Source organism: Ixodes scapularis, unplaced genomic scaffold (genome assembly GCF_016920785.2).
Source record: "Ixodes scapularis isolate PalLabHiFi unplaced genomic scaffold, ASM1692078v2 PGA_scaffold6__148_contigs__length_123643588, whole genome shotgun sequence".
Lineage (NCBI taxonomy): Eukaryota > Metazoa > Arthropoda > Arachnida > Ixodida > Ixodidae > Ixodes > Ixodes scapularis.
Window position 1 is genome coordinate 36,943,666 of NW_024609881.1, and position 72,089 is coordinate 37,015,754.

Below are 72,089 nucleotides of genomic sequence, written 5' to 3' on the forward strand. Positions count from 1 at the left end.
TTGGTTCTGCACTCTGAAACTGAAAAACCACTATCAAAGTTTTCTCCCTTCCTTGTAGCCAAGATACTTGAATCTACTGTCGGAAAGAAATTCAAGGCCAAGAAATTGCCCTCTGGCGACCTGCTTGTTGAAATCGAATCAAGCCAGCAGAGTGCTGCCCTTGTTGCTTTAAGTTTCATATCTGACCAGAAAATCACAGTTACACCTCACCGCACCCTAAACACCATCCAGGGGGTCATTTCTGAGGATGAACTCCCTGACTCCTCAGACAGTGAAATAGTTGAGGGACTTTCCGACCAAGGCGTTGTAGCGGCAAGGCGTATCTCCTTGCGCCGCGACGGCCAAGAACGGAAAACAAGGCACATAGTTCTTACCTTTGAATCCACTACATTGCCAGAGGCTGTGAAGGCTGGGTACCTTCACTGTAAAGTCCGGCCCTACGTGCCAAATCCTCGCAGGTGTTTTAACTGCCAAAGATTTGGTCATGGATCCCAGAACTGCCGAGGCAAAGCCACTTGTGCGAAGTGCGGTCAGGCTAACCATCAAGCAGATACATGCTCTAACGACGCCAATTGTGTCAATTGCAACAGTCCCCATCCTGCGTATTCCCGCTCTTGTAAAACTTGGAAAGATGAAAAAGCTATTCTTACCTTGAAAGTGAAGGAAAATCTCTCTTATCCAGAGGCACGCCGTCGCTTTGCGTTCTTGCAAAAAGGCGGCTTTGTAGAGGTGGTGCAGCGGGGGCCTGCACCACTGAAAGTGGCAGTGGCAACCCAGACGTCTTTTCCAGACAATGGGAAGCCACAGCAGTCCCCCACGCCCAAGCTGAAGATTCAGCTCCCTGGGCATGCTCTTTCAGCAGGTCGGTCTCCCGACCATTCCAGCAAGAGTGCTAACTGCCCTGCACCTTCAGGGCAGCAGCCTCTCCGTTCTGGCGGAGAGTGTGCACAGGCTACCCCCCATTCTCAGAATGGGCCGGCAGCTGCAGCTGTCGTGCCCGTCCGCACTCCGCGGTCCCCTTCCAGGGAAGGAAGTCGACGCTCTCGTCCGCACTCGTCGGAGAGAGCATCCTCTTCCAAGGAGCCGCATGTCTCTTCTGTCGCTCCTACATTGAAAAAGGGACGGGAACGGGTGGAGTCGGGCAGTGCCCTGCCCGACACACCTGCTGCCTCTTCTGCAGGATCAGGTCGTGGCCGGGGCCTGCAGCCCCGCGCTCCGAGCCAACCCAAAGCTTTACCCAAAGCCCCGTCCCAAGAGGCGGAGGCAATGGATGACAGCAGTGAGGTGTCTGCGCCAGCGTCTGATCAAGACGACATGGACTGGCAGACAGCTAAATCTAAGCATAAGAGCAAAAAACCAGTAACCCCTCCAAAGTGACGTAGGACATTCTTTTTTGCCCTGCGCGGCAAAGTCAAGGTTTTACTTTTACTTGTCCTTTACTACTTTTACTTATTTACTAATCTTTTAACTGTGTTTTAGAATAATGTCTAAATTTACTTTTATGCAGTGGAACTGCCGCGGTCTTTTGCGAAATATTGATGATGTCAATTTTTTCATGGACGAATTGCGTCCTATAGCTCTCTCCTTACAAGAGACACATCTTAATGATCATCATAATTCAGTGTTACGTCGCCATCAGTTTTTTAGAAAAGATCGTCCTTCATCAAATGCATCAGGTGGAGTAGCTGTGGCTGTTCAAAGCGGAGTCGCATGCTCGCAGGTTCCTCTTTGCACACCTCTTGAGGCAGTGGCTGTGCGCCTTCTTTTGGATCGCCTCATCACTGTTGTATCTATTTATATTCCACCAAACATTTCACTGCATCTTCATGATCTCCAAAGACTTGTTGCACAGCTTCCTCACCCTTTTTTACTTTTAGGAGATTTTAATGCTCACCACCCCTTATGGGGTAGCGCCCGCCAAGACTCACGTGGTGGTTTGAGCGGTTTTTATTAACATCTGGGCTGTGCCTCATGAATAAGAGAAAACCAACCTTTTTCAGTGGAGCTCACAATTCATTTACATCTATCGATCTTTCCATCTCATCCCCTTCAGTGTTTTCTTCATTTACATGGAAAGTCTTGGATAATCCTTTTGGAAGTAACCACTTTCCAATCATTCTGGAGAGTCTTGTTTCAGTTCCAAGCCTTATGAAACGTACCCCTCGTTGGAAACTTGACAAGGCAGACTGGAGTCTATTCAACCTAAATGCAGAGCTTAAGCCTTCCATGTTCTTGTCCTTAACACACGATGAAGCCACCACATACATTACACAACAGATCACTAATGCCGCTTTTCGCTCCATCCCTCAAACCTCCTCTAGCATCCCCAAAAAGTGTAAACCATGGTGGAATGATGATTGTTCCAATACTAAGAAAAAACAGGACAAGGCATGGGGTATATTTCGCAGATATCCAACATTCATGAATTTTATAGAGTTTCAGCGAAATAGGGCCCAAGCTCGTTGGACCAGGAAACAGGCCAAGAGGAAGTCCTGGAGAGGCTATCTGTCCTCTATAAGCTGTTATGTCCCAGCAAAGGAAGTGTGGGACCGACTGCACAAGGTTGAAGGCAAATACCGATGCTTTACAGTCCCTCTTTTTCCCTCTGTAAGCTCTTTACATGACCAGGCAAATGTGTTGGGTGCTCACTTTGCAGCCATTTCAAACTCGTCTCATTACTCTCCAGCGTTTCTGAAGTTTCTGAAGTGGTGCAGAAAAAACGAAAGTCAGCTTGGCAGGAGGAGCCTCTGCACCATCTAATCAGCCGTTTACAATGGTTGAGCTTCAAATGGCTCTCAAAATCCGGAAGAATTCATCCCCCGGTCCTGATCGAATACATTATGAGATGATCCGCCATTTATCGGAGGAGTCACTCTCAGCCCTCCTGACGTATTTCAATGAACTATGGAACAATGCACACTTCCCCGCCGATTGGAAGCAGGCAGAAGTAATTCCGTTACTAAAGCCTGGAAAAGATCCTTCACTTCCTACAAGTTACAGACCGATTGCACTGACTAGTTGCTTGGGTAAAACGTTTGAAAGGATGATTAATAAGCGTCTTTTTTATTTCCTGGACCAACACAATATTTTGAATGTAAATCAATGTGGGTGTCGATCAGGACGTTCCACCATAGACCATTTAGTCCGGCTGGAGACTGCTGTACGAGAGGCGTTTGTGAATAGACAGCATTGCGTATCTGTCTTTTTTGATTTGGAAAAGGCTTACGATACCACTTGGAGGCATGGCATCCTACGTGACTTGTTCATGTATGGAGTGCGCGGCAGATTACTTCATTGTATTAAAAACTATCTTAGTGAACGTTTCTTTCGTGTACGGTTAGGCACGACAGTATCCGACAGCTTTCTCCAGGAGAATGGTGTTCCTCAGGGTGGAGTACTGACTGTCACCCTCTTCGCCATAAAAATTAACTCTCTTTGTCGTGTCATACCTTCCTCAGTATCATATTCATTATACGTAGATGACATTCAAATTTCTGTAGCATCATGTAATATGTCTGGTTGTGAAAGGCAGCTACAACTAGCCATAAATAAAATGACTAAATGGGCTACGAGAATGGTTTTAAGTTTTCTCCAGAAAAAACTATTTGTGTTCCATTTTCTTTACGGCGGGGTCTCTGGTTAGAGCCCTCTCTCATGTAAAATGGAAATACCATCGAAGTTAGAACTGAGCATAAGTTTCTGGGATTGATATTTGACAGTAAGCTTAGTTTTGTCTCCCATCTCAAATGGCTAAAGCAGAAATGTATGCAGACATTGAACATTCTTAAAGTCCTCTCAAACAAGTCTTGGGGTTCTGATAGGAGGTGTCTACTTCGTTTGTACTTCTCTCTTGTACGATCGCGCCTTGATTATGGGTCTGTTGTGTTCGCGTCTGCTCGGCCGTCTGCCTTAAAAATGCTTGACCCTGTGCATCACCTTGGGTTGCGTCTTGCGACGGGTGCTTTCAGAACATCTCCTATTTTAAGCTTGTATGCTGACTCCAATGAAATGTCATTGGAAAAAAGGCGGCAGTATCTAAGTCTGGTTTATGCCTACAAGGTCTTATCAGAACCCAGCCATCCAGCCCACAATAGTATTCGAGAGTCTAAGTTTTATCGTACTTTCGAGCATAAACCAACTGTTATTCGACCCTTGAGCCTTCGTTTTGAAAGTCTCCGTCTCTCCCTTAACCTGCCACGTGAGGGTGTCCATTTCCTAGAAAGTGCATATCATACTGCCCCATGGGATATGAAACAAATAGCTTGCAATTGGTATTTTACAAAATTTAATAAACATAATGTTTCTCCACTCATTCTACAACAGGAATTCTTAGCTCTGCAAGAAAAATACAGACATTACCGCCAGTTTTATACTGACGGTGCCAAGTCCTTAATGTATGTCGGCTCAGCTGTTTATTCAAATTCGTTTACCCATGTTACTCGACTTCACAATGTCGCCAGCATTTTTACTGCCGAACTATATGGTGTTCTGGCAACACTTGAGTATATAATCAGGAACAAAGTGATGAAAGCCATTATATTTGTAGACTCTCAAAGTGTTCTTACTGCAGTATGTTCTATCACACCAACTACGAATAAGTTGACTCGACTTGTACGGGCCAGAGCTCAACAGGGACTCGCTGGTGGGAAGGACATTGAGTTTTGCTGGATCCCGAGCCATGTGGGCATCGCAGGAAACGAAGCTGCAGATAGACTAGCTGCTTCTTCACAGAACCTTTTACCATCGAATGTCTGCATACCTTACCAAGACCTTAAAGCGTCCGTAAAATTTTCACTCTCGCAACTTTGGCAATCTGAATGGAAGTTAGCCGATAACAATAAGCTTCATGTCATCAAGCCAGAACTTGGTGCATGGGAAACCTCGTATAATAAAAATCGTTTCCACGAAGTCCTCCTGTGCCGGCTGAGAATCGGCCATTCATTCCTAACCCATCAATACCTGCTTATAGGTGAGGAACCGCCGATATGCGAGCACTGTGGGGAAGCTTTATCTGTTCTGCATGTTCTCTTTCTTTGCCGTGGCCTTTTACAACAATACAAGATCTATTTCTCTGAGTTTTTCAAGTACAACATCCCATTTCACCCTGTCTTATTTCTAGGGGAGCAGCCTCTCATATTACTTGAACGTCTTTTAACTTTCCTCAAAACTACAGGTATCTTACATAAATTATAGTCAAATTCTAGTCTAGTGAATGTACTTTTACCAGTGTTTTTCAGCTTACCTAGTTTGGCGCAGTATGGCCATCGGAGCTCTTGCGCCATAAAACCCGTAAACAACAACAACTGGCAAGCTTGTAATTGCAAGTGCTGCCCACACGAGGAACACGCTCTTGGAAGCCCGAAGATACTAGTACGACGTCACGGGTGGTCGGAGAATTTTCGTGTTTCGTCGCGTCTAGAGACACCTTCGGGGAAAACGAATGCGATATTCAGATTCACAGGACAAAACTACGCCACAATTCACCTCTAACCCCTTTTTTCAATAGGTGTTTAAGCTTCCCTTCAATTTTATTTATTTATTTACACAAATCCCTGCTTCGCCGTTAGGCATTATGCAGGGGGAACAGAAGAAAAACGCATTTAAAAAACATTTTCAGTAACGCAATCGACAATCATCCAGTACTACATTTTCACTCGACCACGCTCCTCTGCAGTCTGTCATAAAAGACGTCATTATTGATAATAGCTATCACTTCTTCCGGAAGGGCATTTCACTCCCAGGTGGTTTCAACAAAAAATGAATAACAAAAACAGTCCGTACGATAACGATACCCTGCCGCAGTCTTAGAATGATTCCGCCTTGAAGCTTCATGGTGTGGTTCGAGAATATAAAGACCCTTTTCAATGCCCGTTTCCCCGTGATATATAGTGTGAAAGAATTTTAACCGCAAACACTTTCTCCGAAGTCTAAGGTCCCAACCCAGTCTGTTCTTCATTTCTGTACAGCTCGAGTACGGACTATAATCGCCTGTGACAAACCTTAATGCCTGATTTTCAATTCGCTCTAACTTATCCGCGAGGTAACCCTTGCACACGGTTGCCCGGTACCCAAAATACCGCGGCCATCATTCGGCCGCAAGGTGGCGGCATGCAGCCGGCCACGCGCGCCACGTGCCGCTCGTCTAGATAAGGCGAGACAGGAGCGGCGCGAGGGCAGTCGGCCGATTTCCGCCGAGTTGAAATAACCATGTTAGTATTGTGATTGTCTTTGTCTTATTAAATGTAGTTTCTTGTTGTTGAAACCGTTGGCTCCGTGTTATTTTTCCGGGTCGGGTATGCAGCAAGGCAAACCGACCACAATGGCGCCCAATGTGGGGCTGCAGTTTCGGTTTAATGGAAAGAAGCGGCGTCAGCGATTTCTTTATATGCCAGGACTTGTGGTACCCGTGATCCTGGGTCGAGATTTCATTACAGGCGAAACCATGACACTCGACTTTTCTGGTGGTGGATACCGGCTGGCACAACAACCGGAGCTGACTCCGTTTACCAAAAGGGAGGACTGCATCCCTAACTCGACCACTGCAGCCCACTTCACAACGGTGCCAGACGTCTTGCCTGCCGGCGTTCGAGAATCGTTGTGAAAGTGCCCCGCAAGCAGCCAGCAGAAGCAGGAGCTCCAAGCCGTCCTGGAGTCTTTCTCACCGATGTTCACGGAAACACCTGGAAAGACTGACATTCTGCTGCACCGCATTGAAACCGGTGACGCGCCGCCTCGGAGGTGCAACCCTCGACCTATCAGCGTCCACAAAAGGGCACTCCTTGATGCGGCGCTCGAGGAAATGATCGACACCGGTTCAGTACGTGAGTCGAAGAGCCCCTGGGCATTCCCCGTTGTTCTCGCCCCGAAAAAAGACGGAACAGCCAGACTCTGTGTGGATTACAGGCGGCTTAACGATGTGTCCGTACGAGACAGCTACCCTTTCCCCAGCATTTCCTCCGTGATGTACGCGCTTGGTAACGCGACCGTGTTTACGACGCTGGATTGCAGTCGCGGGTTCCTTCAGATCGAGATTCACCCATCAGACGTTTCAAAAACGGCTTTCATCTGCCACAGAGGGTTGTTCGAGTTCACCCGACTGCCGTTTGGCTTGTCTAACTCTCCAGCCAGTTTTCAACGCCTGATGAATGTTGTATTTGGGAACTCGAAGCACGAATTTGCCATGGCATACATGGACGACGTGGTTGTTTTCTCGAGAACTATTGAAGAGCATGTCGAGCACCTTCGCATTGTACTTGAGCGAATGCGTAATGCTGGGCTCACGATTCATCCGGGAAAGGTTCAGTTGGCCGCGCCCGAGATTAACCTCCTTGGATTCGTTGTGGATAACGGCACGCCCCGCCCCAACGAAGATAAGTTGCGCGCGCTAACGGAATACCCAAGCCCACATGACGTAAAGAGCCTGCAAAGATACCTCGGAATGATTGCGTTCTACCGGGATTTCATTCCACACTGTTCCGCGATATCCCAACCGCTCAATCACCTTCTAAAAAAAGGCGTCAGGTGGTGTTGGGCCGAACAACAACAGTGCGCCTTCGCAGCCCTTTCAAAAGCCGTGACTGACAACGCTTGTTTACAGCTCCCAGACTTGAACAAGCCGTTCGTTCTGCAGACAGATGCAAGCGACTGTGGCCTGGGTGCTGTCTTGCTGCAGGAGTATGGCGGTGTGCTTCGGCCAGTTGCTTTCACAAGCCATACGCTAACTCCAGCCGAGCGCAACTACAGTGTCGCAGCACGTGAATGTCTCGCCATTATTCATGCTTTGAAGCGCTTCAATATGTACCTAGATGGCGCAACGTTCCAGATTCAATCTGATCACTTAGCGCTATCATGGCTAAGGGGACTTAAGAATCCAGCTGGACGTCGTGCTCGTCGGGCGCTTACGCTACAACAGTACGACTACTCCATAGTGTACCGCCCGGGGTCAACCAACAAAGTTGCTGATGCGCTCTCTCGTGCTCCACTTCCCGAGGAACACTCGGAGGATACCCATGGCTTGGTGACCGTCACGGCAACGACACGAGGATCCCCTGATTCACGGTGGGGTACATTGGTGAGCCGCGAGGAGCTTCGCAAGGCGCAGCTGGATGACGGGCTCTGCCAACGCGTGTCCGCTTGGCTGGCAGCAAGAGGTCCAGTCGACCGCCCAAGTGATGAGGAGTTCGACTCCTGCTTGATGAGCGACGACGGCCTCCTGCTGCGCTACATCCCCCAGGCCGACGACGATCCGGATAGCTCGGCATTCCGGACCGTGATACCCCGCAAGCTACGTAAGCTTTTCATCCGATACATGCATGACTCTGCCTTGGCAGGACACAGCAGTGGGAGCAAAACTTACGAAAAGTTATCCCAAATTGCTACCTGGCCAGGCATGAGGCAGGATGTGCTCCGATATGCTCGTAGCTTCTCGGTGTGCCAGAAGGCAAAACCACGTGGTGGCCAGCCCCCCGGTCTCATGCAACCAATCGCGAGTCAGAGCCCTTGGCAGATTTGTTGCTGTGACGTCATGGGCCCCTTCCCACGTAGTACCCGTGGCAATCAGTACCTATTCGTGGCAACCGACCACTTCACGAAGTGGGTCGAGTTATTCCCTTTGCGGAAGCTAGATTCGCAAAAAATCTGGGAGTGTCTACTCGAAACATTCGCTAGGTTTGGCTTTCCTGCACAGCTTGTAAGCGATAATGCCTCCTATCTCACGAGTAAGGTGTTTGTGGACGCATGCGCGGTACTGGGAGTCAAACACAAAAGAACTTCTCCGTACCACCCGCAAGCGAACATCACGGAAAGGGTAAATCGGAACCTTAAGATGATGCTAGTGGCCTACACCCAGCGCCACAAGGACTGGGACGCGAAACTGTCCGAGCTGGCATTCGCAACCCGTACAACCACTAATCGGTCAATGGGTCTCACTCCTGCCCAATTAAATTTCGGCAAGGAGTTCGCATTCCCGCTTTCTAACAGCCTCCTTTCTACAGAGTCTGGAGGAAGGCCTAGCTCCTACGTGAAATTCGCAGAGGACCTGCGAAAGCGCTTCTCCGATAACCTTCGATAGGCCAGAGAAAATCTAGACGTCGCCCGGGTACAGCAGGCTGAACAGCACAACCGGGGGCGACGTGACTTGCAGTTCGAGGTGGGAGATTTTGTGCTCCGGCGTACTTACCCACTGAGCGACGCCGCTCGGGGCTTCGCAGCCTCCCTCGCCAACAGGTGGGAAGGTCCGTTCCGCGTGCGTGAAAAGTGCTCACCACTCGCTTACAAACTAGTTCATTGTGAGTCTAGTGAGGAATCCGGACCTGTTCATGTCACCGACCTTAAACAATTTTTTCAAGCTGAAGACGCAGATCCCTAGCAGGACCGGAACGACACTGACGGCAGTCGTGTTCCGGACACCCCCTTGTTTCCACCAACGCAGCGGTATAACCTGCGACGCCGGTGACGCGAATGAAAGAGGAAGTTTTTTTTTTTTTTGTGTCTCCTGCCTTCGCCTCTCTCGCATTTTGGGGGTAGTTTTCTACTTCCACGGATCTGCTCCCCTTTCAAGAGAGGGGGGGGGGGGGGGTACGATCGTGTGCCAACCTCAGATCCGTCATTTGGAACTTTTTGGCAGGGGGGTAGCAGCAAAACTTTGCTCGCAACTAAACACCTGCCCTGCCCTCTCTTGTTTCACGAAGATGGCCCGTTACAACAACCGTCACCACACCCCGCCATCAGAACGACATGGCGGCCGGGCACATGGTATGCCGGGCCACCAAGGACGTCGGCGCGGCAGGGGCGGCCCAGGGCACCGTGGACCGCGGCAACCCCCTACAGGGTTGCCCAACGGACCCGGCCTATGCAGACGGTGCAGCAGCCGGCCACAACGATCCGTCGCCACCTGGACTATATATGAGGGGGCCACCTCTGTCGGCTGGGCATCAGACCTGCGTTGGAGACAGCAGCCCCGCCCCGAGAACGGCTGCCCTCCAGCCAATATTCCGGAGCCATTCCGCGGGCGGACCCTCGAAGACCGCCACCCCACAGAGCCGGCTGCGCAATATACAGCCGAGGAGTTGCGCCTCCACTGCCCACTCTGTGGGGTGCCAGAAATATCCAGAGCGGCCCACATCCGTGGCCAGCTGCACGGGGAAAGGGCAGACGCGGACAGGATCGCCCGCATCAATAGGCTGAACGAGCGCGACCTAGAACGGGCCATCGCGCTGATCTAGTGCCGCCGGCCGGACCTCCTGCGCGAGCGCACCCCACCCCTCGACGCCGACGACATCGTGATAGATATGCCCGATTGTTAAGGAGGGGAGAGTGTGGGGGCACACGGTTGCCCGGTACCCAAAATACCGCGGCCATCATTCGGCCGCAAGGTGGCGGCAAGCAGCCGGCCACGCGCGCCTCGTGCCGCTTGCCTAGATGAGGCGAGACAGGAGCGGTGCGAGGGCAGTCGGCCGATTTCCGCCGAGCTGAAATAACCATGTTAGTATTGCGAGTGTCTTTGTCTTATTAAATGAAGTTTCTTGTTGTTGAAACCGTTGGCTCCGTGTTATTCCTCCGGGTCGGGTATGCAGCAAGGCAAACCGACCACACCTTTAAGCGGACCACAGATAACACAGGCATACTCCAAAGTTGGTCTGATAAAATAAAATATAATGTTTGTCTTACGCTACGAGATGTACTCTTAGAATTCCTTCGGATCAAAAATAACCTCTTACTTGCTTTTGCTACAATTCTATCTATGTGGTCATTCCATTTTAGATTATTCGAAAAATTAACTCCCAAATACCTGTGTTTATCTACCCGCTCAAGTTCACAGTTTTTTTATCTTATATGTGGCCATGCTAACAATAGATCGAGTAAAACACATATATTTGCACTTCTTTTTTTATATTGAAGCCCATTTTCCAAGGATCGCACCAGCGTTCTAACACACCTAAATATTTTTGCATCATACAGACGTCTGCGTCATTTTCTATAACTCTGTATAATACACAATCATCCACAATTATCTTGATGTTTAACTGTATCCCCTCGCAAATGCCTTTAATAAATATAAGAAATAACAAAGCTCCCAGTACACTTCCCTGATGCACCCCCGACGTTACAAGTACAGGTGAAGATTTTTGACCATATAGTACAACAGTTTGTTCTCGCTGAGATACGTAAACAACAACCCAATTGATATTTTCATTAATTCCTATTAATGTAAACTTATTTAATAGCAAATGATGTGGCACCGTGTCAAACGCCTTACAGAAATCCAAGAATATACAATCTACTCGTTTTTTGTCGTCAATGGCGTTTGAAAGGTAATGTGTAAATTCAGCTAGCTGAGTTACACACGAATACCCACGACGGAAACCATGTTGGGAAGGAGAGAAAAAAATTCTGGAACTTAAGAAGTTATATATTGAGCTATATAATATATGATCCTAAAGTTTGCACGCAACACATGTCAGAGACACGGGGCGGTAGTTTTCAACAAGATTTCGTGATCCTGACTTAAAAATTGGAGTTACGTTTGCTTTTTTCCAATTGTCGGGATCTATGCCAGTTGTTAGTGATTTGGTAAAAATTATTTGTAGGTATCTTGCGATTTCCTTTTTACAGTTGTGAAAAATTACCGGCGAGAGCTCATCTGGTCCATATGCCTTTGAAGTATCTAGGTCTCATAGAAGTGCTATAATCCCGTCCATTCCTATTATCGCTTCTGGCACAACAGTTCTTGCTATTCTATCAGGCACAGAAGGAATACCCCCAAGAGCGCGGGGTGACGAAACTGATTTAAACTATTTGTTAAAAGATTACGCTTTTTCAATATCACTGTTCACCAAACTGCCATCCTTCAATAAACCAGGAATTGAAGTATCCTCTTTTTTATTTGCCCTAACGAATTTCCAGAATTCAGTAGGACCATTTCTTAATTTGTTTTAAAAAAACTCGTAGAAAATTAGTTTGCTTTCTTGGATATCTTTTTTAAGATTTGCGGTTATCTCCTCAAATTTTTGTTCTAAGGTATCGGACGGATTTGTTCTATATTTTTTGTAAACCCGACTTTTACGTTTTATTTGCTTTCGAATTGTAGTATTTATCCATGGTTTATGTTTATTATTTTCCTTAATAGTCCTAGATGATATGTGTGAATCAGCGAGCGCCTTAATTTTATGCTTAAAACTTTCCCATAATTCTTTAACGTCGCACTCTTTACTGAGATCGGAAAAGTAAGAGAAATATTCTGACAGCTCTAACAAAATACTTTCATAATTCCCCTGTCCATACGTCATTACTTCGCGTGGAGGCCTTGACACCCTCTTTATTTCATTCAATGGTAATTCACATACAACTGCACTGTGATTATTTATACCAGGGATTATGGAGACATTTGAAATAATGCTAGGGTTATTCGTCAGTAACAAATCCAAAATAGAGTTTTTTCTTGTTGGTGAGAGTACGAATTGGTTTAGAGCAAATGCAATAAAGAGATCATTAAAAGATTTATACAAGGTGCAACTGTCATCAGAAGTATAAGCAGCGCCTGCCCAATTGATATTAGGAAAATTAAAGTCCCCGCCTACAATAATAGAACTATCAGAGATAGTGGACAGTATTTGACCAAGTTCATCGATATTATTTATTTTTGGGGGACGATAGTAAGTGCCTAATACAACCCTACTGAAAAATCCGGCAAAAACTCCCAGTGTTATTCGGTGGAAACGGGTTAATTTCCACTCATTTTCACCAGAAACTAGCGTAGTTTACCAGTCTTTGGTGGAAATATTACCGGCCGCCACTTCCAGTAACCAGATTTCGCTAAACCTTTTACCGGAGCCACTTACGGTTAAAATCCGGCAAAAACTTCCCGTGACATTTGGCGGAAACGGGTTAATTTCCACTCATTTTCACCGGAAACCATGCGTAGCCACTTTCGTTGGAAGTTATACCAGAACCACTTTCGATTACCCGCCGCTGGAATCCCACCGGAAGCCACTCTCGTTTGCCGGACACCGAACATCACTGGAAGCCGACACAAGGGGAACGGCTAAAGTCAAGGAAGCCAAGACGAGCAGGGGGACTGTGTTTGTAATGGCGGCCGCCAATGCAGCGTCATTCTCGTGAGTGCGTGTTTTAGCTCGAAACGACGTTGCAATTCTGTAAGAAGTGCATGCAACGAACTGTTTTGACAATCCAAAAAGGTGGGCAGCGATCACCTGCAACTTGATATTTGCGACAGGCCAAAGTCTGTGCCAGAGCAGCCACGAGACCACTCGAACGCATTCTCGTGAGTGCGAGTTTTAGCTCGGGACGACGCTGCAATACTCAAGAAGTGTGTGCAGTGAACTGTTTTGACGATCTAAAAAGGCGGGCACTTGTACCCGTTTTCATAAGAAATCAGTTTACCAATCTTTGGTAGATTATTTGCGGCATACAGATTTCACTGGAATGTCACCGGCAGCCCCTTCCTTATACCAGACGACCCGGCTTTCCTAGAAATCATACCCGAAAGGGGTGGCTCGCTTCCCTGTTTACCGACCTTCACTCGACGCCGACGTGAGGGGAGGGGAAAGCCGAGACAAGCCGGGGACTGGGTGTGTAATTATGGTGCCTCGCACCAAGGACGAGTTCCCACGCACGCTCTCTCCCTCACATTGGGTTCGTGGGGAAAACGCAAAGGGGTCGTGCTTTATTTTTTTTTTTTTTAAGAAAACCGTGTTTTTGTCCATCAACGAGCAACGGCCGGCCAGGGGCGAACGCTCAGTCTCGGCAACTGGTTCCATGTGTGCGACCTGTATGTTCCAAAGCAGCTGGGTGTGCAGATGAAAGGAATATATTTTTTCAGTGACCTGTTTCTTACGTCTCTTTGTCCGTCCGTCTTCAGAAGCATCCAGCGAGCGAAAAAGACTGTGGCCAAGATTTCACAACGTCAGCGGATGTTCGTTTCGTGCGTTCGTGGTTTTCGCTAAGTGTGCTACTGACGCCTGGTGCACCCGCGGCGACGGCATCAGGGAAGACATCGTGAGTGTGTCCGGGATTTCTTAACGGCGGAGGATGTTCGTTCCGCGCGGTCGTGGTTTTCGCTAGGCGTGCTACTGACACCTGGTGCACCCGCGGCGACGGCATCATGGCGCGGCGTCGTGAGTGTGCCCGGGATTTCTCAACGGCGGCGGATGTTCGTTCCACGCGGTCGTAGTTTTCGCTAAGCGTGCTACTGACGCCTGGTGCACCCGCGGCGACGGCATCAGGGACGACATCGTGAGTGTGCTCGGGATTTCTCAACGGCGGCAGATGTTCGTTCCGCGCGGTCGTGGTGTTCGCTAGGCGTGCTACTCACGCCTGGTGCACCCGCGGCGACGGCATCAGGGACGACATTGTGAGTGTGTCCGGGATTTTTCCACGGCGGCGGACGTTCGCTCCGCGCGTTCGTGGTTTTCGCTAAACGTGCTGCTGATAGTATACGTGTGCGTGTCCGTGTGGTGCACCTGCGAGGTTTTATTAGTTGAACTACCGTGCGTCTACAGGAATTTACCCAACGGCATTGTAAGTACCTTGAAAGATATATTTTGCGGCAAAGAACTTGGTTGTTTCTATTTGGTCTGATTGCTTTTGTCTACAGCTGTGCAAATTGTTTCACTGGTATCGACCCTGTTAAATAAATACATAGAACCTTCAGGTCTATATGGATTAACCACTTTAATTGTTACCGAATCGTCCAGCATCTGGTAAACATAACCAACCCCGGTTCACGGCCTTCCTCCTAAGTGCCTTCCGTTGACGTCCGAAAAAATAAAGAAAAGACACGGTAAATTCCGGCCAATCTGGTGATCTTCTAGTAAATTTTGGCTTTACTGGAAGTGAAAAGAGTCCCATAATCCAGTAAAATTGATTTTAACTGGAAATAATCTTCTGGCAAAAATCCGGTAACATTCTGGTACAATATCTGGTGTCATTCCGGTAAAAATCTGGTAACTTTCATTAAAACAATTGGTGACATTCGAGTAAAAAATCTGGCGACATTCCGGTAAACTACAGCTTTACTGGAAGTGAAAACAGTCCCATAATCCAGTAAACTAGACTTTTACTGGAAATGACATTCCGGTAAAAAATATTTTTCAATGGGGAAGGGCAAATTTACTCGGCACCAAACAGATTCAGTATCATTTGGCGGCACTTGAAGCTCACTGCTTGCCCACCGTGAGTCTATCAATAAAAACACCCCACCGCCATACGTGTTGCGGTCATTACGATAGATTGCAAAGCCCTTAGGAAACACTTCGCTAATAAGCAGAGAGTCATCGAGCCACGACTCGGTGACCATAACTACGCATGGCTGTATTGCCTCTACTAAGCAGAAAAACTCGTCTACTTTATTTTTAGACTGCGGCAGTTTATCAACAGAACCGTCGGGCGAACATATTTAAGTTTTTTTTGCTTGTCTATTGAGCTCCATGAGAGATACCATAAATTCCATAGCTAGAAATGAATACGCATTACCGATGACCGCCTTGCACATCATGGCGTCCTTGAACCTTGACTTTCCTTGGTAGCCCAGGAGGGAGAACCGCTCCTGCACTTGGTTTGAGAACAGGCATCCCACCATCTCTCGCACCACCTTTTGCGCGGCCCAGCTGTCTTCTAGAGACACGAGCTGCTTCTAGTAGAAAGACGAAATGTGTTCTCAACATGTCAATAAAGTTATTCACATGCGGATAACATGGTATGAACATGTCTCATGTAAGAGAATGTGAATTCCCAGGCAAATGCAGCAAGCCACGTGATGCATACATCAAAATGTTACAAAATTTACTGGAGGGAGAATAAAAAATATTTGAATATATGGCAACTGTACCTGTCTTAGACAAAAGCAGAAAGATTAAAATATTTTCCTCCATACTCCGCTAAATCTTATTAGTTAGTCAGATTTGTTGCATCGTTCAAAGTGTGCAAACGTTTTGATGGATCATCCGTTCTCATCAGCATGCACTCAGTAATTTTAATAATGTATGTGGTCCTTTAAACAGTGCATTCAAGACCCAACGTATCTTAATTTGTTAAATCTATGTCTGCCGGCTAGTCACCCTGCACATTTATTGCCTATTTTACGACTTTACGAGGGATAGAGTTGAAAAAGGTATAAAAAGCAGGACTTAACCAAAACCGTCATTCCACAGCCATGCTTGATCCCGTTTTGTTTAACAAAACTGAAATATGCCTTTTTTAACTTGTTTAAGGATGACGCGGTGTGAATATTAGGCTGAGTATAATATTAGGTGTCACCTTTAGCACTTTGAACACATGTCCAACCTAACGGTCATTCGTAACCATCATATAGTTTCTATATGAGCGGAAAAGCTATGTCGGTTACATATTAATACAAGCAAGGCTCGAATGACCTGTGAAAGCAGCGAGAAAACGATGTCGGCCAGTAACCGGGAACTCCGTGCCTGAACTGACTGGTGATTAAAGAAACAAAACGATGTCGGCAAGTCAGCGGAAACTCCACGGCTACACTGGCCGGTGACTACAGCAAGAACACGATGTCGGACAGTCACCGGAAACACCATGGCTAGAATGGCCAGTGAACACAGCAAGAAAACAATATCGGCCAGTCACTGAAAACTCCATGGCTCGACTGGCCGGTGACTACAGCAAGAAAATGATGTCTGCCGGTATCGGGAACTTTCCGGCTGGTACTGGCCAGTTTAGACAACGATTCCTCGATATCGGCTGGGGCCGGTTTCTTACCGGCATCCCTGGCCGGGATCGGCCGTAAAACTTCCGGTTACTGGCCGATGTAATCCCAGTATCGGCCGACATGGTGTGCTACCTGGGGTTACGTTGGAGTTATAATACCGGTGAAACATTACTAAGTTTTAGTATTGCGTATACGAGCGAACAAAAAGCACTATCTCTGTGCGTTAGCGTTGCTTTTTTCCCACTGCCTGTGCGCGGAGCCCAAAATTGTGGTCTCGGAATGGCGCATGGCGACGACACGCAGCGTGGAGCACGCAACTCTAACGCAAACGCACAGCTGTTCCGTTCAATTCTATACGCAACACTTTAATCCTCTAGTTAAGTACAATCTCATACAGGCTGAAGCTCTATATTGTATGTATGTATGTATGTATGTATCTTTTATTTCAGACGCAAAAAAGGGTTTTGGGGGCTGGGGCAAACGAAGACGAGTTGTCTTCTAATGAGGCTCCAGCCACTTTTTCACAGCACTCGAAGGAGACACAGGAAAATAAACAGAATAAATATACAAAGATACAGCAATTTTAAAAAAACACAAAAAACACAACAACACACAACACGCCCTGAGGGTAAAATAAATATATAAATAAATAAACTGTCAGCTTCGTACTAACTGCAGATCATGAGTGATTTAGTATATATTCAACAATCCCTTTTTTAGAATTGAAAGAAACGAAATGTGTGCTTGGACCATTTCTGCTATGTTTGGGTGTTTGTTTAGTAGATCTGGTACGAGATATGTAAGGTACTTTATACCGTAATTAGTTCTGGGTTTCGTATACTGTGCACTACTAAGACTGTGATTTGCCGAGGTTTGATTAAATATATAAAGAAAGGGCGCTTCGTTTTGTCTAGTTTTATTAAAAATGAAAATAGGTAATTTGGGAAGCAAGATTTGATCTATATTTAAAATGTTATACTTTTGAAATGCTGAGAATGAGTGTTCGTACCTTTTAAGGTTCTCAATAAATCGAACAGCCTTCTTTTGCAAAATTAGTAGTTTTTCCTTATTTGTTTGTGTAGAGGTTCCCTATGCCAACATACAGTATGTAAGCGTGAGTAGACCAGGGAATAATATAATTGCAGTTTCACCCTTTTTGATATTAATTGTCGGAATTTGTTTAATATTCCTTTTGCTCTTCCAATATCAACTCTCATTTTTTCTATGTGTACAGTCCAACTGAGTGTATCTTCAAACAATACACCAAGAAACTTGTGATATTTAGCGCCTCCAATTTTTTCCCCGTCAAAAAAGATGTTCAATTTACGCGAAATAGGTTTTATTTTATCTGAACAACACATATTTTGTTTTACTAGTGTTAAGATTAAGCTGGTTGCGCTTCAGCCACAATAATAATTTACTGAGCCAACTATTTGGAAATTCCTCGAGCTGATCGAGATTTCTACTAGAAAAAAAGACATTGGTATCATCAAACATATAAAATAATATCACGCGATCGAGGTATATTCACAATATCGTTTATATAAAGTGGAAATAATACAGGCCCCAGTATGGAACCTTGCGGAACGCCATATATTATCGGTGCGAGTTGAGATTGAAATCCATTAAGTACCGTATATTGAGAACGCGAATATAAATAGCTGCGAATTAATTCTAGTGCATTACTTCTAATTCCGTACGCCGATATTTTCTCCTGTAAAATTTCATATTTTATTGAATCAAACGCTTTTCAGAAACCCATGAAAGTCCCAATGGCATATGCATGGTTTTCTATATTACTAATTATTTTATCTTTCATAAATATTAGGGCTGATTCGGATGATTTCCCTTTCTGAAAACCAAATTGTTTGTCAGTTATAACATTATTAATAGTAAAAAACCTGTAAAATCTTGAATTAATTATTTTTTCTACAACCTTGGAAAAAAGTGGTAGTACAGATATAGGCCTGTAATTATTAAGGTTCTCATATGTGCCTCCCTTCTGGATAACACTGACTAGCAATTTTCATTTTTTTCTGGGAATATACCAGAAACCAATATTTTATTACAAAGATCAACAAGATGAGGAAACACTAACTCCGTTCCTGCTTTAATAGCGGTAACCTTGACATCATCAACACCACTTGCGCAGATATTTTTAGGGACGTTTGTTGCGAACTTCGGTTTCACCTGTTGGTTCTAAAACTATTGAGCTGAATACCGGAACAGATGAGTAATGGTTATCATATACGGTCGCTGATTCACATGCACCAGATGACAGAAAATGTGCATTAAATGTATCTGCCAATAAAGGTTGCGTATATAGAGTGCCATCTATTTTAAGTTCTTCAGGGATGAAAACCGGATTTATTGACATTAATTTTCTCATAGTATTCCACAACTTAGCTGGGTCTTTATAAATTTCAGAGAACGTAGACTTTGTCTACGTTCTCTGAAATTTGTTCTACGTTCTCTGAAGTTTTTCTTCGCCTTTTAATGTCGAGGGAAAGTTTTTTTCTGAATTTTTTTTATTCCATAAGTAAACTCTTATTTTTAGTTTTTATAAACGTTGCGAACATCTGATCAAGTGCTTTGATTCGGTTGTAAAGTTCCAGCATTACTCATGGCTTCCTTGACTTTTCATTTTTTTTAATCTCCGCTTTTGGGAAAGCTTTTTTATAATATTCTTGAAGCTTTGATATAAAAATATTGTAAGATTTTTTTTCGGATTAGGTTCCTTAAAAACATCATTCCAGTTTTCTGTCGAAACCAGATTATAGAAATCTTCCAAAGTGGTTGCGTTTATGAGTCTGAAAAATACTGGGTTTTTGTGCAGGACCTTGTGTTGTGAATTGTGTTGGGCAAAGAGCAAAAAAATGGTAAGTGGTCGCTCAGATCTGCAGTTAGAACTCCAGAAAATACATGAGTTTTTTGGTAATTCGTTAAACAAATATCGATTAGTGATTCCGTACCTTCAGTTATGCGAGTGGGAACGCCGATTATATTTTCATATCCGCTTGCTTGAGCGATTTTTAATAATGCTACACTCGCAGGTTCACTGGTCAACAGGTCAATGTTCATGTCTCCAACTAAAACTATTTGCTGATTTATTGACATAACATACTCAAGTAACCATAGTTTTGTTTAACCCGAGACTGGGGTATTTCGGAAAAGGGATGAGAAGAAAAGAGGCCACAAGGAGGCGACGTCTCAAACACAGCTAAGGATTTTATTCCATCGTATGCACTTTTATACACACCACGTCCACACACCACCAACCAAGTCGACCAATGACAACATAACACCCGGAATACACTAAGCCGAACATAGGCCCAAAACATTACAAAAGAAAAATCTTTCAGCCAGACAAAAGGACAAGATAAGCCTCCGACTACACAAAGTCCACAAAGAACCGTTAAAAGGTTTTTTCAAACCCGCAAACACACGGAACCAAAGGGAAAGAGGGCATACAAGACCTAATTACACAAAGCCAAGCAACAAACCATTAAACTAGCAGGTACTTAATCACCGTAAAGCAAAAAAAAAAAAAAAAAAAACGGCAAACGGTCATTCTAACCCGCACTGCAGATTGAAGGAAAGCGGAAGAGGGTAACCATGAACCAGACTTGTACCGTACGTTTACAAGTAATCAAATTACTTGTAATCGATTACTTTTTGGAGTAATTTTGTAATCAGTTGATTACTTTTATTAGGCGGTAATCACAAGAGTAATCTCATTACTTTTTGAAGTAATGAAAATTACTTGTAACCGTTACTAATTTTCCATAAGACCCCCTCCCCCCCCCCCGCACACACCTTTTTTTCTGAAATGACAGAAATAAAATTTGCGTATTTTTCCTACAGAAAAAAAAAAATTGCGGACCTGTAGGAAACAAGGTTAACCTCTCTGTATGTATATTTTCTGTAAAATGTCAGTTTCTTTTTCTTTAGCTGCGATTGGGATTGGGAAGCCCCATGAAAGTCCCAGTGCATGAGAAAGGCCATTCAGGATGAAGTTTGAGGGAGCATAATGTAGCTTTGTAAGTCCTTTGTAGAAACTAGCCCCCTCGCGCAGACACACAGGAATACGAAAAAAAAAAAATCCTGCTTATGGTACCTACTCGCAGCCTCTGGGAGAGCCAGAACTGAAGAATGTCTAAAGCAAAGCGGATGCAAAACATAACAAAGCCAGATCAAATACACGTCAAGATCCCATATTTCCCCTACGTGGTCTTTGCGACAAGAAAGGTTTCGAGGTTGGAGGTCGTTCATTGCTCTGAGCGCTAAAGTTGTAAGTCTTCACACAATAAAGTAATCGGAAAAGTAACGATTACTTCTTAAAGTAATGTCCAGTTACTTTTGCTGTCGAGTAATCAAGTAATCTAATCGAATACTTTTTAGCCAAGAGTAATAGTAATTGTAATCGATTACTTATTTTTAGTAACGTGTACATGACTGCCATGAACCGAAATACACAAAGGGGAGAATGCAAAAGTTCCTACCTCAACTACACACTTGAAAGAAGTAACAAGGAATACTAGAACAAACAATATGTCCTGCACCTGTACTGCATCTTTGTAGGCAGCGCACAAAGTGCTGAACAGCTAAAAAAAAAAAAATGCGACGAAGATGTGCGAATGTGCGACGAAGATGTGTGACAAAAAATGTGCGACGAAGATTAGTGTTGGACGCTGTAAAAAGGTCGAATGTTGGGTTTGGAAATAGTGTTAGTTTTGTGAATGGTGACCAATCCGCTGGGGCTCGGAGGTGCGGTATTGTGAATCCTTGTAAAGTCGCATTTACAGAGAGGACGGAGGAATTGTTGAGAGGAGGACCGAAGTTTTGTGTAAATGTAAAACCGTCGAGAGTAGATGTTTTTTCCGCGATCCAGACAATTACTAGAAAAGTAGGTTTAGACGAAAGGGTTGCTTTTGTGGACTACGCGGTCAGTAGAATGGAAAGAGTAGTGGATGATTCGTATAAAAAAGACAGGAGGAATTTTCAGGCTATCACGGAAGTAAGAAAGGACTTTAAATCTAGATCACTGGAATTGTTACAGACCGATAAGAGCGGTATGTTTGCCGTCCTTCCATTGGCAGTTTTTGAAAAAAAGTCAACAGAGGCATTGGACTCGGTATTCATGGCATGGCAAGGCAAGTTGGGAAAATTAAGGAAGGACATCTCAGCTACACTTAAAGACGAGGGTTTAGAGACCTTAGCCAGGAAAGTCCTGAATCAGCCGAGAAGCACTTTAAGTTTAAAATTCTTCTTAAAGGACCACAAGCCGGAAATGCCGTTCCGCACGGTTATTATTGAGAACGGAACGTGGCAAAGCATGGTTTCGAAGTTTCTTCAAAAAGGTTTAGACTTCGCTAGATTGGAAAACAGTCTTTCGTTAAGAAACTCAGACGATTTTGTTCAGATTTTGGAAGCTCACCATGGGAGGCAATGCTCGTTGATCTCGATGGACATTAAAGATCTGTACTATTCTCTTGAAAAACAGCTGTTGATGAGTAGGGTTAGAGAGGCTTTGGAGCGTAATTTGGTAAAATTTCAATCAGGTACGGGGATTCCGGTAGATAGTTTTTTAGCGATCCTGGATCTTTATCTTAAAGCCACGGTAGTGGAGTTCAAGGAACGCATGTGGATTCAAAAGAAGGGTGTGTGTATTGGGTCTGCGGTGGCACCTATTTTGGCAGAAATTTATTTAAACTCTTTGGATAACGCGATCTCGGAAAGGCTGGCAGTTTGGGGGTCGGGTGAAGTTTTAGTGAGAAGGTATGTTGATGACATTGTGGTCATGAGCTTTCATGGGGAGGATACGGGAGCAATAGAGAGTCTGGTGAGAGCCTCAGCACCGGAACTTACCTTTACTGTTGAAGGGCCAGACAGAGGAGTTTTGCAGGTTTTAGATTTACGTATTCACGTGCAAGAAGGAGTGTGCTGGGAGTACGGAAAAGAATCGGCAAAGCCAGTTTTAAGTAGAAGAAGCTGCCATTCAAAGACTGTGAAGGCTGGGGTGGTCAAATCAATAATCGGAAACGCTCTAAAGAAGTCATGTCTTCATTATGTAGGCCAAGCCCTCAAAAGGCAGTGGGTGAGGTTAGAGGATGCGGGTTATGATAAAGTTTTCATCACGAGGCAGCTCTCCCCAAGTTTCGGCGAGAGAAATGGAACAACGAGAGAAAGAAGTAAAAAGGTTGCCGTAGTCCCGTACTACCACAGTGTTTCGCATAACCTTAAAGCGAGTGCTCACAGATTTGGAGTTGACGTAGTGTTTTCATCTGATTACAAATTAAACAGGATGACTCCGTTCTTTGCACCTCCAAAGGAATGCAGAAGGCAACATCAGGACAGGTCAGTGGCTTGCAAAGGAGGTGTAGTCTATGAGATACCCTTAGCATGTGGTTTTAGATATGTGGGGCAAACTTCGCGGTGCGTGAATGTGAGACTGACCGAGCATAAAAGAAATGTAAAAAACGGGGCACCGAACTCGGAGATCGCCAAGCACGTGTCTGAGTCCAACAATTGTAAGGTGTTTTGGTCGGAAACGGAGGTAATACATCGAGAGGAAAATGAGATAAAAAGGGTAGTGAAGGCAACAGTCCGAATTAAGTCGATGGGAAACTGTATTAGCCAGCCATCAATGCATCTAGGAGAAAGCTCAAGAAAATTCCTGAAGATGTAAACCCCCGTTTTTTTTGTTTTTTTTTTTTTAGCTGTCCAGCACTTTGTGCGCTGCCTACAAAGATGCAGTACAGGTGCAGGACATATTGTTTGTTCTAGTATTCCTTGTTACTTCTTTCAAGTGTATAGTTGAGGTTGGAACTTTTGCATTCTCCCCTTTGTGTATTTCGGTTCATGGTTACCCTCTTCCGCTTTCCTTCAATGTGTAGTGCGGGTTAAAATGACCGTTTGCCGTTTTTTTTTTTTTTTTTTTTGCTTTACGGTGACTAAGTACCTGCTAGTTTAATGGTTTGTTGCTTGGCTTTGTGTAATTAGGTCTTGTATGCCCTCTTTCCCTTTGGTTCCGTGTGTTTGCGGGTTTGAAAAAACCTTTTAACGGTTCTTTGTGGACTTTGTGTAGTCGGAGGCTTATCTTGTCCTTTTGCCTGGCTGAAAGATTTTTCTTTTGTAATGTTTTGGGCCTATGTTTGGCTTAGTGTATTCCGGGTGTTATGTTGTCATTGGTCGACTTGGTTGGTGGTGTGTGGACGTGGTGTGTATAAAAGTGCATACGATGGAATAAAATCCTTAGCTGTGTTTGAGACGTCGCCTCCTTGTGGCCTCTTTTCTTCTCGTCCCTTTTCCGAAATACCCCAGTCTCGGGTTAAACAAAACTATGGTTAACATCCACCAGCTCGCCTGCATCCTTACAATTTTTTCATACTCAAGTAATTCTTCAAGAAAATTGAAAAAGAAACATTTAGGGCACCTGAGGGTGAACGGTAAACCGCAGCTAATATACGATCTCCGTAACCCACAAACAAATATACAAAATCATTATTCATACAAGTGAAATCATGCAGTACATGGTAGTTTAGTTTGTTTTGGATGTAGGAGGCAACGCCGCCCCCACGACGAGATTCGCGGCAGATAACTTCACATTTATAATCTTGGAATCGCACAATGTCCGATTCTCCTGAGTACCACCTTAAACGCAAGAGCATCTAACGGCGTACAAAGTGAATCTAGGAAAAAACATACTTCATCAGATTTACTCCGCAGACTTCATGCGTTTATGTGAAACAATTTTAGTGTTTTTGCAGTAGCTGCTTTATAAGTGATGCACCGATTGAATAACGCGCTGTCATAGTACGTAGGTTCATTATAATCGCGCGCCATTGTTGTGTTTATTTATTTAGTAGCTTTATACTTCTGGAATGTTTACTCAATTTTAGCCAGATCATTGTCATTGTCAATTCGGATAGGGCGATCGCCGTGTTGCTTCCTGACAAAAATCCTTCCGCCCTTCTGGCAAACAAACTGATAACGTCTTTCCGCTGCCTTCGTCTTTGCCTACCAAAGCAATCTTTTTGTTTGCGCTGTTGGGTTGTCTATTAACCAGATACCCAACGCGTTATCTTTGAGTACAGCCCTTTCCTGGAACCAACGATCTCTAGTAAGTCGGGACGTAGAACGAACGAGAATCGGAGGAACCTTATCTGGCTTTCCGGGCATCCTGTGCAACGCTTCTACATCGTTTTCAATCAGTTCAACAACGCCTAGCTGGTCTGATACTTCTTTCAGTTTGTACCATAGGTTTTCGTTTGGGAGACCTGGAAACCCATGCACGTCATGGTGCATAAGAAGAGTGTTGTTTGCATTCAGAAATGATTGTTCGTGAACCATAATCGTTAGCAGTTCCGCCCTGCCCGCTGAGCAGGAGAACGGGGAGACTGCCACAAGAGCCCATCTCATTATCGCCTCGAGAGGGCGAGCAACAAGCTGGAGACGCGAATAGAAGGGGTCGTACTCATAACTTCACCCCAAACCCATTCGACGCCCCCGCATGGAAGCGCAGCTCTTTCGAATCCTGTAGTGCCAGAAATCACGGGGCAAATATTCAGCCGACTGGCTGAGAAAAGTGCTGCTGACTCCGACAATAAACTGGGGGCATTGATTGCCGCAAACTTGGTCGCTTCAGTGAATTGAAGACAACGATGGAGTGCGGGATTTCTGATGTCAGACGTCGTTCAAACAAGGGTCTTATGTTCACCGAATCGAGGCTACAAGTCGAGGGACGCTTTCAAGCTGAGTGACGAGAGAGCAGTCCTAATAACGGTTGGAACTATACAACGTCACTAGATCCCGCAGCCATAACAATCCAGAGACTGCGTGTTCCGAACAGCAGAAACCACCCACTTTCGGCGGATCCTCCTCCTGCGCGTCGGAGGTTTGTCATGCAGTTTGAAATCATGGCTGAACAAGATGGGCAGGATACGTCTACTAAAGTTCGACCGTCATTAAATCAACTCTGAAACTCTGAGAAAGCGCTACCAATTGTCTCGAAAGTTGTCACATACTTGCAGCTCGTCATATGAACTGATCCTTCAAGCTCTGTTGGCTCGTTTCGGCGATACACATCGTCAGCAATTTTACCTGACTATTTTACTTCAGGACCGGCAAGAAACCGACAAAAACTCAAAGAGCTTGCCGACAATGTTGAGAAATTATTTAAAAACAAAACGGTTCTCACCTGCTCCGAAGCAACGGGAAATCAGATGAAGACTTCTAATTCATCGACAACATTGCCGAAGCCGATAATCAGCGCAATAATCGGCTTTCCATTCACAAAACATTACAGTGGGCATTGAAACAAGCAGTTAATTTGGAGACAGTTAATCATGAACGGACATCCAGTGTGACGAGACCAACTCCAATGCTCATCTGACCACTTATCCCGATCATCAAGGGTTTGCGGCATTTGTTCTGGTACCGTTGGACATTTTACTAAAGCCTTTCCAAATAGCATTGTGCAGTCCAAGAGCTGTTCCTCAGTAAATTGGAGTGAATCCGGCAGGCATAGGAAGACCCGACTGCGCGAAGCGTGTCATGTTCATTTTGTATCATCCGAGTTGCATACAGCTGCGATGCTTACACTTGGCGTTCATCTTAATGGGTATGTTCAAATTATCAACGCTCTCGTAGACACGTGCGGCGTAGTGAGTGTCATTGATGCTGATTTTCCCTCAGTCAGTTGTACGAGAACTGGCATATCACATGACACAGTTTATCTAAGCTATGCTAATAGTTCAGTATTTAAACTAGAAGGGCATGTTACGCTGACTGTTATAGCACTAGGAACCATCGCGAACCATCCCTTTGCCATTGTGAGAAATCTTGAATGGCATTTGGTGCTTGGTTGGGACTGATGCTTAAAATAAACGTTTGACGCAACTTTTACCCACGATAAAGATGGGTAGTCTGGTCCGCGGAAGTAAACCTCTTCGGAAACGTTCAGTTAGCCAGCAGAGACATTACCCATCCAAGATTGCGGCCGAAAAAATAAGACAATCGCATTGCGGCAAAAGTTGATTTTTTTTTTTCATGAAACACTTTCTGTTGTGTGATAATCTGGCAAATGTGGCCTAGGAATGACCCTGCACATTACAGTCAAGTATTCAGACCCCGTTGCAGTGATTCAATCTAAATAAACTTTGAAATTAAAACGCCACTCTAAATGTACGTTGGTTATCGTCTCGCACTCTCATGCTATTGTACCGAAACTGTAAGCTGAGTGAATTGCGGCCGTAATTTCGGATGTGAACTTTAGCGCAGAAATTCTAATGGTGCTAATGCTGTGCCTCCAAGACACGGTTTATTCTGATGACGGTGACCAATGGTGAGCATCAGTTGAAATTTTGCGAGGTATTTTTCAGTGAAACGTCTGTTCTACCAAAGGAAACTTTTGTGGCCTTTGTTGCATCACTTTCGCAGCATCCCTGAAAAAAATTAACTGGCGGAAAACTTACTTTCGTCAAGCTTTAATTTTGGACTAAATCTGACGCTAAAAAACAGGAAATAACGAATCTGCTGATAACATACCGACAGCATAATGCCGCCTTATCCAAAGGTCTGGGATCAACTTCGCTTACTAATCACACCATCGACATTGCTCATCACGCGCCGGACGTCACCAACCGATGTGTGCTTTGATTGAAGAGTGAGAAGATTTAAAGAAGCAAGTTCACGAGATGCTTTATAGAGACAAAATCTTTAAGTCACACGGTCCTTCACCAGTCGTTTTGGTTAAAAAGGACGGATTGATAAATGTGTGTGTTGACTAATGCAAGCTAAACTGCGATACACAATCTGACGTATGCAATTTAACAAGACTAAATGACGCCCTACATCGCCTCCCCGGCTGTAACTGCTTCACAGCTTTATATCTTATGCCTGGGTACCAACAGGTGAAACTGTAACCGAAAGACGCTGAGAAGGCAGCCTTTGTGTCTCCCGACGGTTTGTTTAAGATTAATCGCCTACCATTGGGACTCTGCAACGCACCCGCCACTTTCCATTAGCCTACTTCGACATCTGAAGTAGAGTATGGCCCTCGTATACCTCGACGACTTCATCGTATACACCTTATACGTTTGAAGAACATAAACACCCTTTAGTGTTAGTGCTTAACGCTCTCACTGAGTTTCAGCTGAGCTTGAACGCTAGCGAGTGATTTGTCGAATGAGAGAAAGTCGCATATCTATGACGAGCGTTTAACAGAAATGACAATCAACGAGATCCCACCAAGCTACCAGCCTTTCCTAGCATTACTTTGCCCATTACGAGGAAAAAAACTAAACATATTCCTAGGCATTGCGTCCCAAGTAGCACAACACGCCGGGTTGAGGATGGGGCGGTATCGGCCTGCCGGGATACCGATACCGGCCAGTACCGGAAACGCCCCAAGGGGCGACATCGGCTGGGCCCAATACCGGAATCCGGCCGGTACCGGGAACTTATTGGGAAACCGAGATGTCGGGAATACGGAATGTTCCCAGTGAGCTCCCGACACAGATCCCCGGCATGGAGCCGGTGGAACGGTAGGAAACCATCAGTGTGCCAACGTATTTCCGGGTCAGAGCCAGTCCTATTGCAGATTAGGCCCAGTGTAATAACAGATCAGTGCCGGCGTAATTGCGGATCAGCGCCAGCGTATTTGTCATTCAGTGCACCCAGCATAGAACCACTAGAATGCTATAGCTGTGTCAGGCCTTAAAGCCCAAGTATGGCATCGTACTGCATTAAAATTTTGAAAAGCTAGCTTCTCAGTAGATCAAATTCACTTAAATATGAAAATGCTAAATTTCTCAGTTGGTACTATTTTATGGTTTTTCAGATCTTTTATAGGTACTGACCGTTTTTAATACGTTTTTGTACGTGAACCGAAACAAGTCAGTTTAGTATTTGTCTAATTTTAAGAAACAATTCTGTGTGAACAATTGAATTTTTCTCCATGTATGTCATGGCAGATATGGCTACTTGTTGAAACGACACCCCAGATGCATGCATAGGGGTGAGTAGTACAAGGAAACATACAACATTTTTGACCATGACGTTCTTCTTTATTGAGATTCAATCATAGCAGCTGGCTGCTCAGCAGAAGCCGTTCCCTCATCATCCGAAATGGTTGGAGGCACCGAGGAAGTCTTCTTGACTCTGTTAGCCCTGCCTTCCTCCCTATCGGACGCACCCGATAGGAAGCGGCTCAGCCGCTTTTCCATCGCGTCCAGGCTGCACCCTTCAGTGCGACTTTTTATGGCACCTGTAAAGAGAATTGTCCGATCACACAGATTAGTTGAGGAATAGGGGAAGCCAATACCTTTCACACTGGCTGCTGCTCACAAACTGCACTTTGTGAGTGTTTCCTTAGTGTAAATAGAAGGACACACACCATCCTGCAATCCAGAGGTGACACAATACCACTACAGAGGAGGAGATTCTGGCTTTGGTTACCACGCTGAGCTGCCGATTCTATGGAGGCATACTGCTCTTTTATGCAACATTATATTATTCTGAAATCGGGGATAGGTGCAGAGAGCAGTTGTCTAAAAAAGAGCAAAACTTCCCCGACACCCTACAGACCAGGGCATCTAAATGGTCTTCATTAAATTTTCAACCTGTAAACTAACAAAACATGACCGACAAAAAAAATTTTTTTAGTTACTTTAAAGTGCTGCTTTTGAGTATGAAGGTTCCAAGAATGCCAACACTGGAGTAATTCATAAGAGAAAATGCAAGTCAAATTAAACTGTCAACTTAACTGTCAACATATTTCAAAGCTCTCGCTTGTCGTGTTCCAATTGCATTATCATTATAACCACCAATTAAATAGCTAGTAATGAATATGCATTACCAATGACCAGCTTGCACATTGTGGTGTCCTTGAATCTCGATTTTCCTCGGTAGCCCAGGAGGGAGAACCGCTCCTGGACTTGTTTCGAGAGCAGGCGCCCCACAATCTCTCGTACCACTTTTTGCAGCGTCTTCCCGTCTCCTAAAGACAGGAGCTGCTCCTCCTAGAAAGACAAAATGTGTTCTCAAAATGTCAATAAAGTTATTGACACGCAGACACAATGGTATGAATATGTCTTAACTAAGAGGATGTGCATGTACAGGCACATGCAGCAAACCACATTACATACATAAAATATTTACAAATTTACTGAAGAGCGAATTAAAAATATTCGAATATGGCTTGTACCCGTCTTAAAGCAAACCAGAAAATTTAAAACATTTCCCTGCATACTCCACTAAAGCTTATCCATCAGACACATGCATCGTTGTTCAAATCGTGGAAACTTTTAGATGGATCATCTTTACTCAATGTCTAGTCAGAATCTGTTGAGCAATTCTAATAATGTATGTGGTTCTCAAAACAGTGCATTCAAAATCCTACATATCCTAAATTTGTTAAAGATATATGTCCGCCGGCTAGTCACCCCGTGCATTTTGCGCCCATTTATTTACTTTACTAAGACTTAAATTGAGAGAGGCTTAAAAAAGCGGGACTTGACCAAAGCCGTCTGCATAGTCGCACAAGATGGTGACAACATCACGGTGTGAGTACTTTTGTTTTCATAATTTTGTTTTGTGCTCACTCAGTTACGGCACTCCTCAGCTCAAGCCCGTCACATGTAATGATTCAACTTGCTCAGCTTGCGCTTGTACACTACTATGCATGGGGACACGTACACTACTATGCATGGGGACACAGCTACGCATCCACTCACACCTTCTGAATGAAGTGGCAGATGCAATGACAATTACTGTTTGACTTTGCAAACTTCATTTGCTGCCATAGGATGACCTTCGGTTAGGATACGTCAACACCTCATTTTGGAAATGCACTATTTATGCAAAGTAAAGATGGCATTGGTGAAAATTTATCCCGCAATCATTTACAAATTTGTATGGGCATACACATGTAATGGTGGGCACACCCAAAAACCTTTTGGAGCAGGCTAAAAGTTGTAACTTCACTTCTGCAGCAGATGCTAAGAGTACAAAAGAATTTATTGCCTTAAACATATACATATCGACTATAGAACAGGGGTAGGACCAAAGAAGGCCAATATATACTACAGTATCTTTCTTGGCCAAGCAAGCGTTAAACACAAAAAAGCATGCAGGTGGGCTCGTGCGTGCTCTGCACACAGACCCACGGCGAGAGCTGTTGCACGTGCGGAGTTTAATCTTGAAGGATAAAATGGGCAGAGGTGTCATAGGAAATTAACATGGTTCATTGATATTTGCAGGCTGACATATTTTAAGCACCCAAATTCAAATATGCGGGCAGTTTCACTTTCCCCCAAATGGGCGGGTGATTTTACTTTCCCCCTTGTGAAATGTTTCACTTGAAGCAATTTGAAAAAAGCCGCAGTTGAAAAAGACCTAAAGTGCCGTTCAATGAAAATGCACATGAAGGCTACTATAGTCTACATGGCCCTCTGGTGGAGAAAACTGTTAAAATGTAGAGACGCACAGGGCGCCTAATTTTTGGCGGCCACCGTCCAGCATTTTTTTCTATAGTGGCCTCTATGAAAGGCAATTTAACAACTACAGAAAGTACTGTATAAACTCGTAAAACTCGTGTAAGGGGCGCAATAGTTTTTTTCCCGATTTGAGGGCAAACTTTTGGAGGTGACATGGATTTAAAAAAAAAATTATCATTATCCACATTTAGACACGAATATACTTGATCACGCTCGGCTGCACTGGTCGGAAACGCCTTCACTCCGGAGTCCAGGCTCAATCGTCAATCGGATTTAATTAGTTTACACATCGCACCCTACACATCGTTTTATTTTTTTTTCATAATTGATGGCATGAGCGACAACTTTCGGCTTGAACTCCGTATGACTGTTGAAGTGGTACTGCCCCTAGCTCTGAGATTGCGCAAAAAGGCAGACAAATCACGACGCTTTGACAAGAATCAAAGAACAGAAGGAAACCTCCCCAGAGCATACAGTGGCATCCGGAAACTTGAGTGCTCGCGCGAGCCGAGCCCACTGGATACTTCATTCCTCACGCTTGCCACGAGACCTGACATACCCTTTATCTTATCTCAATGGCTTGCCGCAACATAAATGCATCCCGACAGCGCGGCTGAACACGACCGAGGGCGACAGCATTATGCCATACGGTGATACGGATGAGTGGAGAGCAAATATTGGGGATGTGGACACGTGCCGCTACGAGCTCGGGCAAAGGCTAGAGTCAGCTAGCGATATATGTCCATAGAAACGTGGCATTACAGTCGGCGCACCTCAAAGACAAGGGGTGCAGTGGCGAATTTAGGGGGGGGGGGGGGTCCGGATGTCCTGACACCCTTCTGCATTTCTGCATGTGTAAAATTTAGGGCGTAAAACGAAGGAGAGGGGGAGGGGGTTCGTAAACATATGGTACACTGACCAACACCTGAACCCTCCCCCCCCCCCCCCTCAGGAAATTCCTGCATCCGCCCCTGAGGGGGTCCGGCGAATATGCGAATAATTTCTGTAAACATTTTTTTCAGTACTTTGTCTTCAATACTGGGGTGCGGCCCTTACACGCGATTATACAGTATACGCAGGCCAGTAAATCTGACTTGTAAAACGTGCAATTGGCGTTACATGACCTTGACACAAGTCTATCGCATGATTCAGGTTAAGAGTGTCCCTAACAACAGCCTTCCATCGTGCATTGGCTGTGCGTGCACCTGTTTGAAAATATTAGGGTAAAAAGCTTCAGTCAACATTTCAACCCATTAGCATATCTTCACATAACCCAAGTTAAATCACAAAGTAAGAATCGCAGCCTTATACCTTTCAATACTGTGAAAAAGAGGATACAAATACCAGCAGTGTCCTGTCGGCGGGGTTTTTTAGCCGCGCCTCCGCAGCACGAAGCTGCTCCATGTCGCAAATGGGCATCAGGAACAGCTCGGGTGGTTCGGGCCTGGCCATTTCCTGGGGTGTCGCCCGTTCCCCAAACCTCGGCTGCTCTTCTTGGTGCTTTAATGACACAACGTGCCTGAGCACCTGTGCCACACAGACTTGCATTTCCCTCATCTGCTGCTGCAGCTGCTCATTTTGAATCCGTAGGTCAAGCCCGACCTTGAGCAGCTGAGCCTCGAAGGCTGCAAAATAAGTGAGGCATAAGAAAGCATTATCCATATTGCTGACGAACATTATGCACTGATGATGGGGAGAAACTTGTTCTGAAACATGGGTTTCGGGAAGTTTCAGAAGAGTGCCCGCACCTTTAGGTGTTTTGGATGGGTTTGGAGAGCTTTGAAATGGTTGCCAGACAGAGTAAGTGTGTTTCAATGTTTTGTAAAAATTTAAGAGATGTTATAAACTGTATGCGATGTTCAAAAGTATAGTATAAACATTTGTTTTAATTAAATAATCTTTTTCAAAGAGAGACAGAGCCCCAATTTACCGAATTTATGGCCAAAAAAAGGTGTTTTCAGAACTTCACAGTTTTGGCATGTATGGTCAATAATTAATGCTCCCACAAAGTTTTATAATGTGTATTGACAAACAAAGCAAAAAAAATATTGATATGTCGCCGACGCATGCAAGACGCGCTGCACTTGGTTGAGCGGAGGAGAGCTGCGATAAGCACCAGTTTCAAAATGTGATCGCTCCATGGCTACTAGGCCCGAAAGCCCGGGAAATGGCGGTTTCTCAAACTTCTGGGGCAGCTTTTTTTTTTCTCTCAGTCGTTTGACAATGGGGAAGAACCTCATTAAGAACACTTGTACCAGGATAGAAAAACGAAACTCGGGCTGCGAGTGGCTGCTTTGTGGTCATGTGATACCTTGTGCCTAGGCCTAAGACGCTTCAGAGCATGTTTCCTCGCTGATCTGTGCACTTATAGCTCCGTTTTTTCTCCAAATTCTCTTGCCCATTTTTATTAAAAAATGCCCCTAACTAAAGCTCCTTTGCGTGAAAGCTTTGGTAAACGCTCTCGTTTTACGAAACTAAGCGGTTGAGTTTCTTTAAAGGGGTACTAAGAGGAATCTACAATCGCCTGTTCTTAGCTGCAACGAATTCTACAGGCCCTAAGCACCCTAAAAATTCTAAAATGACAATCACGCGACGCCGATTTTCTTATTAAAAACGCGATGAAAGGCCGGGACACACGACTTTCTGAGCTGATTTTTCTGCTCAGGAAAGGCAAGACATACCCCAGCAGCGGTGTCAGTGCGATGGCGACGGGCACTCGGCAGGAAATCGCAAACCGCCTCTCTTGGAGAGGCAGGTTGCGAGTGGCCGACGAGCGCCCACTGTCACTCTGCTGACACCAGAGGTGTGCACATTTGGGAACTAATGTTTCACGAGTGCCGTGCGTCATGCTACGACATCAAGACCTATGACACGAAGACAACCTGCTATGGCTCTGGTGGTTGTGAATGGTGATCTGCTGTTTTTGGGCTCCTAGGACTAGGACGGCCGCCCTGCCTCCATCCTTGGCTGCGCTTCTCGACACAATGCACTTTTCTTGTGTCAATACGCTCCCCAGCAAATCTCGCAGGTTTATGCAACAGAAGCCGAGTTCAAGGAGCAGTTCACCATGCGACCATTTATCTCCAAGGTTCTATTTTCTTTTTTGTCGGGCTGGCCGGAGGATTGTTTGTGCATACATGCAGTACAGGTTTGAAATTTCGTGCAGATTTCTCTTACCATTATAAACTCGAGGTAAAATATACCGCTATATATACTGAACTCAGAATTACATGTGTTTGACTTTACAGCTGCTGTATCTACGTTATCTGCTGGCCATCGAAGTGGTTTGTTTTGTTATGTGCCGTCCCACTTCAGCTTGACACACTCTATTTACAGCTCAAATTAAACACTTCTACACCTCGAAATATATCTGTTTTTATATGTGTCGAGGGACGAGCACCAAGAGCGGTCAGTTGCGAGTGAGGTAAAAATAAAGCGGGCCCGTAGCCGCTCCTCTAGCCCCTAAACAATGTTAGTGCCCAAGTTTTGCGTTGCGGGTGGTCGCGACGTGCTGCATGCCATATGTCTTGTTTCGCACTTACCCACGCATCATGTACAGTGCGGCGGCCTTTGGTCTTGGTCCTTAAGCGTCTACAGCTTTAATGATATCAAAATAAATATCCCTCCCCAAAGTCACTAACAGCAAAAGAATGGCAGGGAGTATCCCTACATTTTTGTCTCAGTACCCTCACGATGCTCAGCAACATGGGCACGAGACCTTGGTGTGATCAAAAGCGCGCATCTAATGTTGTGATTACCTACGAGTGGCAATGTCCTTTGGTACCCCTGTCGACTCCCCGGTTCCGCCTGTCTCCAATGGCCTGTGCTCGGCTGTAAACAGATACATTAAATCGTGAGGCGCTTATCTAAGAAAAATGGCGAAGCAGTGGGAAAGGTTATACAATTATCTGCTAGATGCCGTGTACAAAAAAAAGTGTTCGCTATGTCTTCACATGCAAACAATATACTTTTCACATGTGATGCCTGCATTAGATAAGCCCAGGGTGCACAGCTGTCAGTCCCCCACACCATTTCAGTTGATGGGACCTGAACGCACAAAGCCATTTGAAAAGCCACCTCCTATTAGTCTTGTTGCCCTGCTTCAGGATAATTTTTGATATTGAGAAGACAATGCAGTTATACTCAGTATTCTCTGAAAGGCCCACTCGCCAAATATTACGACATAAAAGGGCCAAAATGTTTGAGCAGCCCCCAGTTGCCAAAATCTGATCAATCTAGCAGGCAACGTGCGGTGCAGTCAATGCCACTGTGTTGGTACAGCCAACACTGAGCGAAACGTCGCAAACACGCAACTTGTTTTGTTCGCGTTTTACTTTTCAAAGTGCTGCCGCTGTTGGCGTGCGAGGAATACAGAAAAAGAGTGTGTGCAGGGGCGGAGAATGTGCCCACATGATCCGGATCACACATGTGCTATTGAGCCTGCCAATGCTCTCCGCATGGGCGAAAGTATGCCATACTGTCGGTTTTATGCATCATGCTACATTCTCATAGCAACATCTTTACATGTAGTCTACTAAAATGTACCTTTCCCTCACGCTCAGCAAACATTACTTATGTCAACTTTGCCCTTCTCCGAGTTGAACGCTTCAGCAGTGGCAATGCAGGTGTCGTCGGTGTAGCAGGGACAGCGAATACGACAAAGGTGGCTTGCACCGTCGTCAAGTGGGCGACGTAGCTCTTCGTGCCACATGGGTGGATAAGCTTGCAAAGACACAGGACCAGTGTTGCGTGCCACAGGCAAAGCTTCCACTTTGGTTCGAGATTTTCGTTTAAATGAGGGTTGTATGAAAACTATTCAACGTTTCAGGAAACAAATGATGCAGTTGTATTTATAAGTACTTCTGTTGTAATAATCACCCATAATCTCAAAATCTGCAGAATTAGACCCTTTTCAAAATTTCCTCAAGCAACATTGGCGGTCACCATTGCTTGCTCACGAAGCGCCTGATTGGATCTGAGTTCACACCAAACGCCGACGCACAACTTTGTGTCCAATAAATGCTTATTGTATGGGAGCAAGCAATGAGGGACAGGTTGTGGTGCGGACAGTTGAAAAGGGTCTATTGAACAGTGTTGCCCTTTAACCAGCCACCATGCAAAACAAAGTATCCTTTTTTTTAACCGGTTTGATTCAGGTTAAAATAATGATAGCGAGACTCACATGTCAAAGACTCTGGGTGCTGCCTCCTTGTCTTTTTTCTCTTCGGTGCCTGGACTGGAGCCATGGAGTTCTGGATCGTCCAGCTGTTCAAGTGAGCTGCTATCAATAAGGGGGGGGGGGGAATCTGTACCTGTTCATATGTACTATTAACCATGGCAATGTTCCCAATCTACTCTAATGGATCACATGGCAGCACGAATAGAGCAAAGCTGTGGTGCAAGGAGGGTTTTCGAAGGCAAAAGTACAACATGGCGAGAATGAAAATCTTTGAAGCACGGCCTATATGGTCGTGTGCAATCCGTTGACCAATCACAATTAGGCAAGCCGCGCTCAAACGTCAATTGCAATTAAGTAGGTTCAAAATGAGCCAGCACTGATCAGTGATGAGGAGCTGTTTTGTGCAGCATTCTCTAAATCGTCTAAGGACGAAAAAAAGATGTACCTTCCCCCATTCCCGTCGCTACTGGACGCTGGAATAAGCTCGTTCCTTGACCGCGAGTGCCGCAAGTATACAGTCGTCAGAGTAAAGTAAGACACTGATCCAGAGGCACATACGGCTTCACGCACATTGCACTCACAAAACACTTTCACACGGCGTCGATTCTTGGTCGGTATCCAAGCGTGCGAGGGCAGACACACAACACTTCGGCGTGCCAAGGAAGCTTTGAACACGCCGCCAGACCGGCGAAACTTGCTTTCGACGAGTTGTGCCTTTTTCCTGCGGTACCGCGCTTTCGTAAAATTTTCTATGCGTTCACAACGGTAAGTCTCAACGGTACACAGAGTCTTATAAACTTCTTCGGTGAATGACAACGAACGAGTAGAAAAGGTGTTTACAGCACGCTGGAAATTCGCAGCAAAACCGCAAATCGTTTCCCAGCAAGGTTGCGTCCGGTGGCTTCACTTGCGGGAGCGAGAAGCGCGATCCAGCAATTGTCATTGAGATCAGTGGCTCAGCCGCTGCGCGACTGGATCGCATCGCAAAAAGCAAGCGACTGCACAAATCGCGTCGCTTTTTTCCTGCAATGGTCGCTTTTGCGATGAAAGTTATCGCGCGACTATATCGCTTCGCCGGTGTGAGGTTTGCGCGAGTTGCTCCCACCGGCGATGCGATCTAGTCGCGCGATAACTTTCATCGCAAAAGCGACCATCGCGGGCAAAAAGCGACGCGATTTGAGCAGTCGCTTCTCGACCCGAATTTTTTGCGATGCGATCTAGTCGCGGAGCGGCTGAGCCAATCAACGGCGTTCGGAGCGAGTTTTCGAGAAACGCCTCGCCAACGAAGGCGTTGGACTCGCTCATCGCACACGCCGGTGTGACCATCTAATTGTTTTTGCGTTGCGATCTAGTGGTATCACGCGACTGCTTATATCGCCGGTGGGAATGCGCCTTAAGCCTAGTTCACATGCAGCGGTTTTGGCCCTAGAGCGGCGCGATTTCTGCCGTCGCGGCGCTCTGGCCAGCACCAGCAATTCTGCGGCACGAGCGCCGCGACGGCAGAAATCGCGCCGCTTTAGGGCCAAAATCGCTGCATGTGAAACATGTTTTAAGCGTGTTTCACATGCAGCGATTTTAGCCCTAGAGCGGCGCGACGGCAGAAATCGCGCCGCTCTAGGGCCAAAACCGCTGCATGTGAAACAGGCTTTAAGCTGAGACTAGAGACCCCGCCTTCAGTGCGAGCTTTCTGTCCTTGCTAACGCAAGTGTGAATGAGCAGGCACGCGCAACCAAAGCACTGCGTACCACACTGCGAAGTTGGCTCACTAGGCCTATGCACGACCAAACCGACAGAACACTAACATCACTGTTGAGAAATAGAGGACGAGGAAGAGCACGCGGACAATTGGGTAGCACGCGGGGCTTAGGCACCCGCAAAGTCAGTGTTCCATAAACGGCCATCCGAACAGGACACGTCTCGGGTCCCTTCCTCCACATAGAATTTGGTGCCGAAACCCCTCGAGAGGACATGGACCGCCTACGCAGGACCCGCGGTGTTGTCCGCTCCGCCGTCACCAGGACGATATCCCAGCTGGACGATCTTATCCAGAACCCGAACACAACAGAGCTTGACTTGCGGCTCCCGCTCGACTATCTCATCCAGAAGCAGACGAGCCTAGATGACCTGGACCGGCATATTCTTACATCGACAACCGACGACGACTTGGAGAACGAAATCGAGGGAGCAGAGGACTACCGCACGGGGATTAGCCACGGCATCACGCGTCTTCGTTACGCCCTGGACAAACTAAACCGACCCACGATCATCGCCACGCGTGTTGCAAGCACCCCAACCGACACACTGCAGCACAGCGGCCACCCTCCCACAACCGAAACCTTGAGCAGCCTTTCTTCCACCGGAACCGTCCCTACAGCACCCGCTCAGGGCAGTCATCGAAGGGTCGCCCTTCCCAAACTCCAGGTACCTACCTTTGCCGGAAACATCAGTGATTGGCAGGGATTTTGGGACCATTTTGATGTCACGATTCACAGAAATCCCGATCTCTCTCCTATCGAGAAATTTAAATACCTCATGACATACCTCACTCATGACATACCTCTTGAGTGACGAGAGTCCAGACGAAAACATCCTGGGCGAGAGATCAACAGGCCTGTCCAGCGGCTCTTCCTTCATGATGCAGCATCGACACCAGCGCCGGCCCGGCAGGATGTTGAGAAATAGAGGACGAGGAAGAGCACGCGGACAATTGGGTAGCACGCGGGGCTTAGGCACCCGCAAAGACAGTGTTCCATAAACGGCCATCCGAACAGGACACGTCTCGGGTCCCTTCCTCCACAATCAGAATCAAAGCACGGGCGGTTAACTTCGAGGTATTTTTGCCCCGCGTACGGTTACATGCAGCGCTTTCACTCGTCACCACGGTCAGATGAAAATTTTGAACCCTTTAGGCACTGTACCTGAACCATGCTACGAACCCGGCAACCCGACCGCCAACTTCGACTCGCTCGCCATTTTTGTTTTGCTTAACTTTATTCGGCTTTGGATTGGATACTGAATCGGATTTGAAACAGTCTATCAACAGCTATTGTAGTAGGCGTAGTAGGCTGGATCTTGGATCGAAGCCTGTCATTGTAGTGTCGAGTGGCACCCACCTGCAACCATTACTTGACACCACCTACTGCATGGGACTCTAGTAGAAAAACAAAAAAAAGGGGCCCTTTTTCTTGTTTTTCAGCCTTTGCTGGCAATGAAACTTTTCGTTACGGGGTGCGGTGCCGTCGGTGCCGAGAAGCGCTTCGATTGCAAACCGAAACTTAAAAACCGATCGAAGTTGCGCGGTTCTTCGGAAAGCCGTAAAATACCGCGCGTGCCTCCTATTTTTCTCCAATTTGTTGATTTAGTGTTTTTCGATGATTTTCAGCAAGATTCTAATTGAAACCATGCCCTTAAGCTCAACATTCAAAAAAATAATTACGTGAAAAGAGTTAACAATGTAATTACCTCGACCTTTAATAATTTTCTTAAATAGGCGCCTGGCCTAGGAACGAAACAGCACAAGCCTTTTTTTGGTGCGATGCGTATTTTTCGCAATATCGAATTTGTCCACCTTCCGTGAAACACCCTGCATATATATATATATATATATATATATATATATATATATATATATATATATATATATATATATATATATATATATATATATATATATGTATATATATATATATATTTTTTTTTTTTTTTGGTACAGAAGGATTACGCTGGTCGACAAATGTAGTGCAGCTCAATTAGACAAGAGTTTTGGAGTGCTACCGCGGTGTCGGTCACTGTTTCGATGTGACTGGTTTAGCAGAAGACAAGCTTGAAGGCTTTGCGACGCGGAATTCGTCCACTTCCGGATAGCCACTGTCAACATGGAAGCTGTCAGACATTCAGTGGCATCTGAGCTTTATTGAGGACGCTCCTGTGGGTGCTCTCGCACATAGTTGTCTGCGAACTACGAATGAAGGGCAGCCCGACAAGCCTGATCCCCATCAGAACACATTGGCACCGTGCCGCTGTATCGGTTTTCAGTGCCTTTTATACCCTATATTACCAATACTCAAGAAAAAAAAAGAAAACGTAGCGTCAAAATAGACTAAATACACGCGTAGATTCTGATGATTTTCGGTCGTGCGGGTCAGTGCCTACGGAAATGGCGACAACGGGAAGGTAGGCCCAGGGAAAGAGTACGCATGCGCAGAAGCTTACTAGAAAAAAGTCAGGTTTGCATAAATCTCCTAACATCCGCAGTCAATCTCCGTGTCTAAGCCTCACAATCCTTGCTTTTCGCGTTTCTGGGTCCCATGCATTGAGTCATTCAGTGGTGTCAAGCAATGAACGCTGTTAGTGTCACCAGCGGGCTCCCGATCCGCGAATAAAGATATGTGATTTTAACGGCTGTTTAACTGGCAAATTTAACGCGCTGTTGGTGCGCAACCAAATGACACTGCAAGGCGAGGCTGGAGCGCCGTCGGACGACACGCTTGACGACTTACAGAATGCATAGAATGGTACTAAACACAGAATAGCTTATTCAAATACGGCCAGAGCCGTGAACGAAGTGAAACACATGAAAAATACCTTAGCCCTTACGAACAAAAATGAACAAATGGTTACGCAATCTGCCAGGCAGCGCACTCACCTTGTCATAACAGCAGATCTGCCTCAAATCAACAAAGCGATCCTCCAAACTGGCAAGAAGCCTATCAACAAATAAATTACACGGAAATACTGAAGATTGAACCGGACACGTGCAGACCACCCAAAGAAACCCACACGGTGCTAGATAACAATCAGGGAAGAACCGGGGCGCCACCGAGAAGCGACGGTATTGGACAGAGGGAGGGAGAGAGGAAGGAAAAGAGAGAGAGATACTAGAGACGCTGTTAGCCACCGTAACGCTGTGACGCAATCCCGAGTAGTTCTCCGCGCAGCCTTTTTCGGAGAAGTGCGATCTCTAGTCACTCGTACCATTTCACTTTCGTTATGAACGTTCTTGAGGGGGAGTGAAGGAGCTTCGCGGCCTTTTTGTTTCGATCGCTGGGTGGGCTCTCTCGCTGTGCTGCTTTCGTTCCTCTCGTCATGACCGACTCTCCTTATCATACTGCGGCGATGACATCTTTCAGTTCATTTTAGGAGGTCTAACGAAACGCAGTGACAGCGAAATTAGCGGCAGCGACGAAGATACCAGCTTAGCTCCATTTCGAGTGACGACGAGGCAGCCGTTCTCTGCGACGTGTTTGCCGAGTCATTCACCTTGCCCCTGAAGAGGCCCAAAATATGGCGTTACGTCGAAGTCGTTGCACGTAATCCAGAATGGGCTGCACTCCGACCATCACCTAACGTTCCTGGAGGGCCTTCGCAGTTCATCGGGATATCTAGGGCGGGATCAAGTAGCCCCCAACAAGTGTTACTTCAGACTGCTAAAGTACTAGCTAAGGGTCAAATTGAGACAGCACTTCGAATCCTGATCGATGGGGGGAGCCAGCGTTCCTTTGTAAAACGGACTGTCTCAGAAAAGCTCTGTTGCCGACCCGTCGGTGAAGAAGACCTCACTATTTTCGCCTTCGGTGACTCTGCACAAGGAACGAAAAGAAGGTGTCGCCGAGTCGAGATTCTTCTAAAAAGCCGTCACAGCAGAGCACAGATTGTCATAGAGGCCTTGGAAGTCCTCGAGATTTGTGGAGAAATTCTCTGCGTAACAGACACCAGCCTCGTATAAAATCTACAGTCGAAGGGTATGACTCTGGCGGACTTTCCCTTAAAGAACGAAAAACCAGAACTTGGAGTGAACATTCTCATCGGGTCTGATTATTATTGGAAAGTAACGACTGGGAGTGTCAAACGTATAAACTCATCTCTAGCTGCTGTGGAGACCATATTTGGCTGGTCTTTGCAAGGTCCCGTAAAAGTGAGTAACGCCTCTAATGTATGTACCGCCACTGCTATGTTCACGATGAGCGTTGGCGAGGCATCTAAAGACATCTGTTTAGAACTGCCTAAATTTTGGGAACTAGAAAGTCTGGGAATTAGGGACTCCCCATCGAAGGACCAAGAGTGTGGCTCTTTTCTGTATTTACTAAAATCGTTCAACTCCTCCGTGAAGAAGATAGACGGAAGATACGAAGCCCGGCTATTGTGGAAGTCCCCTGAACCTCTGTTACAAGGCGGCAACTCGGCAACAACGACTTACCACCTTTCGCCTTGACGGCGCGTATTTTTCTCTTACGCGCCTACCGTTTGGTCTCCGACCAGCCCCCTTTCTAATGCAGTCTCTTGCAACTGCATTTTCTCGTACCCTTCGGTCACGCGGGATCTGGGCGTGGGCGTATATAGATTACTTTCTTCTCGCACACCCAGATCCCTCGTTTCTCAGAGAACAAACACAACTTTTTGTGCAACAACTAACTGCGTGTGGGCTCCGTATTAACCCCAAGGACACTACTCTCCTACCCTCCCAGACCATTAAGTTCCTTGGTTTTCGCTTGGACACTGTCACTTCCACGATCGGGCACACACCCCAACGTATCCAGTGCCTAGCGGACACTCTCCCGTTGCTACAGACCCCATGTTCTCGTGCCCAGTACCGCCGTCTAGCAGGTCTCTGGGCCTTTTATTTTTCATTGTATAGATCTGGCTATAGTGCCCTTCGGCCGCTTTTCGACTCGACCCTTACCAACCAACCCCCCCCCCCCCCTCCAGTGGCTTCTTGTTTTCAAGGAACTTTGGCACACCTTACCACACACCCTCCCGCCCGTCCTTGTGCCGCCAGTGCACGTTCTTTTTGCGGACGCCTCGAACGACGGACTTGGTGTAGTGACCCCATCTTCCGCGCTCGCCATCCTGACAACGCCGAACCCACGCATCTACTTGAGAGAAGCCATTGCCTGGACCCTTGCGGCCCTCCTCGCACCACCATCGTTCCTGATCTTCACGGACAACCGTGCCCTTCGCTGTGCCATCACGAGTGGACATCTCCGTGCCCTGCCGTGGACTTTGACTGTAGCCATGACGGCCCTGACAATAAAAAAAGACCTAAGAGCAAAGTGGCTCCCAACAACGCAGAACCCCGCCGACATGCCCTCACGCCTTCCGCACTTCTTTTCCGCCCATTCCCTTCCGGGATTGGCTGGGGGCATGTCGGAGGGGGGAGAGGAGGCAATCACGATATAAGCAACCGCCTTCCTCTCTCTGCCAGTTGGTTGACTCGGAGGAGCACACCTCCTGTGTTGCTCTCGGATCTAAGGTTTCAGTGGGGCCGTCGAGACCTCAAGACAACGCGCGGACGCCATCCGATGCCCCCAAGAAAAGCCGAGAGATCCCTCCGATCTCAATCAGCCCGCCCACCCACATCCAGAAGTGGGGCACCCGAGGATGGAAGCCCTGTAACTGCTTAGATGCATTGCTCAGAAAACTACGTAGAGATGACTGTCTGCTCATGCAGTATGACAAGGCTGTGAGGGAGTACCTTATTAAAGGGTTCGCCGAACGAGTCCAACCTGATGATGACGAGGAACACAGTGAAAAAACGTATTACTTGCCCCACAGAGCCGTGATAAAAAATGATCGACAGACAACCAAGGTACGGATAGTGTTCGATGCGTCGTCTCATGCCCCACGTTGTACTTCTCTAAATCAAAACCTCCATGCAGGACCAAACTTAAATCCTGACCTGATGCAAATGCTGTTAAATTTTAAAAGGCACCCGATCGCCCTTTGCGCTGATATTGAAAAGGCTTTTCTACAAGTTTTTGTTGCACCCGAAGATCGAAACGCTCTTCGTCTTTTCTGGTTTCGAGACATCCCAAGAACTGCTCAACCACACAACCCTGCAGAAATCTGGAGAATGACAAGAATCCCGTTTGGAGCAACTTGCAGCCCGTTCCTCCTTGCAGCCACTATACGACATCATTTGGAGAGTGTCCGAGGCCGGTTTCCAGAAACCACCATGACCTTATCTAGCTGTCTTTACGTTGATGATTTACTCACTGGATCGAAAACAGTCAAACAAGCTCAAGTGCTTCACGAAGAAGCTAAGGTTATCATGGGTGAAGCCGGCATGAACCTCCGTAAGTGGTGCACAAATGACAAAGATTTACAATCAATCTTTGATAAGAGCGAATCATTAGAAGAAACAGAATTTTCACCAGACGACTCTACAGGGAATTTTACGAAAATACTAGGCCTTCTTTGGAACAGGGCCAGCGATCAACTTACTATTAACGTTGACAACATTCTGGGTGTCGTAAACCTTGCGAAGCTAACGAAACGCAACATTTTGCAGACTTCAGCAAGAATATTTGACCCTCTTGGATGGATCGCGCCGGTGACCGTGAGGGTGAAGTTGCTGTTTCAACGACTCTGGTAACAGGCAGTAGGATGGGACGACGATCTTTCAGGGGACATCACCAGAGAATGGGTAGATTGATGCTCGCATTTGTCAACTATTCACGAATTAACGATACCCCGGAGATACCCAAACCTAGACACCGAGGGCGATGGTTCAGTCGTAGAACTTCATGTATTTTCAGCCGCAAGTCCAAGGGCATACGGTACGGCAGCGTACCTCAAGATCGACAAAGAGAAACATGTCACGACTGGTCTGATCGCATCCAAATCCAGAGTAGCGCCCATGAAGAATCTTACACTTCCAAGACTAGAACTTATGGGGGCCTTGTTAGCCGCTAGGTTACAACGCTATCTCATCGAGAATTTACACATACGCATACAAACGGTCCTCCTGTGGACTGATTCAAATATCACATTGCACTGGATCAAGGGTTGCAAGTCAAAATGGAAACCTTTCATTGCGAACAGAGTCGAAGAGATCCAACAACTAACGAATCCTATACAGTGGAGACATTGTCCAGGTACCGAAAATCCAGCTGATCTCCTAACTAGGGGTGTTACTCCTCTTTCACTTGCGTCAAGTGCAATATGGTGGACTGGACCACATTGGTTACAAAAACCATCGCGAGAATGGCCTGAACAGTCGATGAAAGATGAGCTAATGGAGGATAACACATCCTTAGAACAAAGACAAACAGTTCCTTGCACGACTCTTTTGATTATAGAACCCCTTATTTCACTAGAAACTCACAACAACCTTAATCGCCTTTTACGTGAAACTGCTTGGATTCTTCGTTTCGTACACAACTGCAAAAGACTGACCAGGAGACAGGGAGGCTTGACTGCCGTCGAAATAAAAGAAGCCGAAATCACATTGATAAAACAAGCCCAACGTGAAGAATACGGCCATGATCTCATTACCCTCAAAGAAAGAAAGACTCTTGACAAAACATCACCTTTGAGTTCTCTCACAGCGATTCTCGACTCCAGTGACATCATACGAGTGGGCGGAAGACTACAGAAGACGCTGCAAAGAATAGAAGAAAAACATCCCATCATTCTGCCCAGCGCACATAAGTTCACGGAACTATTAATACGATCTACTCACGAGAGGCTTCTGCATGCTGGTCTTTATGACACCTTAACCAGTCTCCGAGAAAAATACTGGATAGTAAGAGCACGGCAAGTTACTAAAAGAATAATCAAGCAATGGGTAACCTGCGATCGCTTTCGATGCAAGCCAGCTAGCGAAACAACCGCACCGCTACCGAGTATGAGGAAGAACCAAGCTGATCCCTTTGAAATCTCCGACATGGACTTCGCGGGTCCCCTCTTCTCTAAAGAATGTGGCAGTGTTAGCAAGTGCTACATTCTTATCATTACCTGCGCTGTAACCCGAGCGGTACATCTCGAACTTGTAAGTCACTTGACTACCCAAACATTTATTCTAGCTTTTAGACGATTCATTTCTCGCAGAGGAGTTTGCCGTGTGGTAATGACGGATAACGCACGGACATTCCGCCGCGCAATTGTGAACTGTCAGAACTGTGGAACTGCATATGTCGAGAGGAAGTCACAGCCATGTTTGCGTCTTTCCGAAGTGAGTGGCGTTTTATAGTAGAAAAGGCAGCTTGGTGGGGGGATTTTGGGAGCGTATGGTTCGTTGTGTGAAAACTTCACTGAAAAAGGTTTTAGAACGTAGTTACCTGAAATTCGAGGAGTTGATCACGATATTAACTGAGATCGAAGCAGTGCTTAACTCCAGACCGTTGACCTTCGTATATTCAGAGGTTTCAGAACCATCCCCTCTCACACCAGCGCACTTCCTCGTTGGAAAGCGACTTACCTCACTCCCCCGCAGCGAACCTCCGAGCGTTGTAAGTGCAAGTTCCCTTGACATTCAGAGGCGGTGGAAGCACAGACAAAAGGTGACAGATCACTTTTGGAATAGATGGCGAAGAGAATACCTTAACGAACTCCGGTCTGCCCACCATTCTCGTCCCGTCCTGTCGCGCTCTTTGAAAGAGGGGGATTTCGTGTTAGTAGATGAACATTTACTTCCCCGACAATGTTGGAAAGTGGGTCGAGTAGCACAAACGTTTCCTGGACGTGACGGCAAGGTGAGATCTTGAAGGTGAGGCACACAACACTGTGAGGTGTCTGCCGCCGCAACTCGCGCAAGAAAGCGTTCGTGCGCTTCGACACTCTCTTGCTCTGTGAAATTGTTTTCCACATCGAAAACATCTGTTGTCATGTTTAAGTTTCTCTTTCTTCTCTTGTAATGTCAGGTGTGTCGTGCATTCCTGCAGCGGGTGGTCACCAGAGCCACAGAAAACACAGCAGTGGACGCTCACTTTTTCTAGTGTAGGGAGAGCCGATGCAGAACTTACCTTGTCAACAATAGACCCTTGTGATGCACGGAACTTTTCTTTTGAAGAGTGTGTGGAGAGTTGAAAGCACTTCTCCCTTGTTATAACTTGTGCATCAAGGAATGCAAGAAGCACTGTGAGATCGTCTTCCCCGTCCCCTGAAGGCCCTTTGGCGCCCAACTTCCGGGTGTACCTCAGCAGAAGATTAGAAGGGAGGGCTCTTAGGAGTACGGTATGCGGAAGAACACCGCAAGAATGTACATCCACTCCTAGACTTTGTAGGCTCCTGATCCTTGTCACTACGTCATCATGGAGTTTCCTGAGTCCCTCTGTGTCCTCTGAGGATCTTATTGGTTTGGTGTCCTTGAGATGGGAAAGATGGTTATTAACTATCACAGTGGGCTGACCGAATCTTCTCTTTAAGAGTTCAATCGAAACGCTGTAATTGTCACTGGTCACGGGAATCCCCTTGACACCAGCATCGGCTTTTCCGACCAGGTAGATCTTCAGATATTTGAACTTGTCGACTGGAGACAGTGTTGGATTGTGGTCTATAGAGGACTGAAACTGGTCCCAGAACGTTTGCCAGTCTTCCAGATCTCCGTTGTATTTTGGAAGTTCTAGTCGTGGAAGCTTGACGTTAGGTCTACTTGCTTGACGTTCTCTAGGGTCATTTGCTTCAGTGTCGTTGTTAGAAAAAACTCTTTCGTTGTAGTGCTGTTTTCGTAACGCTCGGGCCGTTCTTGTTTTAATGTTGCTTATAGTCTCTTCGTACGTGGTACAGGTTTGTGTTTCTTCTTCTATTTCGTTTTGGTCAATGAGGTCTGCGATCTCCGCATCTAGTTGGTGTAGCGACGTTTCTTTCAATGTGAGGAAGTTAAGCTTCTCTTCTATGTCACCTTCTGGTAGCGGAGTCAGCTCTAATGCCGAGGAAATGTCGTTGACAAGCTTGGTAACAGTGGACCGTATTACTCCTCGTCTTCTCTTGAGCCTTTCCATCGTTTTTTTCGTTATTTCCCGGGTTTCGGCACCATGTTTTTTGTAAAATATCGGTACAGGAGGAGCAATCAAAGGGATTTATATACAATATTTATATTTGGAATGCGTTGAGGTCCGTTGAGGCGTTTCTTTGCGATCACGTCTTCATCCTCCTATTCATTCCGTTTCTAAATTTCGCGATCAAGTATTTGTCCTTTTCTTTGTCTTCAGTGAAACATGTAAGTTCATACAAATATTCTACAGCACGCGCGTATTCGGATGAGAGCTATAGGTATCTCGTTTGTTGGTTGTGTGGTTTCTGTGATGTAATTGGAATAATTAGAAGGCAATACGCCAGATACTCCGCAGCTAAAAGTCGACTTCGGAGATGACGCTCGCTTTACGGCATTCGTGTTTGCTATTGCTTAATTACATGCTACGGCTCGTACAAGTACTTCTAGTTGTCTTGTGGGATTTCCCTTGCTGATACCCGTCCCAGGGGATGACACAGCATACCGGTTCAACAAAATACGCTGCAACGGCCCTTTATCAGCGGTGGCTTGCCGCTCGCGTGGCCAGTTGCCCTTGGCCCCCTCGCGCTGCAGGTGACCACTGAGGATTAGTGATGGGACGAATCACCGGAGAATCGGATTCGGGCAGATTCAGAAATTTCCGAACTTCCCGTGACGAAGATTCGGCAGATTCGTCGCTGGTTTCTGACGGCAGCGTGAACGTTGTCGTAAACCGAGAATAGGGTCAGTTGTGCTTTTTTAGCTACTGTCACTGCATGCAACCAGATTTCGTCTTGTTTAGTTCACCGTGTGGTGTGTACTGTACATTCATTCGAAACCCCGGCAGGCGCCCCGGTCCAGCTGAGCTGATCGGTGTGGTTGACGTAGGCCTAACCAATCCGCGGTCTCGGTTTCTGTGCGGTTTCGCGGTGACCGATAAAATGTAGCGAAATGCTATGTATTATGCATAATGTGGCGCAACGCACAATAAATATATTCAAGCAAGGAAATGATTCGTCTCCTTTTCTATAGCTGCGTATGCCTGTACCTGTAAGGCGCGAGAGCGAGATGAATGTTGCTCGTCCCAACTTCGACCGCGTACCGGCACCGGTGGTGTTTCTCCGTACTCAGCAGCAAGTCGGCCGTGAAACGTTACGCGTTGCAGTTGATGAAAAAGATACACAACACAGGGATGTCCAACGCAACTTTATTGTTCGAAAACAAACACCGTAACTAAATCGGATATCATTAACCAGAAAGGTGTACGGCGCAAGGAGTTTCAGATCGCTTTCCGCGTTCCGTGGACACACGTTGGAGATAATCGAATCGAACATACTCACTTGTGTAGTGTGTGTAACTACAAACCTAACTATGGGCACGGAATGTGCCTGTACCGAACAGCACGTATGGCATCGATATTTTGCAGCGATCAAAACATGCACTTGTATTTCCATTTTCCACGTGCACAAAGCATGCCATCTTGGTCGAAATCTGGAACCGAAACCAATTTTTCCGCGATACCGTTCTCGACAAACATCCGAAATAATATAAACAAAGCGCACAATTTTATTTATTACTATAATATTATATTAATCAATTTTTTGAGCCTTGTGTAGAATTTATTGAATTTAATATCACGAAGAGTTAAAACACTCATCAATGTGATCTGTCAACCATGGCAACGCTCCGAATCTTTCCGAACTTTTCCGAATCCCTTGAGATTCGGCTGCTTTTACGAATCTTTCCGTATCTTCAGATTCGGCTCCGAATCTCGATTCCGATAAAGATTCTTCCCATCACTACTGACGATTAACGGAAGGGCTACCTGGGTCAAACACTTTGAATCCCCAGGTTGCCCACAGTCTTCAGAGGAAAAAAGCGAGGGAAGATGCTCTGAAAGCGGCGGCGCTGGGAGCGTTGCGCTCGATTTGCTCCGCAGGGCGTGCAACTGGGGTGGATCACGTGACCGATCGCTCACGGAGGCCGATTGCTGGACGACCGCTAGCGCGGAGCGCTTGGCATCTGCTAGGGGAAGCGGCTATGATTTACTTTTGAACTTCAAAATTGAAACATCAACAGCTACGTTATAAACGGTAAAAATCTCCCTCAGAGCAAGTTATTCTAAACGGCGGAACTGCTGAGCGCTAAGCGCAACCGCAGGTGGGCGGAGTGAGGTGAGCAGCGACTCGGATGACTCTAGTTACTCTAGCTGACTCGGTCTGAATTTGTTGCTGTGCCATTTTTGTCACCTTTGGGGTGTCCGTGTTGTTTGTCTGGCTTCAAACGTTGTGCGTGAGTCGCATTCTCTCGAGTAATTTGAAGTCCATCTGTCTCGAGTTGTCGGCTGCGTGTGGAATCTGCTGTGCACTGTCGTCCTCTGCGACCGACCGCAAACTTGTGGGTCGTCTCGACTATCAAGTCTTCAGGTGCGTTCAGACACTGAGTAGTCCACGTGCCCGTGTTGTTGCATGCGAGGGATCTTGAAGAGTCCCCGTGTGTCGAAGAAGGAACGTTGGAGCCCTGGTGACATTCTCTCAAAGAATTTGAAGTCCATCTATCTCCAGTTGTCGGCTGCGTGTGGAATCTGCTATGCATTGTCTTCCTCTGCGAGCGCAAACGTGTGGGTCGTCTCGACTATCTGGTCTTCAGGTGCGTTCAGACATTGAGTAGCGCACGTGCCCGTGTTGTTGCATGCGAGAGATATTGAAGAGTCCCAGTGTGTCGAAGAAGGAACGTTGGAGCCCAGGTGACATTCTCTCGAGGAATTTGAAGTCCATCTGTCCCGAGTTGTCGTCTGCGTGTGGAATCTGCTGTGCACTGTCGTCCTCTGCGAGTGCAATCTTGTGGGTCGTCTCGACTATCTGGTCTTCAGGTGCGTTCAGACACTGAGTAGCGCACGTGCCCGGGTTGTTTCATGCGAGGGATATTGAAGAGTCCCCGTGTGTCGAAGAAGGAACATTGGAGCCCTGGGGACGTTCTCTCTAAGAATTTGAAGTCCATCTATCTCCAGTTGTCGGCTGCGTGTGGAATCTGCTGTGCACTGTCGTCCTCTGCGAGCGCAAACTTTTGGGTCGTCTCGAATATCTGGTCTTCAGGTGCGTTCAGACACTGAGTAGCGCACGTGCCCGTGTTGTTGCATGCGAGAGATATTGAAGAGTCCCAGTGTGTCGAAGAAGGAACGTTGGAGCACAGGTGACATTCTCTCGAGGAATTTGAAGTCCATCTCTCTCCAGTTGTCGGCTGAGTGTAGAATCTGCTGTACACTGTCGTCCTCTTCGAGCGCAACCTTGTGGGTCGCCTCGACTATCTGGTCATCAGGTGCATTCAGACACTGAGTAGCGCACGTGACCGTGTTGTTGCATGCGAGGGATATTGAAGAGTCCCGTGTGTCGAAGAACGAACGTTGGAGCCCTGGTGACATTCTCTCGAGGAATTTGAAGTCCATCTATCTCCAGATGTCGGCGGCGCGAGGAATCTGCTATACACTGCCGTCCTCTGCAAGCGCAAACTTGTGGGTCGTTTCGACTATCTGGTCTTCAGGTGCGTTCAGACACTGAGTAGCGCACGTGCCCGTGTTCTTGCATGCGAGGGATATTGAAGAGTCCCCGTGTGTCGAAGAAGGAACGTTGGAGCCCTGATGACATTCTCTCGAGGAATTTGAAGTCCATCTATCTCCAGTTGTCGGCTGCGTGTGGAATCTGCTGTACACTGTCGTACTCTGCGAGCGCAAACTTGTGGGTCGTCTCGACTATCTGGTCTTCAGGTGCGTTCAGACACTGAGGGGCGCATGTGCCCGTGTTGTTGCATGCGAGAGATATTGAAGAGTCCCCGTGTGTCGAAGAAGGAACGTTGGAGCCCTAGTGACATTCTCTCGAAGAATTTGAAGTCCATCTATCTCCAGTTGTCGGCTGAGTGTGGAATCTGCTGTACACTGTCGTCCTCTGCGAGCGCAAACTTGTGGGTCGTCTCGACTATCTGGTCTTCAGGTGCGTTCAGACACTGAGTAGCGCACGGGCCCGTGTTGTTGCATGCGAGGGATATTGAAGAGTCCCCGTATGTCGAAGAAGGAACGTTGGAGCCCTGGTGACATTCTCTCGAGTAATTTGAAATCCATCTGTGTCGAGTTGTCGGCTGCGTGTGAAATCGGCTGTGCACTGTCGTCCTCTGCGAGCGCAAACTTTTGGGTCGTCTCGACTATTTGATCTTCAGGTGCGTTCAGACACTGAGTAGCGCACGCGCCCGTGTTGTTGCATGCGATGGATATTGAAGAGTCCCCGTGTGTCGAAGAAGTAATCTTGGAGCCCTGGTGACATGCTCTGGAGGACTTTGAAGTCCATCTATCTCCAGTTGTCGCCTGCGTGTGGAATCTGCTGTGCACTGTCGTCCTCTGCGAGCGCAAACATGTGGGTCGTCTCGACCATCTGGTCTTCAGGTGCTTTCAGACACTGAGTAGCGCACGTGCCCGAGTTGTTGCATGCGAGGGATATTGAAGAGTCCCCGTGTGTCGAAGAAGGAACGTCGGAGCCCTGGTGACATTCTCTCGAGGAATTTGAAGTCCATCTATCTCGAGTTGTCGTCTGCGTGTGGAATCTGCTGTGCACTGTCGTCCTTTGCGAGCGCAACCTTTTGGGTCGTCTTGACTATTTGATCTTCAGGTGCGTTCAGACATGAGTAGCGCACGTGCCAGTGTTGTTGCATGCGAGGGATATTGAAGAGTCCCCGTGTATCGAAGAAGGAACGTTGGAGCCCTGCTGACATTCTCTCGAGGAATTTGAAGTTCATCTATCTCCAGTTGTCGGCTGCGTGTGGAATCTGCTGTACACTGTCGTCCTCTGCAAGCGCAAACTTGTGGGTCGTCTTGACTATCTCATCTTCAGGTGCGTTCAGACACTGAGTAGCGCACGTGCCCGTGCTGTTGCATGCGAGGGATATTGCAGAGTGCCCGTGTATCGAAGAAGGAATCTTGGAGCCCTGGTGACAGTCTCTCGAGTAATTTGAAGTCCATCTCTCTCGAGTTGACGGCCGCGTGTGGAATCTGCTCTGCACTGTCGTCCCCAGTGAGCGCAAACTTGTGGGTCGTCTCGACAATTTCGTTTTCAGGTGCGTTCAGACACTGAATAGCGCACGTGCCCGTGTTTTTGCATGCGAGGGATATTGGAGAGTCCCCGTGTGACGAAGAAAGAAAGTTGGAGCCCTGGTGACATTCTCTCGAGGAATTTGAAGTCCATCTATCTCGAGTTGTCGGCTCCGTGTGGAATCTGCTGTGCACCGTCATCCTCTGCGAGCGCAAACTTGTGGGTCGTCTTGAATATTTAGTCTTCAGGAGCATTCAGACACTGAGTAGCACAGGTGCCCATGTTGTTGTTTGCGAGGGATATTGAAGAATCCCCGTGTGTCGAAGAAAGAATGTCGGAGCCCTGGTGACATGCTCTCGAAGAATTTGAAGTCCATCTATCTCCAGTTGTTGGCTGCGTGTGGAATCTGCTGTGCGCTGTCGTCCTCTGCGAGCGCAAACTTGTGGGTCGTCTCCACTATCTGGTCTTCAGGTGCGTTCAGACACTGAGTAGCGCACGTGCCCGTGTTGTTGCATGCGAAAGATATTGAAGTGTCCCCGTATGTCGAAGAAGGAACGTTGGAGCCCTGGTGACATTCTCTAGAGGAATTTCAAGTCTATTTCTCTCGAGTTGTCGGCTGCGTGTGGAATCTGCTGTGCACTGTCGTCCCGATGGAGCGCAAACTTTTGGGTCGTTTCGACTATCTCGTTTTCAGGTGCGTTCGGACACTGAATAGCGCACGTGCCCGTGTTGTTTCATGCGAGGGATATTGGAGAGTCCCCGTGTGACGAAGAAAGAAAGTTGGAGCCCTGGTGACATTCTCTCGAGCAATTTGAAGTCCATCTATCTCGAGTTGTCGGCTCCGTGTGGAATCTGCTGTGCACCGTCATCCTCTGCAAGTGCAAACGTTTGGGTTGTCTTGACTATTTGGTCTTCAGGAGCATTCAGACACTGAGTAGCACACGTGCCTATGTTGTTGCATGCGAGAGATATTGAAGAATCCACGTGTGTCGAAGAAAGAATGTCGGAGCCCTGGTGACATGCTCTCGAAGAATTTGAAGTCCATCTATCTCCAGTTGTCGGCTGCGTGTGGAATCTGCTGTGCACTGTCGTCCTCTGCGAGAGTAAACTTTTGGGTCGTCTTGACTATTTGATCTTCAGGTGCGTTCAGACACTGAGTAGCGCACGCGCCCGTGTTGTTGCATGCGAGGAATATTGAAGAGTCCCCGTGTGTCGAAGAAGTAACCTTGGAGCCCTGGTGACATGCTCTCGAGGAATTTGAAGTCCATCTATCTCCAGTTGTCGGCTGCGTGTGGAATCTGCTGTACACTGTCGTCTGCTGCCAGCGCAAACTCGTGGGTCGTCTAGACTATCTGGTCTTCAGGTGCGTTCAGACACTGAGTAGCGCACGTGCCCGTGTTGTTGCATGCGAGAAATATTGAAGAGTCCCCGTGTGTTGAAGAAGGAACGTTGGAGCCCTGGTGACATTCTCTCGAGGAATTCGAAGTCCATCTATCTCCAGTTGTCGGCTGAGTGTGGAATCTGCTGTACACTGTCGTCCTCTGCGAGCGCAAACTTGTGGGTCGTCTCAGCTATCTGGTCTTCAGGTGCGTTCAGACACTGAGTAGCGCACGTGCCCGTGTTGTTGCATGCGAGGGATATTGAAGAGTCCCCGTATGTCGAAGAAGGAACGTTGGAGCCCTGGTGACATTCTCTCGAGTAATTTGAAATCCATCTGTGTCGAGTTGTCGGCTGTGTGTGAAATTTGCTGTGCACTGTCGTCCTCTGCGAGCGCGAACTTTTGGGTCGTCTTGACTATATGATCTTCAGGTGCGTTGAGACACTGAGTAGCGCACGCGCCCGTGCTGTTGCATGCGATGGATATTGAAGAGTCCCCGTGTGTCGAAGAAGTAATCTTGGAGCCCTGGTGACATGCTCTCGAGGACTTTGAAGTCCATCTATCTCCAGTTGTCGGTTGCGTGTGGAATCTGCTGTGCACTGTCGTCCTCTGCGAGCGCAAACATGTGGGTCGTCTCGACCATCTGGTCTTCAGGTGCGTTCAGACACTGAGTAGCGCACGTGCCCGTGTTGTTGCGTGCGAGGGATATTGAAGAGTCCCCGTATGTCGAAGAAGGAACGTTGGAGCCCTGGTGACAGTCTCTCGAGTATTTTGAAGTCCATCTCTCTCGAGTTGTCGGCTGCGTGTGGAATCTGCTGTGCACTGTCGTCCCCAGTGAGCGCAAACTTGTGGGGGTTCTCGACAATCTCGTTTTCAGGTGCGTTCAGACACTGAATAGCGCACGTGCCCGTGTTTTTACATGCGAGGGATATTGGAGAGTCCTCGTGTGACGAAGAAAGAAAGTTGGAGCCCTGGTGACATTCTCTCGAGGAATATGAAGTCCATCTATCTCGAGTTGTCGGCTCCGTGTGGAATCTGCTGTGCACCGTCATCCTCTGCGAGCGCAAACTTGTGGGTCGTCTTGAATATTTGGTCTTCAGGAGCATTCAGACACTGAGTAGCACACGTGCCCATGTTGTTGCATGCGAGGGATATTGAAGAGTCCCCGTGTGTCGACGAAAAAATGTCGGAGCCCTGGTGACATGCTCTCGAAGAATTTGAAGTCCATCTATCTCCAGTTGTTGGCTGCGTGTGGAATCTGCTGTGCGCTGTCGTCCTCTCCGAGCGCAAACTTGTGGGTCGTCTCGACTATCTGGTCTTCAGGTGCGTTCAGACACTGAGTAGCGCACGTGCCCGTGTTGTTGCATGCGAAAGATATTGAAGTGTCCCCGTATGTCAAAGAAGGAACGTTGGAGCCCTGGTGACATTCTCTCGAAAAATTTGAAGTCTATCTATCTCCAGTTGTCGGCTGCGTGTGGAATCTGCTGTACACTGTCGTCTTCTGCGAGCGCAAACTTGTCGGTCGCCTCGACTATCTGGTCTTCAGGTGCGTTCAGACACTGAGCAGCGCACGTGCCAATGTTGTTGCATGCGAGGGATATTGAAGAGTCCCGTATGTCGAAGAAGGAATGTTGGAGCCCTGGTGACATTCTCTCGAGTAATTTCAAGTCCCTCTGTGTCGAGTTGTCGGCTGCGTGTGGAATCTGCTGTGCACTGTCGTCCTCTGCGAGCACAAACTTTTGGGTCGTCTTGACTATTTGATCTCCAGGTGCGTTCAGACACTGAGTAGCGCACGCGCCCGTGTTGTTGCATGCGAGGGATATTGAAGAGTCCCCGTGTGTCGAAGAAGTAACCTTGGAGCCCTGGTGACATGCTCTCGAGGAATTTGAAGTCCATCTATCTCCAGTTGTCGGCTGCGTGTGGAATCTGCTGTGCACTCTCGTCCTCTGCGAGCGCAAACTTGTGGGTCGTCTCGACTATCTGGTCTTCAGGTGCGTTCCGACACTGAGTAGCGCACGTGCCCGTGTTGTTGCATGCGAGGGATATTGAAGAGTCCCCGTGTGTCGAAGAACGAACGTTGGAGCCCCGGGGACATTCTCTCGAGGAATTTGAAATCCATCTATCTCGAGTTGTCGTCTGCGTGTGGAATCTGCTGTGCACTGTCGTCCTCTGCGAGCGCAAACTTTTGGGTCGTCTTGACTATTTGATCTTCAGGTACGTTCAGACACTGAGTAGCGCACGTGCCCGTGTTCTTGCATGCGAGGGATATTGAAGAGTCCCCGTGTATCGAAGAATCAACGTTGGAGCCCTGCTGACATTCTCTTGAGGAATTTGAATTTCATCTGTGTCGAGTTGTCGGCTGCGCGTGGAATCTGCTTTGCACTGTCGTCCCCAGTGAGCGCAAACGTGTGGGTCGTCTTGACTATTTGATCTTCAGGTGCATTAAGACACTGAGTAGCACACGTGCCCGTGTTGTTGCATGCGAGGGATATTGGAGAGTCCCCGTGTGTCGAAGAAGGAACGTTGGAGCACTGGTGACATGCTCTCGAGGAATTTGAAGCCCATCTATATCCAGTTGTCGGCTGCGTGTGGAATCTGCTGTGCACTGTCGTCCCCAGTGAGCGCAATCGTGTGGGTCGTCTTGACTATTTGATCTTCAGGTACGTTCAGACACTGAGTAGCACACGTGCCCGTGTTGTTGCATGCGAGGGATATTGGAGAGTCCCCGTGTGTCGAAGAAGGAACGTTGGAGCCCTGGTGACATTCTCTCGAGGAATTTGAAGTCCATCGGTGTCGAGTTGTCGGCTCCGTGTGGAATCTGCTGTGCACTGTCGTCCTCTGCGAGCGCAAACTTTTGGGTCGTCTTGACTATTTAATCTTCAGGTGCGTTCAGACACTGAGTAGCGCACGTGCCCGTGTTCTTGCATGCGAGGGATATTGAAGAGTCCCCGTGTGTCCAAGAAGGAACGTTGGAGCCCTGATGACATTCTCTTGAGGAATTCGAAGTCCATCTATTTATTCATGGCGGAGCGGCCGCCATGACGAAATAAACCCCACAACTAAACAATGCTAAAAAACAGTTAGTAAGAAAAAAAAATAATAAAAAAAAATGTTCAGCAGAACCGCATTCGAGAAACAAAGTTCAGCGGGGCGAAGAAACACACACGAAATAATAATAATAATAAAAATTCAGAACTTACCGACGCCGAGTCCAGTCCCACGACAGTGAAGCCTGGAAGGGTGACGGCGTCCACATGATGCTCGAATCTATTTTTCACTCAGTTCCGCCCAGCCGTCGGGGCTGTGCGGAACAATGGCTGTGCGGAACAAAGTGAAGTGTAGATTCGAGCAGCGATGCGCGAGAAGGTAATCGAGACGTCACATGCCTCGAGCTTCATATCGGAAGAAGAGCTTTCAAGGTAGTTACTGCAGTTACTCAAACTTTCTCTTTCTCCTTCCCTTTTTCAAAAGAACACGTCAGCCGGCGCAAACTTTTCCTCTCGGGAGAAGACCACTCTTCACAAACGGTTATAGTTGACGAGGAGTCTGACCTCAACCCAACTAGTCTCCAGGCAAAATAAACACAAGTATATTTACCAGCTCACTTGCACCTTTGCATTTAATTGCATTATAACCATATTTACAAACACGCTCGTTTTTAATGTTAGCCTCCGGGGCTTTGTTGTTTCAAAAAGAGATAAACGTTCGGTGTTATCGGACCTCCACGGAGAGAGATAGAGCACCCCCGTTTCAAGAATAGCGCGCTCGAAGCTTGGGAAAAAGCGCTGTATCGTTCCACGTGTGCACGGATGGCTGGTTTAGAAATTTCCCCGCATCTCTAACGAAACCGGCCCATCTTCGTGTGTGCGTCTGCGGGATTTCTGTCCCGCGCCGACGGTTTTATCCCGCACGCGGCGTTGTCTTCGCCGGCAGAACTGTTGTTGACCGTCGACATTGTAAAGCCGTGGTGTCCTCATCTCCGCAGGCAACAGTTTATTGGCTTTCCACTGACTGACTCCTCCAGGGTGGGCGTCACTGTTCGCCGCGTCAACGACACATTCGTACCATTTCACTCCTCGCAACACAGGGTGCGCTGCTCGCTTTACTGTCACGGGTTGTCCTATCTAACACAACGAGCGCGAAATGTCGTGGTCATCTGCTGGTTCTGAAACGGCAGGAAGTCCATAGAGGCCACTGGAGGCCCCGAATCAATAAGACGACTTCCGATTTCTACATATTAAAAATTTACGACGCCATGCTGGTCTGTTAAGAAGTGCTGCTTTATGTTTTGAACTAATCTAGTGTAGCTTGCTGCCCATACTGAAATTCAAACGATCAATAAATATAACAGGGTGGAACTACTGTATTTGACTTTTATGTGGGAACGTTGAAGAAAGTAAAAAAAATTTCAAAGTTTGTGAAAACGCGCAATTCGCAAGTACGTTTCGAGCCGTAAAAACGCGTTTTTGTACGATATTGATGCTTAAATATTGAACATGCAAACAAAATACACACTTTCTCGGCTTGCTTTCGAGTAGACAACTATAATATCTACATCTAGAGAAAAAAAGAAGGAAATAAAAAAATCAGTTTTTTGAGAAAATCGATTTCAAAATTGGTACTTTCTGGTTGTATTCGCATAACATTTACGGAAACGTACCGCAAATAGGCCTTGATACAGCCTGAGTGGTTCTATAATATAAATAAAAAGGGTGTTTTGGGCTCTCCAAAGAAACACAAACTATGGACGTAACGCAAGAAGGTCGCCAGTATTTATTTGTCAAAGTTCGTCAACAATTAACCGAGGGGGCGTTTTTAGCATTTTTAGAAAAAAAAGCAAGACACCTAAAATTATTTTATGGTATAAGAGCCTTTAACCTAAGCTCAGAGAGTGCTTGAAAAAAGTTAGTATAAACAAAAATCCACGGCGGGAGATCGAGCAAAACATCCGACCCTTGACGGATGTGAAAAACACTGCTTTCCACAGCGGCCTCTTTTAAAATTCGTAAGTCGAGAACAAAAAATCCGACGAACTTGCGGTTTGTGGCTAGTGCGTTTTTAAAGACGACGCCACAACATATATTTGTTTTCAGCGCGATTAAAAATTCTACCTTTTTTGCCTGCACGATTTGAGATGAAATAACCATCACCCATCTATATATATGCATATACATAGCATGTTTTTATGTATTCTTTCTGATCTTTTGTTTTTTCAAGCCTTTCAAGCTACACTTGTGCAGTTTGTGCAGGTAAGTAATACGGCCAAGGGTACAAGACTGGTGTGTTGCTGCACCGCACTGAGACTGTCAACGCCCGACCACTGCGGTGCAGCCCGAGACCCCTCAGCGTCCACAAGCGAGCCCTTCTAGACGCAGCACCACAGGAGATGCTGGATACCGGAGCAGTGCAAGAGTCCGAGAGTCCCTGGGCCTCTCCCGTCGTCTTGGCGCCGAAGAAGGACGGCTCCGTACGAGTGTGTGTGGATTACCGCCGCCTCAACGCAGTAACGGTGAGAGATTCGTACCCGTTTCCTTCAATTCCCTATTGGAAAACCCCAATATAAACAGCGTATTATGGATATTGGTAAACAATATATTTTTATTGTATTGCAATACAATATAGACAGTGTATTGGAAAACATTACATTTCTTGTATTGTATTACAATAAGGATTTGTTATGGGATTCCAATATCCATAATACGCTGAAAATATTGGAATCCAATACCATATAAACCCTTAATGGATCCCCATGTGTCGTATGGGGATCCAATAGGGGTTTACGATTCCAATATACTCAGCGTATTATGGATATTGGAATCCAATATATTATATCGGCTACCAATAAAACTATATACGAGTTGGAATATCACGTTTATCGCAACATTTCTCCGCAACGCAGTCTCTTCTTGTGTGTATTTCTGAGTGATAAATTAAAAAAATGTTGCTGTTGTCAAATTGTGAATAAAGAAGCAAAACACTGGACTTATCCATACCAAATATATTTAACATATTCCTGAACTGGAGGATCTGGCATTTACTGCAAAAGAAAGTTAATTGTTTAGGACTCTCATTCAAAAACTTGATGTTTGAAAACAGAATGTGAAATCCTCACCTTAATGAAAATAGCACCTGCTAGCTGTAGCCATATAGAAACTGCAAAATAAAAATTTGTGATTAGTTTGCGACAAGTAGCAATCCTTCACCGAGCCGGATAGATTCAAAATTATGAATGCGTTTGATTGTGGAAAAATAAGCTTCAATGCCACTGCCACCGGTCATTCTGAGTTCGGTCAATTAAATATACGTATCCGCTCGTCTGGCTTCACTATTCCTGCTTCGCACCTAACTAGAGTATCTGGAATGCTCACCTTTGAGGAAAAACGAACTGGTGCTTGCTTGCTTGTAGGCCGTGGAAACTGGAAGAGAGATTTGCGGTTAGTTGCGTCCAAGTAGCAGTTACTTTGAGTAGCCACGTAAAGTACACCAAGTCTGAAAGATTCAAAATTACATGCGCGCGACATAGATATCCTCTTGCGACGTAACTGGGCACGTGTCAATGTCGCCCGCTTGTATTACAGAAAAATAAGCTTCAATGCAGGAGCTCCCAGTCGTTCTGAGCTCCGTCAAGTAAAAATGCTGTACCGGTCGTATGGCTTCAGTATTCCTGCTTCGGGAATCTGGAATTCTCACCTTTAAAGAAAAGCAAACTGGGACCTGCTGGCTCTTAGGCTGTGGAAACTGCCGGAAAGATTTGCGATTAGCTGCGTCCAAGTATCAATTTCTTTGACCAGCCACCTACAGCACACTAAGCCTGATAAATTCAAAATTACATGTGCGTGACACAATATGCCTCTTGTGACAAAACTGGGCACACGTTTTGTCGCCTACAGCAACACTGAAGCCAGACAGACAAGCGGTACGGCACCTTTAATTGACGGAGCTCAGAACGAGTAGGGACGCTTTCACTGAAGCTTGTTTTGCGGCAATACACGTGTATTGCAGCAAAACAAGCTTCAGTGAAAGCGTCCCCAGTCGTTCTGTCAATTAAATATGCCGTACCGCTTGTCTGGCTTCAGTATTGCTGCTTCAGAGCAATCTAAAAAATCTAGAATCATCACCTTTGGACGAGAACGAACTGGCGCCGGCTGGCTTGTGGGCCATGGAAACTCCAAGAGAGATTTGCGATTAGTTACGTCCAAGTAACAATTTTTTGGGGTAGCCACCTACAGCACACTCAAAATTACATGCACGGGACACAGATGCCTCATGCGACGGAACTCCCTTCGTCCTTGTTTTCTGTTAACTCTGCTCAACTTCACCACTCGCCTCCAATTTCTGCGCTACTTCTTTAATCTCGATTCCCTGGTTCCCAAATGCCATGCCATGGCTTGCGCCAGTCACGGATCTGTCAGCTCTGCGACTCGCGCTATTGTGGCAGACGCCACAGCACCTGGCGCTTGATGTGCTCTTTCAATATTTTGAGCACGGCTCAAAACAGGTGGATGGGTGTGTGGTATGCCCTTTGCTTATTTGCGGATCGTTCCGAATCAGAGGGTAGGCGCTTCTGCGACCTGGGCGCATGCTCGGTATTTTACAATAGTTGAAACCGAACTCTGCAGGAATCTTGAAACATAACAAACATAATGTGCACGCCAAAAGGCATAGCAAATGAAACACACACCATCTATCTATTTTCGTTTCTTGTCCGCCAGAAGCTGTCGTATATGTAGCCTCCCTTGCTTAAGCCGTTCCTCCCTAGTGTCCCGGTTGGGTCCCGTCCAGATGAATCGTCGGTGGAGACCTCAGGAGCGGTCAACATCAGATTAGACCTTTTTGAGACAGAACCATATACTTTCTGAGAGGAAGTACACCCAAACAAATCTCAGGCATGTCATTTATAGTACGTTTTAAATTGAGACGCATGATGTAAAATGAGACGTCAATACTGACGCACCCCTTTGGCGAACCCAAAATTTCGAAGGCCTTGTCCCCCTCGCTAGGGGGACAAGGCACGTGAATCCCGGCATGTGGATGAAATGTTTACCTTAACATCCCGACTCAATGCCCATCCCTGAATATTCGACCACCACACTTTTAGAAAAAAAAATATTTTTTTTCGAAAACACCGAGTCATCTACCACCCCTACAAACGCCTGAACCAAGCATACTCGTACCGTGGCTTGTTTGCTCCGTGCCGTCCCCAAGTTAATTCGGGCTGACAATGTTTTTTTTTTTTTTTTTTTTTTTCAAATGGAACCCACATTCTTAGTTTTGGTTTGTCTTGTAGAAGCAGGTGGATACTTTTATAAAGCTTCCTCCCTATGCGCTTCCGAGTCAACATTTTTGCAATGGCCAACCCCCGGGCTTTGATTTTGCGCTCCTTGATGAATGCTGAAACTCATATAGGCGGGCAATAGCTCGCCTTGAAAATACTTGCTTTTGGTGGCGGAGAACAAACTCGTGTTTCTGATTGGCAGCCCTGCCAAGAATTGCTGCACATATCCTAATGATTAGTCTAACACAGATGCTTTGGCCGGACAGAGACACAAAAACCTGAAACAAGACCACTATACAGACAGGAAATAGAGTGTCTGTGAGGAATGAAACAAACAACTCAGATAGACATCAATCACTCACCTTGAAAACACTTGCCATGCGCGGCAAAAAACAAACTTCTGGCCTTGATTGGCTGGTTCTTGCCACCAAGACCTGCATGTATAAGAAAGAACCGGGTCTTAATTAAACTTGGGTGCTTTTGCAGAAGAGAGACAACAGAATACTAGTGCAAGACCACTACACATAGGAAATGACATCCAAAAGGAGTTAAACACAAAACTGATATAGGTGGGCAATAGCTCACCTTGAAAATACTTGCTCTTAGTGGCCGAGAACAAACACGTGTTCCTGATTGGCAGCCATTTGCTGCAAAGAATACCTGCAGATATCCTAAAGAACCGAGTCTTAGTCTAACACAGATGCTTTGACCGGACAGAGACACAAAAGCCTGACACAAAACCACTATAAAGACAGGACATAGAGTGTCTGTGAGGAATGAAATGCACAACTCAGATAGGCGTCAATCACTCACCTTGAAAACACTTGCCATGCGCGGCAAAGAGCAAACTTCTGGCCTTGATTGGCTGGTGCTTGCCACCAATACCTGCATGTATAAGAAAGAACCCGGTCTTAGTCAAACTTGGGTGTTTTTGCAGAAGAGAGACAACGAAATACTAATGCAAGACCACTACACATAGGTTATGGTATTCAAGAGGAATGAAATACAAAACTCATATAGGCGGGCAATAGCGCATCTTGAAAAAACTTGCTCTCGGTGGCCGAGGACAAACTCGTGTTCCTGATTGGAAGCCATTTGCTGCGAAGAATACCTGTAGATATCCTAAAGAACCCGGTCTTAGTGTAACACAGATGCTTTGGCCGGAGAGAATACAAAAGCCTGAAACAAACCACAAAAAGCAGGAAATAGTGTCTGCGAGAGATGAAAAAAGACCCAAGTGGAGAGGCTCGTTCTGTTTCACGTTAGTCAAATAGTGTAGCTCATTTTGGTAAAACGATGCATATTTGCTAAAAAAAGTATCTATATTTTGCCCCATTGAGCAGAGTTTACTGCCAAGGGTACCTGCACACCAGAATAAGTCAGAATTAGTCAGTTTTTTTTTTCTTCTTTTGTTGAGCAACAGAATCTTAAACAGGTGATGAAACAAAATATCAACCCAGCAAGACAGGCTAGTTTGCCTTGATGCAAGCACAGTGCCTCGGCCAACCAAATGAGGTTGCATTCTTTATCACTTGTCGTATTTGGTGGGAATAGTAAAGTAAATGAAAATAAGGCAATCTCTCTTGCAGCCGACAGCTGCAAACAAAATTCATATACCTCGATGAACGACCTGGAGATAAAATTGAGTGGTGGCCAAGTGGTTTAAGGTGCCAAATTTCAAACTTACAGACTGTAGTTTTGGTTTAAGTCCTCCTGGTGTATATTTTTATCCTTATAACTATATTTACATTGTTTTTTCGTATTTTTTAGGCACAAGTACTTAATTTATATGCTAATTCACCTTTAGAAGCGTTTTAATTACACTCCATGCCTTTCCAGTGCTCGTAATTGACTCTTGGTGAAAGCGGTCTTAAATTTTTCTTTTCTTGCTGCCGCTGCTGCTTGCTTTCTCACCTTTAGAATGCTTGACAACTCGACACAAAAGTAATGAAAAATGGGTTTAAAATGTCATGAAGATCAGCATTTCCAAGCTGTTCCCCTGCTTCATGCCCCGACCATGCCACCATACCATAGCTGAGTGCAGTGTCCAATGGTCCCAGGTTTGTCACCCGACCGTATATGGGCTTACGGTGTGGCGCGACTCATGCAGCACCTATGCTTCGCAATGGAGCCAGTGAGCGAGGTGTGACACACGAGAGCTGTGCAAGCCACAGCTTTACAGCCTGCAAAGCGTGGGAAGATCCCTCTCCCTTTGCAGAGCTGGCATTAGCTCACCGAGAAGCTATTGCAAGCACTAGAAAGCCACAAAGTGTGAATAAAAGCGCTTCTGAAAATGAATTAGTGTGTAAATTATGCATCTATATGTTAAAACTTAAAAAAAGTATATATGTATATATATATATCTATTTAAATACTAACAAAGACAAAAAAGAAAAAAAATGTTTCCAGGTGGGCTTGCACCCAGAGCTCCACGGCCCTTGAATTCAGTTCCCTAAAGCCCGCTTCAGACGGAACAATTTCGCCCAGCAACTTCATGTCGCAACACCAGCAACACGGGCCGCCCGCGTTCACATGCAGCAACCGAATTGCTACGACTTGCCATCATCATCATGAAATTTTATTTTTCTTACAGTATTTAGACGCACAGTTATATCCTAAAAACATGTTTTTATATCTTTAAATTGCGCTGAGAATACTAACTCATCTTTTTGAAACAGTTTATTTTCAAAAATGATCCATTTCAAACCAGAACTAAGTCCTCAGTTCTCATCATCACGACCACAGGGGTGTCACGGGAAAATATTGCATTCCTGATTGGCTGCTGCCGCTTCAAACATCTCCGAGTAGTCAGAGTTGCTCGTCCGCTTCGAGCCGGACCCGATATCAGCAGTTCATGCAGATCTAGGGAAACTATGGAACAACGCACCAGCAGCCCCAAAATTTCTGGAAAGGTTGCCCCGTCTGAAGCGATCCTATACTCTGTTTCATACATAGAGTGCAACGCAGTCAAAGCTAGCGCACCGGTTTGCATTGCTGACCGTGCCTACGTTCGCCCCATAAGATAGTGCATCCCCTGCAAAAAAATTTTAAAAAGTAAAAAAATGTGCCTCCTCGGGGCTAGTAACTGATAGTGGCGTTATGATTTCAACGGATCACAAATGTTTTTCAGGAAAAAGGAAAGGTAACGTAAACCACCTTAAATTGTGTTCGTGCTCATCCGTGTGGCAGCCGCTGTGGGTTTTCGGGTTGTGTGGCACTGGCTGGTTTTGAGAAGATGGCGTCTTACACAGCAAGCTCAAGTACCTCTCCTGCTCGGATGTTTTCGAAGATTGGTTGTGCGAAAATCTTGAAAAAGTGCAAGCAGATGATCGCCAATGTGTACGGGAGTATAAGAAAACATTCCCCGGAGAATTCGGTCATGAAGTCCTGAAGACGGCCAGTAACGACACTGCAGTGTGCCCTGTACTGTCGCGAAGTGCAATTCGCAGTGCCTATATGGCAAGGTGGCGTCCCCGAAGCAAAGACCTCGTAACGTGTAAGTTTCGAGCACGGGGACCGTCAAGCATGACGAGTTCATACAGAACGCCATTCGCCTGAAGGTGCATCGCAGGTGCTACGAGAGGGAGATTCCTACCCTTGACAGCTATTTCAAAATAAACTGTACAGGCCACAACTATTGTCGATTAACGTCTTATTACAAATTTTGGGACAAGGCCGCTATCAGGGCGATTCCTCATTCCACGCTGCACGAAAGAAAAATATAACTCGGTGCTGGAGGCAAATAACACTTGCAAAGCGGCAGACCAGATGGTAGAAATCTGGCCTCTCGGCGACTTATAAAAAAAACAAGGAGGAGGAACTGAAATATGGACTTCGTCAATGCGCACAATCTTGCACGAAATGTATGTCTAAAAAAAAAAAAAAAAAAAAAAAAACCAAAAAACTTTGCGCTTAAAATGGGTTCGAACCACGGCCACCGAGACGTCAATATCACCAGAGCAGCGCCTTCTACCACTGGTCCACGAAACGCGCGGAGTAACACTTTTTCTATTTTTTCATGTGCACCACATTAGTACCTTTGACAGCGTTGCACGCTAAGTATGAAACATAGTATAAGACACCATATTGTCTGGTACAGAGACCATTCATGAACGCTTGGGTGTTTAAACGATGTACTACATATTTTACAAAAAGAAAAAAAAAACATTGGGTGTTTAAACGTTGTACTACCCTTTTTTCAATAGAAAAAAGCAACAATAAAAAAAATACATTTCAGAAGAAAAAGTTAAGGAAAGGGAGTGTACCATTATGTTCAGTGAAGTTTGGTGACAAGACTCGGGACTCGAGCAGGAATGCAGTTATCCTTGGTGTGACCCCATGAGACTGTCTTGCTGCCTTTGCTGGGGTTTATCTAACTGAACTACCTGTACGAAAAGTAGAACACATGTGCATAACACTCATTATTCACAAGAAAATTTGTCAATGTCCAAAATGACCCATGAAGAAAATTATGCGAGGAATTTTCAGGCTGCCTTGGCCGAGTCACCTCTCGTGGCCAATGTTTCATAGCAACTTTAAATGTAGTGAACAGTTATAGGGTATATTACGAACAAAGTGCAATTTGGTTTTGTAGGAAACTATAACACACAAAACGACACTTGAATACAGTATGTTGAAGTACCTCTAAACAAACTCCAGGGTTTCATGGCGCCTCCTTCAGATGCCTGATGTTGAACATGAAATATGTGCACCAAGGAGTGAGCAAACAGCGACTTCAGGTTTGTGTCCAACACCAGCGACATGTCGACAAGGAGTGCAACGTGTAGAAGGTCGTCTAGAAGTGTGTCAAGATGAAAAAGCAAGATGTAACGATATCAGAATAAGATCACACCAACTGGCACCATTGTGGTGAGATAATCTACGATGTAGAGACAGTAATCGTGAGTCAACCGACGTACGGACGCGATTTACTTTGCGGCAACTGAAATAAAACATGGCGAAAAAATTTGAAAAATATAAAACGCTTTTTTTTACATTATTTGTTGAGCGCAGCCGGTAGCAGAGCAGTTGGGCGGCGTCACGAAAATTTCACAGACTCGCTAGCTTTTCTCAACTTCGTACGGCGCCAGTCGGCACCACAGATGAATGGTCGGCACTCTTAGTCTACCAGGGAAGAAAAAAGTACGAGCTCAGAGCCCAGCGTCGATCGCGACCTTCGTAAAGAGAACCTCCGGTAACACTTCGGCGACTCGTGAGCGTGAAACAACGCCTCTTCGAACGAGCCCACGAATCCAACACGTCGAACGGTTTGCGCCGGTAAGCACGCTGGGGGCCAGGGGGCTGGAGGTTGAATATCCGAAGGAGACGAGGTGCTGGTTTCTACGTCTATTTCTCACATGAGATAACAAGATAGCGAAGCTAGCCGAGTGTAAACACTGACTGACGTTACATCAGAGTACACGCAGTCGAAATGACGTCTGCAACACAGCACAGCCAGACGCTTTCAGCAGGGGACGCATGCGCTCAAATAAGCTGCGATTTCAAAACATCATGTCTCTCTTCTGTCCTTCAGTGTTCACTTTGATCTGTGTATACCAAAGCACTCAATGCTGCAAGTAATAAAGTCGTCTATACGTACCTTTCGAAGCGATTGAAAGTGCGTTGGTTTCACTTGGAACCCACAAGCAAAGTGCGCGACGAACTTGACGAGCTTTCATCCGTCGGCCCCGCCATCGCCGCCGTCTCGCCGGGTTGGCGCGGTCGCGGTCGCTGCGCAATGGCGCAATCGCGCAATCTCGGCGGCTGGGCTAGGCTTGGCTGGATCGGCGGATTCGGCCACTCGGCGGCTCGCTCAGCCCCAGCCGCCCGTCTGGCTCGATCTCGCTCGGCTCGCCTCCTGGCCTCCCTTCGGAGTTCGAACTGCCTCCGAAGCTCGAGCGCTCGAGCTTTCGCCCGCGCGGGTTGACGATGGAAATTCTTCTCATAAAACGAGTCTGTAACGTATCGTTTGATGGCGCAAATGCACGTATTTTTCCCGTCGTTTTTTTACAGTGCGTGAATCTTGCGAAACAGGCGACGAAGAGTGGTGGGTGAAATGTGCTCGTGTGTGGTTGTGGATTTTGTGTACGACGTAGGATTACCCAGAAAGGTGGGTCAATATCGATAAATGTGCGGGTGAAGCACGTCACCTGTCAAGCCCATTAATCCTCATTATTTTATCGTGCGAACTGACATTGTCACGTATCACGTTCGATTTGGGTTCCAACATCGGTAACCTAACTTTTGTTGCATTAAAACTGGAATAAACATTTGTTTGAAAACGATCACTCCAATGAGCACGTCGTTATTGGGCTTTCTCATTGAAAGGTAGGTCGCGGGTGTCCCAGCTAGTTATTCTGAATGGTTTGGTGGTTGTCTAGCATTTCAAGCGCTCGAGGCTGTGTGTACTGTGTGCCGTACGTACACTTGCGCTTTCGATCAATGTGAATGTGTTCGCAACGCGGAACTTTTTTGTTCTATGTGTATCCACCTCCAATATCGTTCTCTCTCGTATTGCCGTATGGTAACTCCTGCTGTTCTACGATATCTTTCACGCGATGTCGTATATGTGGGCGTACCGATATCCACATGTTGCTTCACGGGTGATCAATACTGTGTTACGTATCCTCTTAGTCCGCGGTATATGCCGACGTAATTCATGTTGGTAACTTGGAATTCGTTCTGAAATTTATCCACGCGATATTGTATTCTCCTTTGGGCCCGTGATCGACGACCGATATTTATATATCGTGTGGCCGCACAGTATGTCCATGTCGGTCACCAATATGCACGGGGTGTCGTATTCTATGCCAATAACCGTAAGTTCTGTCGGGATATTGTGCTTCGATATCGTGTTGTATACCAATAACCGCAAGTTATATCGGAATATTGTGCTCCAATATCCTGTTGCATACCAATAACCGTATACTATATCGCGATATTGTGCTCCGATATGAATTCCCGTCGTGCGTATTGGGTTAATCGGATAACAATAAGCTTTTATTGGTTTCCATCAACTTCATTGGAATACAATATTTCCAATAAGCCGAGTTCATATTGGCCTTTTTCAATAGGGTTGACACGACTATGTATGCTATCGGCAACGCAAAAGTGTTCTCCACTTTGGATTGAAGGCTAGGATTTTTGCAAATCGAGATTGACCCGGAGGACGTGCCAAATACTGCGTTCACTTGCCACAGATGATTATTTCAATTTGCTCCAATACTGAAACAAACTATATGAACCCATATGGCAAACCATATGGAATAGTATGGATCTATATGGTTCCATATGTGCAAAAATACTCCAAAAGCCGGGAGACGTCATAATTAAAATAAGAACGCCGACTTGACATAACAGAAAAAAACAACTTCATTAGACGTTTCGCCTCCCATGCGGGAGGCATCATCAGTAGTTACACAGCAAATGCAGGGTTCAACCTAAGCTCAACGCTATTTATCACGAATGTCCGTGTAAGCTTCGTGGAGAGGGCCGCGGATTTTGTTGCACACGGATGTGTGTCTGCGAAGAAACCACGATTCTAGAAGCTTTCGGGGCCCCCATCTGTCCTTTCTCGCCAAGGTCGTCGCGGCCGGAAAGTCGAAAGAATGCCCCATTGTCCACGTATGGTCCACCAGTTCAGTCTTCAGTCGCGTCGCGTGGGATGCGTACGTGACGTCACGCTTGTGTTCTTTGAGTCTGGTATCTCTCCTCCGTCCGGTTTCACCAATGTAGGACGCTGGGCAGTCACTGCAGGGGATCTTGTAGATAACGCCTCTTTGGACGTTCGCCGGGGTTGGGTCCTTTGGTTTGGAAACGGAATTTCCAATAGCTGGCTTGAAAACAGTTCGGATGCCAAGGGGCCTCATAGCGCGACTAAGAGGTTCGGAGACTCCTTTGACATAGGGAATGCACACTACATTCTTATCTCTTTCCCTTTCGCACGGTTCCACATTTTGTTTCATTTTGTTTTTGACCTCGTCAACCAAACGCCTCGGGTAGTGACGTTGCACCAAAGCTTCCTGTAAATGAGTCATCTCATTTGCGCCATGCAGCTCATTAGATGACACGGTATTTGATCTCTGTACAAACGATCGCACTACTGATTTCTTGTGTTGCACTGGGTGATGGGACAAAAAATCCAAAAAATTATCTGTTTCACATGGTTTGCGGTACACCCCCGTTTTAATCCTGTGGTTCGGCTCGCCTGTTCTTATTACAGATACATCTAGGAAGGGCAATTTGCCCTGCTGTTCTGCCTCGCAAGAAAACTGTATCGCGGGGTGAACACTGTTTAGCTCCCGGTGAAAGTCATTAGCATGACTTTTATCTAAAATGACGAAAGTGTCATCCACATATCGGCGGTAAAATTTGACCGGGAACAGAACTTTTTTCAGCACTTTCTCCTCAATATGCTCCATAACGAGATTGGCAACACTGACGGATACCGGGCTCCCCATCGGACACCCGTTCACCTGATGATACGTCTCCCCACGGAAGGCGAAAAAACATTGGTTTAAGCAAAAACGCAAAAGTAAAATTATATCATCAACGTGAAGTGACGTGCGTGCTCATAGGCTTTGATCATCAAGTAGACGCTCGCGTGCGACATCAATGGCAACATCGTTAGGAACATTAGTGAAAAGAGAAACTACATCAAAAGAAAACATGCCTTCATTCGGAAGGAGGGTCTGGGCGCGGACTAACTGAACGAATTCTTGGGAATTCTGCACACAAAGACCATTTTCCCTGTCACCGGCGCCAGTAGCTCTACCAAATATTTTGACAGGTCGTACGTGGGGCTACCGATAAAGGATACAATCGGGCGGAGAGGACATTCTGGTTTGTGCACTTTAGGTAGGCCGTACATTTTAGGTGTGCATCCGTCGGAGGAAACTGATGATGCCTCCCGCATGGGAGGCGAAACGTCTAATGAAGTTGTTTTTTTCTGTTATGTCAAGTCGGCGTTCTTATTTTAATTATGGTTCCATATGGCAAACCATATGAAATGGTATGGATTTATACGGTTCCATATGGCTGAACCATACCGAGCCATACCATACACATATGGTTCCGTATAGTTGGATATGGCTGAACCATACGAAGCCATACCATACACATATGGTTCCGTATGGTTGGATATGGCTGAACCATACGTAGCCATACCATACACATATGGTTCCGTATAGTTGGATATGACTGAACCATACCGAGCCATACCATACACATGTGGTTCCGTATGGTTGTATAGTCTGGCCCATACAAAGCTATATTCATTCATA

At 46.4% G+C, this 72,089-nt stretch overlaps 2 protein-coding genes across 2 annotated transcripts; one reads left to right on the forward strand and one right to left on the reverse strand.

Moving 5' to 3' along the window:
- Positions 1 to 21,311: 21,311 nt before the first annotated feature.
- LOC115328108 lies at positions 21,312 to 23,381 on the forward strand. The gene has a single exon (XM_029989205.3). It carries the CDS (start codon positions 21,312 to 21,314, stop codon positions 23,379 to 23,381), a length of 2,070 nt encoding a protein of 689 aa, XP_029845065.3.
- Positions 23,382 to 28,761: 5,380 nt separating this feature from the next.
- LOC121838461 lies at positions 28,762 to 36,437 on the reverse strand. The gene is made up of 5 exons (XM_042294735.1): positions 36,374 to 36,437; positions 34,954 to 35,022; positions 32,536 to 32,816; positions 29,553 to 29,715; positions 28,762 to 28,961 (listed from the first exon to the last, which is right to left on the reverse strand). Exons 1-5 carry the CDS (start codon positions 36,435 to 36,437, stop codon positions 28,762 to 28,764), a joined length of 777 nt encoding a protein of 258 aa, XP_042150669.1.
- Positions 36,438 to 72,089: the final 35,652 nt, after the last annotated feature.

What these genes read in the sequence shown, in the direction of transcription:
- LOC115328108 (XM_029989205.3), top strand. Translation starts at nt 21,312, where the DNA reads ATGCGACGAAGATGTGCGAATGTGCGACGAAGATGTGTGACAAAAAAT.
- LOC121838461 (XM_042294735.1), bottom strand. Translation starts at nt 36,437, where the DNA reads ATGGCTCCAGTCCAGGCACCGAAGAGAAAAAAGACAAGGAGGCAGCAC. An exon ending in CCGCCGACAGGACACTGCTG is followed by an intron (nt 29,716 to 32,535) that starts GTATTTGTATCC and finishes TTGTCTTTCTAG; the next exon opens with GAGGAGCAGCTCCTGTCTTT. An exon ending in AATGTGCAAGCTGGTCATTG is followed by an intron (nt 28,962 to 29,552) that starts GTAATGCATATT and finishes TTCTCTTTACAG; the next exon opens with GTGCCATAAAAAGTCGCACT.